General features: G+C 32.8%; 6 protein-coding genes and 1 long non-coding RNA gene across 10 annotated transcripts in view; 2 read left to right on the top strand and 5 right to left on the bottom strand.

Moving 5' to 3' along the window:
- Positions 1 to 8063, bottom strand: part of PANK2 (pantothenate kinase 2) — a 12063-nt gene extending 4000 nt beyond the window's left edge. Inside the window, exons 1-16 of one of the 3 annotated variants that reach the window (XM_085754071.1) lie at positions 7863 to 8063; positions 7222 to 7546; positions 6134 to 6343; positions 5928 to 5980; positions 5427 to 5543; positions 4754 to 4873; positions 4557 to 4651; positions 4379 to 4472; positions 4087 to 4218; positions 3692 to 3804; positions 3399 to 3591; positions 2431 to 2642; positions 1951 to 1995; positions 1812 to 1860; positions 871 to 953; positions 33 to 149 (exon numbers count right to left, since the gene is read on the bottom strand). In XM_085754071.1, the coding sequence (XP_085610197.1) occupies positions 33 to 149; positions 871 to 953; positions 1812 to 1860; positions 1951 to 1995; positions 2431 to 2642; positions 3399 to 3591; positions 3692 to 3804; positions 4087 to 4218; positions 4379 to 4472; positions 4557 to 4651; positions 4754 to 4873; positions 5427 to 5543; positions 5928 to 5980; positions 6134 to 6343; positions 7222 to 7471 (1883 nt within the window). In that variant the 5' untranslated portion in view covers positions 7472 to 7546; positions 7863 to 8063. The remainder of the gene's footprint in view (positions 1 to 32; positions 150 to 870; positions 954 to 1811; positions 1861 to 1950; positions 1996 to 2430; positions 2643 to 3398; positions 3592 to 3691; positions 3805 to 4086; positions 4219 to 4378; positions 4473 to 4556; positions 4652 to 4753; positions 4874 to 5426; positions 5544 to 5927; positions 5981 to 6133; positions 6344 to 7221; positions 7547 to 7862) is intronic. The other 2 variants (XM_085754070.1, XM_085754069.1) reach the window with 2 other exon arrangements.
- Positions 8064 to 16163: 8100 nt separating this feature from the next.
- On the bottom strand, positions 16164 to 19006 carry LOC146940363 (uncharacterized). Its single transcript, XM_085754068.1, has 3 exons — positions 18670 to 19006; positions 18449 to 18503; positions 16164 to 16645 (listed from the first exon to the last, which is right to left on the bottom strand). The coding sequence occupies exons 1-3, from the start codon at positions 18959 to 18961 to the stop codon at positions 16498 to 16500; spliced, it is 495 nt and encodes a 164-aa protein (XP_085610194.1). The 5' UTR covers positions 18962 to 19006; the 3' UTR covers positions 16164 to 16497.
- A 10213-nt stretch (positions 19007 to 29219) lies between these two features.
- On the bottom strand, positions 29220 to 31201 carry LOC146940362 (uncharacterized). Its single transcript, XR_015031985.1, has 2 exons — positions 30690 to 31201; positions 29220 to 29437 (listed from the first exon to the last, which is right to left on the bottom strand). It is a non-coding gene; the product is annotated as an uncharacterized LOC146940362 (long non-coding RNA).
- Positions 31202 to 35686: 4485 nt separating this feature from the next.
- LOC146940361 (boron transporter 1-like) lies at positions 35687 to 40823 on the top strand. 2 transcript variants are annotated; one of them, XM_085754067.1, is made up of 12 exons: positions 35687 to 36853; positions 36968 to 37050; positions 37130 to 37322; positions 37423 to 37561; positions 37702 to 37873; positions 38017 to 38183; positions 38303 to 38476; positions 38608 to 38703; positions 38960 to 39097; positions 39183 to 39502; positions 39810 to 40080; positions 40347 to 40823. In XM_085754067.1, exons 1-12 carry the CDS (start codon positions 36750 to 36752, stop codon positions 40605 to 40607), a joined length of 2118 nt encoding a protein of 705 aa, XP_085610193.1. In that variant the 5' UTR covers positions 35687 to 36749; the 3' UTR covers positions 40608 to 40823. The 2 variants fall into 2 exon arrangements, with proteins under 2 accessions (XP_085610193.1, XP_085610192.1); XM_085754066.1 differs by having other exon boundaries at positions 40344 to 40823.
- A 6492-nt stretch (positions 40824 to 47315) lies between these two features.
- On the bottom strand, positions 47316 to 49604 carry LOC146940360 (transcription factor MYB98-like). Its single transcript, XM_085754065.1, has 3 exons — positions 48907 to 49604; positions 48621 to 48747; positions 47316 to 48152 (listed from the first exon to the last, which is right to left on the bottom strand). The coding sequence occupies exons 1-3, from the start codon at positions 49476 to 49478 to the stop codon at positions 47505 to 47507; spliced, it is 1347 nt and encodes a 448-aa protein (XP_085610191.1). The 5' UTR covers positions 49479 to 49604; the 3' UTR covers positions 47316 to 47504.
- A 1726-nt stretch (positions 49605 to 51330) lies between these two features.
- Positions 51331 to 56183, bottom strand: LOC146940359 (triose phosphate/phosphate translocator, non-green plastid, chloroplastic-like). The gene is made up of 10 exons (XM_085754064.1): positions 55581 to 56183; positions 55317 to 55439; positions 54972 to 55124; positions 54395 to 54480; positions 54189 to 54273; positions 53962 to 54081; positions 53786 to 53854; positions 52395 to 52524; positions 52212 to 52298; positions 51331 to 51592 (listed from the first exon to the last, which is right to left on the bottom strand). The coding sequence occupies exons 1-9, from the start codon at positions 55971 to 55973 to the stop codon at positions 52222 to 52224; spliced, it is 1236 nt and encodes a 411-aa protein (XP_085610190.1). The 5' UTR covers positions 55974 to 56183; the 3' UTR covers positions 51331 to 51592; positions 52212 to 52221.
- A 7700-nt stretch (positions 56184 to 63883) lies between these two features.
- On the top strand, positions 63884 to 65722 carry LOC146940358 (uncharacterized). The gene has a single exon (XM_085749870.1). It carries the CDS (start codon positions 63884 to 63886, stop codon positions 65720 to 65722), a length of 1839 nt encoding a protein of 612 aa, XP_085605996.1.
- Positions 65723 to 71586: the final 5864 nt, after the last annotated feature.

Here is a 71586-nt window from a genome sequence, read left to right as displayed (position 1 = left end):
TGTACAGATTTAAATAGAAAAGGCATAATTACCTCTGCTTTATACTTCTATAGGCATCAACAAACTGGAATTCCCTCAAGCACTCTTCCCTCATTTCCAATAGATTGGCCAAGCCTAACTTGCCGTATGCAGAAGGCTCCTCCATCAACCTATTCATTTGATGTGCAAGTGCATTAATGGAAAGAGCTTAAAATAAAATCCATGATTTTTGAAAACTTATTAAACATTATAAATACGACAATGTCAATAATACGACAAAACTTATCCAAAACAATTGAAACTCTGAACTATACGTTTCAATATATATGCAACAACATGCATTTCACAAGAGGTACGAGTTGAATTTTGATCAACTATACTTCATAATCAACCCAATTTGGAGCTGGAATACTTATTTCTGGATGTTCACACAAAATTTCTAGCTCCATCTGAGCAATTTATATTTTTATCCTGTGGGATTCATGATCCAGCCAGTAAAACTGTGAAAGAGGAAGAGTGGAAGACATCCTTAAATCTTTTTTATGCTAGAAATTTGGTTGACTTTGGAGAGCAGATATAATTCCCAAGTTGTCACAAAAACGAACAAATTAGGTTTTTGCTCGCTTGTATATCGTATCCACAAAAAATAGGATCATGGTGTTTGGCAACTCGAATTGCTTCTCACACACATCTTTGTGTCGACATGAGCTTCTCAAAAACCATGAAACGCACTATAAATCTTTAATTTGAAACTAAACCAGTTGATCAAAGATAACAGATAAAAATTCTCCATTTGTTGTTGCACAAGTTTCCATCTAGATAACTAGAGTGATACCCATGCTTCAATAATTATACTAAGCTATCAAAGCAGGAATTTTATGTCATTATTACCTTGACAAGTGGGCAGAAAACGCACGAGCAAAAGCATCACCCCTTCTTTTGGCATCATCAGTTCCACCTTCACTGGCAACAGCCTGCATAATTCACAATCGTAAACTTCATAAGAACTTGATAATGTGCGTCACACGCTACTTCCTTTTATAGGAGGGACAATGCAGTACAACTGAACAATAAATTAACAAAAGCTAAAGTATAAATAGTAATATTTTACAGCAATAAAACGCAAATCATTCAATAGCCCTTTGGTTTACAGATCACATAAAATCCTTTTCTCCAAGTGTTTATATTGAACTTCTACAGTTCTACCTGACTATGAGACTAGTTGCCATTATATTTACACAACCCACCTGTATGGTAAAGGCTCTTAGGTACTTTTGGTGAAAAAATTTGAGTCATCCAATAAGCCAATACATTATGTATGTCCAGAGGTTTAAGACTATTAATGAGAGAAAAGCACTTCAAATTTGGAATCTAAACAGTCATTTGGTGCATTCTTAGAAAGGAAAATCATGTCTATAAAGTAAATTTCTTGTGCAGTCTCTTATCGGGAAAAGTGATATTTTTGGCCTCTAGTGGTCACGTAATATTTTTCAGGCTCTACAAAGGGATTTTAATGATGGACGTGTAGACAAACTGTCAAGCCATACCTAGCTGATATGGTTTTCAAGTTTACCATGTTTGAACTTCTAGGTTTCTTTAAGGAATGAATCCTGTTGTACTTTATTGTATTTTTTAATATAAAATATTTCTTGACATAAGTGAAAAATGATTATAGCCTCATTAACACTATATATTATTATCACTTTTGTAATACAAGGGCTTATCTTGAGAGTTTTAGTTTCTTTTATATTTCCAATTTTGCCGTGTGGCATAAAAGAGACACAAGCATGAAGATAGGGGTTTCAACTTTCAAGACAACAATTGTTTACTACCTTGTCCACAAGATCTGGTAAGTGCTCTGACAAAATAGTGAGCCAGTATCTACGTCAGATGCAAACTGTGTTAGCTACAGCATAAATACTACAAACTATGAAGCCTTAAATGAAAAATAATCAACAAAAATTTGCTTACTCTAATTCACTGGGATCTGCAAGATCGATTGTATTGGGCTCATACCTGAGAGATGCAATTCAGTATTAGTTTTCAAAAACAGAAAAACGAAAAAGTGATAACAAAGGATTGCCTTATAAAGCTGATGCTTTAAAGAAGTAGCACACTTTCATTGATGAAAAGGCACACAAACCATTGTTAATAGATATGAAGCGGCATATCGAGTGATAAGAGTGGATCAAATCTTGACCACTGGACCGAACATGGATGGCCATGATTACAAATTAGTGTGAAACAATCTAACGGTCAAGATCTGTTCGTGCAATAAACTACTATATGTGTGTATGAGCGCACACATGCATGTATTTATGCAAACACACACATATATATAGTTCTCTATTGCCATCTTATAAATGACCCGAATATATCAACTCAAGGGCAGCCCAATAGATAGGAAATTTCAATCTAAGAGGAGCCAGCACATTCCACAACCATCCTTACAATTTTGGGTCTGCCAACAACGGAAACACTTCCAAAGTTGGTACTAGATGGAGAACACCAACATTTAGAGCACTCGCATCAGATCGCAGAGCACTTCCTTTTGACAGAGGGACTTCAAAACCCCCAAGTCCAGTAGTTCCAGCAACAGGAGTCATCGGCACAGGTGCAGTAATTTCTGTTCCTTTTTGTAAAAACTTTTCCATCCACGAAATCTGCATTGGAACCTCCAAATCACATCAAATTTCTAACAGATTGAGCAACTTCTGAATTTAAGGAGAAAACAAACTATACATGTAACTCTATGGCCCATCAGAGTTAAAACATCTAAAAGAATTTACAAGAAATGATAAAATCAATCTATCAAGAATTCAGACAAATAGCTTTATCAGCTCATTTGTTACAGAAGTGTACTTCTTGTCAAGTACAACGTAACTATCGCCCACTCTTCTTCTATGAATTCTAATTATAGGTGTGTCAATATTTACAATTTGATTATTCTTTTATTTTAAACAATTCATATCACAGGACACATGCTTTTCTGAAGTATAACAATTTGTATTTCATTTCAATTTATAATTTCATGCCAAAAGGAACTTTACTATATTCTAGACTGTTTGTCTTTAGTAGATACACAAGTTGGTTTGCAATTATTCCAACTCAATTGGATATGATTCCATATGATAACATTGAAAGTTTATTCCAGAGAATCTTATTATTGGAGTTAGTTTAATTATTTAAATATTTCAACCTCAAGAAAAACCACTGAGGGAGAAAATGGGATGGTAAAGGAATTGATGCCCACTAAAAAAACACTCTTATTAAATTGACCTCAGAATTATGGTTGTTAGGATTAGCTTTTTGTTGAAAAACTAAGCTGAATTGAACACACCAACTAAAGAACAAGAACATCCAATTATCTTGAGCAGGTAATCGGCACAAATTAGATATTTTGAATTACTATCACTTGCCTTCTCATTCAAATCGCCAAGTGGTGGGCCATGTATCTTGCCACCAGTATATGGAGCACCCATCGGAAACCTTTCAACTAACTGATGCACCATGAGGTCATCTAAACCATGCTTTTCGTAACTCATAAATGCGCCTAAAGCTCCCAGAAATCCTTCATGTCGCAAAAACATCGCCTGGGCTTCTCCATTGGACCTAAACAAAAAATTATATAAGTTGCAAGTCAATGTAGTATTTTAATTTAGGTGAAAAAAAAAATATCTAGTTACAGCAAGCCCTTAGGCATTTTATGTACCAGTATTGAACAGCAAATGAAAGAGTGTCCATGGTATAAGCATGACCCCTGATAAAAAATCCTCCAAAAAATATTCTCTTCAACTTAAATCGCAATGCATTTAAGTAAGCTATCTACAGAGAGATGAAAAGAACACAGGATTGTCAGGTATTTGTTGAAAGAACGGCAGGTAATGGAATAGAACATTGGATTTGCTAAAGTGAATTCCTTTTAACACATGTACTTGGATTTATATTCAATAAATAAACTAAATACAAAGAACTTTGTTTTTTTACATGTCTAATTTACAAAACTTGACATTGAGATTTTAAATAATAGATTAGATGAGGCAGAATAACAGTTTTGGCTGCTTATATTTATGAACTAAATGGATAAAATTATATTTGCCAACTCACCTGACCGATGTTGTATGAAATCATCCGTAGAAGAGAGAGTGATATGTCTTCAGGTCTATAGTCTTCAAGTTCCTTTTTTTCTGATATAGTTTTTCCAAAACTTGAAGCAATAGTGGAAGCTGATAGGCCAATCTAGAATTATTTAAGACCAGATAATACTCAGCCATGTTGATTGATAAAAAAATATCAATAGCTTCATATTCATCTACTCCATATTAATTTGGAATTTTTTTTTCCCTTCTCTATATGATGGACATTTATATATAATAATAAGATCAACTGCAAAATTTACCTTAGAATAATCCAAACCACCATAAATGTCCCCAACAAGCATGTCGATAGCTCTATTATCTCCTTTCTGGCTCAGCTCAAGCAACTCATCAAAGCTGGAAATCATTTCAACAGAACACCTTGTCAATAGTTTAAACATAGCAATAGATCAAAATGATAAGAAGTCTCATGAAAATGACCTCTTGCACTTTGTTAACAGTCTTCCCAGTCCCCAATAAGTACCACCACCAACATTTGTCCCACTAACCCTCTCAAACTTCCCATCCCCATCAACCTATGACAAATAAAAAGAAAGCATCATAACCTGTTAGCTTTTGTCATACATTGTCCAAAGAGATCAAAAGTGTAATGAAGTTAGGATCCAAGAAAAATGCACCTTGATCATACTAACACCGGAACCAACATTAACTAGAAGATAAGGGAACAAATCATTTTGGTCAATTTGAACAAACTCTTTCTGGCCCTCCATGTGTGTGAAAGCTTCATGGCGAATTGCCTACTAAGAAGTGTTAGAACTTCTGATCAGAGATGTCAAGAGAAGAAGAAAACTATAGAAGACAGGTCAGTTAAAAAAATGAATTAGTAGCATAGCACAGATTGATCCCAAATTCCAAACTAAATGACAGCTTGTTTTATGATAATAGTAAAGGACCGATGTAGTTTTCAATAAGATCTTGGCTAGTAGCCCCAAACATGAAAAGCTAAGAAGGAAAATACAGTAATCAGCAATATTCAGCTATAGCTGTAAAAAAAAAATTCCTACATATTTAAATTTTAAGCTTATTGCTTGAACCAAAGTGTTAACATAAGGTAGTCAAGTTTATCCAAACAAATGCTCTTTACCTTACAAGGGAAAAAAAAATAATATGACTCAAAAAGAAGCAAGGTCAGAGGAACAACTGTTTTTTCTTTTTTTAATTATTTATCACTGATTACTCATCTCAATAAGTAAGGTGTATTGTACCTATTCAAAGAAACAATACATCCTCCCTATCAAGCTGACTTAAACAAAATGTAGGCGAAAATGATAATTAATAACAGGCGTCCACCTTAAGCAAGAAATTTGCTCCTGCCACAAGACAATTCATTTCATCTTCTTTGTCAAGACTAACACCAAGTCTTTCTTTGAAAAGGTCGGTAAACTTGTATGCTCCACCTCCAGTAGCCTTCATCACAAAATGAATGCATTAGTCTAGTACCTCATAGCATCAAAGCAGAAGACAAGTGGAAAATGTGTAATAATTTATCCATTTTGACAGCATTCTAAAACAGATAAAGTTACAATTAGATACGATAATACAAATAACAAATGAAATGAACGGAAAAATCATCGACATTGGTTTTTAATAACGAGAGGGCAGAGCAAATCAGATATAATTTTTACAATAACTACTCACACACGTGATAAGTAGCAAAAGCTTACGGCTTTACGCTTGCAATTTCATATAAATTATAATTGATGATTTGAAGAAACAATATAATCCAAACAGAAAAATACAGTAGAGCATAGTATCTGCACAAGCCAAAAAAGCAGACAGACTCAAAGTTACCTTAATTATGGCATTTCGATCAGCCTCAGTATCTGAGTAACGTGACTCCAACCCTATAAGCAAGAGAAAAATTCCATAATCATAAATTCACCATGTTGTGCTAATGTGCTAAATTTTTATAGCAATGTTGAATGTAGTTGAATGAACACATAGAACTAACAAAATTAAAATGATATTTGAATGTATAATAGCAGACTATATCCCACCACGGTGAAGCTGCTTTGAATGAATGAAATCTAAGCATTCGTTGATCTTTCCCGTTTCAAATTTGACAAAGTGAAGCCTTCCACCAAGAATAGGAAAGCTTCTCCTGTTACCATTAGAAAGCCCTAATCGCTCCTTCAATGTTTTCTTCCTTTTATCATCGTCTGATTGGCCTTCGTGTCTTGAAAAGTACACCAACTTTATCAGAGATCCTGCCCATATGAAGAAACAAATCAAGTTTCAGGCACATTTCAGACTCTACAAGTTCCTTGCTCTCTTAAAAATTAAATTTTGATACAATAGACCAATGACAAGTCGCTGAATATGAATAACCGTGAAAATCCAAAAAAAATAAAAGGTCAAATTGCTATTAGTATTGTTAGAGAGTGCTCAAACTCCATAAAAGATGTCAAAAATAAGGGACACGACTAAGCCGTAAGAGAATGACAAAAAACAAGAAAAGAGAACAAAGAATCTCTTACGCTGAAAAAGGAAAGTTGGTTAAAACAAATCCATCTCGACCCTCCCGTGTTTTCCGGCTTGACCAATCTTTTAAAACAACAGTACGTAATCATTTGCGGGTTTCGTGATGCATAGTAACAAAGAAGTAACAAAGACAAACATCTTAACAAAAGAAAAACAAAACAGCAAAAGACAACATGACAGGTGCGAGGTGAGACAAATCATCAGACTGATACATTAATAGTAAAGTTGGTTAAAAGATGGCGGTTGTTTTATACATTTCACATATTATATTTCTAGGGGAAAGGAGCCATAGTGATCTGGGAGGTAAGTAAAGTCTGGTCAATAATTGTTCCCATTGGGAATCAAACTCGAGTAGGGGGTGCTCATTAACCACCGAAGCTCAATCCCCTGGTTTACATTTCACATATTTTACTAACCCAAAATGCTAACTCTAACCCCCACCTAAAAAAGGAAAGAAAAACACAACAAAATGACAAAATACATAACGGTAAGAAAGACAAGCAATTTAACAAAAGAAAAAACAAAACACCAAAAGAGACCATTACATTACAAGAGCAATAATAAGAAGAAAACATGAATAGTAAGAAAAAGTAATAATAAATACCTCCAATATCAAGAGCGAGATGAGACAAATCATCAGATTGATTAGGCAACAAAATGGTGGGATACTTGTCCTCAACATTAGATTGAATTTCAGCTTTGCTAACATCAAGTTGAGGCCTTGAACTGGATCTATGTATTGGATTGCCTGTAGGAGCCATGTTGTTGGTGTTGTTGTTGTTGTTGTTGTGTCCTTCAGATTCGTCAATACCAAGAACTTGTTGTTGTTGTTCGTCTTCAACGAAATCAGCCATACTGTATTTACTTATATGATAACCCCACCAACCAAACTGTATTTATTTGGTTATTACTGCTTACTGGTCCAATCCCTACATTCAAACAAACAACCAACCAACCAGCAACGTTAATCTTTTATCCATTTCCACTAAAATAAATCATAAATTATTGCATTTTCTAGGTCAGCAAATGGGACAACCAAGAATAAAAAAAAACGTTTTTACAAATTGTGAATGGAATTTGGATATTGGGATTATGGAAAAACGAAAGGCTAAGATTGAATAGTAAAATAAACGGAATTTGTCCATTTTATTGAATAAAGACGAGTTTTTTTTTTTTTTGTTTTTATTGTTATTATACGAAGCACGCAAGCAGCAATAAAAGGAAATCAAAAGCGTGCAGGAATACTTTACTAGGTAGAGTGATAAACGAAGGAACCTTGGAGTGAAGAGTGTTGTTGTAGCTTGTAGGTGACGGCGCAACTAGATCTCGATTATGAATGATTAACGATCAGTTTTGGTCAGAGGTAAACTCTGAATTTTCTGCTGTTTACTTTTGGCGCCAGCTCTATGCATCTATCCTACATTTGGGGTTGGTGGTTGGGTGTTTAACTGTTGTTTATCAAAGTTTTTACTTTTATTCTATCTCTCTTATTCTCCATTTGAAAATGTTAATCGTGCTCGAGGACATGAGTTAAATCATTTTGTAGCTGCATTTTATCCAATCGGAGTATCAACATATGTCTTCGAACAGACACATCTGACAGTGGTCATCATAAGGGTCGAATGTCTTTTCGTCCGGTGACTATGTGATCAAAGAATATTATGTAGTTCTCTAGTAACTTGTGGCCCTTTCTAGGGACGAATCTCATTGTGCATGGCTTATCTACGATATAGTTGGGGTCGATATATGTGGATACATCTTAAGAAAATGCTCCATAACTCTAGCCTCGAAAAAAATGCTTCATAACTTTTACGATCAAAGTAGAGTTTATTGGCACCGATCAAGGACGGATGCATATTAGATGGGCTTGTGCCTACACAAAGTTTTTAAAAAACTTTTTTTATTAGTATAATATACCAATAGTTGACAATTTAGTCACATGGCTCACACTTATCACATATCATTTTTCTCTTCGTCCACATCTATCATCATATATATCTCAAACCCTTTTTTGATAATATGAATCAGATATGAAATCGAATGAGAGATGACTAGTTAAATGATGAGTAAATTACACTCTCATCCCCTCAAAGATGCTTAAATTACACTCCCCTCTTATGTTAAAATATACACTCCCCTCCCCTCTTATTCGAAATATATTAGAAAACAATTCAATCCCCTCCCTTAAGAGAAACATGAATTACATTCTCCTCCCCTCTTATGTTAAAATCTACACTTTACTCCCTCAATATATTTTTTTTATTTCTAATAATCTAACCAAAAAAAATCTAACACACTTCGAAAAATAATAGTATTGCGGGTCTACTTTAATACAACCAAAATTTCAATACATATTTTTTTGCTAAGTTTTTTTCACAATTTCATTAACATATAGTTTTAAACCCTATTATAAAATATGAAACAAATCAAAATAAAATTAAAATATGTGAAAAATTACTAAAGACAATAAAATATGGTTATTTAAAAGTTAATTTTATACTCTAAATTATAAAATTAATAGTAAAATAGTTAAATTTAATTATCGTTGACATTTAAACTATAAAGAAATGAATTTATTTTTTAAAATGGTGGCTTAAAATTAGTATATATTATAAAAAAAAATATTTATGTTAAAATAGATTAAAATGTAGTGCATATTTAATTATTAAGGGAGTGGGTTGTAATTCAAGCATCTTATAGGGGAGGGGATTATAATTTTTTTTTCAAGGGAGGTAGTGTATTTTTTAACATAAGAGGGGAGGGGAGTGTAATTCAAGCATCTTTGAGGGGAGGGGAGTGTAATTTACTCTTAAATGATTGTTTAGTTATTTATATAAAATGAGATACTTTTATTGATATTAAAAATGAGAAAATCATTCAATGTTTCTAGAATATTAAAAATCGTAAAGGACAATTATGATGGTTATTTATGGTTTTGAAAATAATTTTAACATACTAACATGTATATAATGCTACTCCCTCCGTTTCAAAATGAGTGTCGTTTTAGCAAAAAAATTGTTTCAAAATGAATGTCACTTTTCAGTTTCCAATGCAAATAATAACTTTTTCTTTTCAATTGTATCCTTCAATTAATACTATGTTACACTACTTCGAAAGTATTATTTTTTCTTTAATGAAAAACAAATCAATAGTTGATTAGGATAATTTAGTAAAATTGCTATGACATTTGAGTATTTTATTCCATTCCTTAGTATGTGTGCAATTGGCTAAAGCGACACTCGTTTTGAAACAAAGGGAGTACAAATTTTAAATATATAGTGCCCTCACTATCCAAAACTCCTAGATCCATCACTTGCACCAATCTACTCTCAAGATGTAATACTTTTCCATGGGCTTGTAACAATTTCATAGATGCTAATTCAAAGTAGCATTGAAGGTTATATATTACAGCGTATCACATTCTCTTTAACTTTGACCCTCATTATCTTAATTAAATCAAATATCAATTAAAAATATTTTACACTCTTGCCTCCCCCATTTCCTCTTGCGTGCCTTTGTAAATTCACATTTTATACTCGTTCAAATTCTATAATTTAAAGTGTGTTTTGCCATTTTGGATTATAAAATATGAAATATATGAAAACACAAAAGACCAAAAATATATCTCATTAAATCAAATTCTACCTCAACAATAAAATAAAATAAAATAAAATAAAAAATTCAACGGACAATTTAAACAACACAACAGCAAAATACAACAAGAATCCTAATTGCACTAAAGTAATTGATAACCATGAACTTGTTGATTATTACCTTTGTATTATTCCCTTAATCCATTGATGTTTCGAGTGATTGCATGACATAAATCATCTAATTTATGTATATTTAGGATTTTAGGACTTTATTTAGTTTTAGTTTATATTTAGTTATTTGAAACTAGTAATGTTTGTTGTGGTTGGTTGGTGATCAGGTTGCACATTTGTTGTGAAGTTGTAAGAAGACGTGGGGCTAAAGTAAGAGAATGGAGTTCTGTTGTTGTGGGACTCCCAATATAGGTCGTACGATAATACGAACTTGGGACCATCGCTGGCAAAGCTTGCAGACAAAGTTTGACGAGTCACCAATGATTGCAAGTACAAGGAAAGTGTCCATTGTCCAAGACCTAACCTTAACAATGTTGGATGGTAAGCCTGACGAAGTGACTCTAGAGAGTTGTCGCCAAATGTTTATCATGATGGTTCTGTTGAAAACTCCCGACCACTTGGTCTCCAAGAATTTGCATAAAGTTGCAACTATCTATGTCTCTGCAAACATATGGTCATAGTTTATTCATTGTTCTTAACTATGCCTTGTCGTTTGAGATATCCCAATTAAGTTTTTTTTTTGTTTGCTTTCCCATATTTTACCGTTTTCAACTTTATTTTGATTATTGTTACTTTAAATGAGTTATTACATTTTTACGTAAACAAGTTTACAAGTTGAAAAAGTTGCAGGAAGCTACATCGCCTCAATCCATGTGAGTTCGATATTTTTATACTATTATTTGAGACTGTGTATACTTGCACCCAATTAGACTCTAGAAAATACAATAGTGTTTTCAAAGCTATCAATAATTAAACACAAACAAGATAATGAATCAGCCAAACAAACCTTTCCTTTTAGCTCATCCATATACACCCTGATTTCTTCATATGTCCCAGGGAGAATCAAACTTGCCTGAATATATCACCAATGTAGCTTCAAACTCCATTAGTTCCTTTCAAACTATACTGATCAAAGATAGAGAACATGGTATTCACGCCATCGTCGTTTTGGGGTTTGATTCGGATGAACCGAACGCGTTCATCTGAGTCGATCGACGAACGACAATATTCAACACTGACCACTCTTCTTGTGTCGTTTTGGTTGAGTTGAAACAACCGTTAATTTTATCCCAAACAGAGAGTGTAACATCAACATTGATCCTAAACAGATAGGGTTCCCGTTGTAGTAAATTGTAGCTAGTTAATTTTCATCTCTACCGGATTAAGTGTTCATTGTTATGTCGTACAGAGTGAAAATGAACGAATGTATAGAAATTTATTGCGTTGTGGACCGCGTAAACTGTCAGTGTGTTGTTGACAAAAAAAAAAACGTCTTTTACTAGTTCAGATTATAATACAAATTGTTCTAGACACCCAATCCACAAATTTTCAATTTATCCTGACATGTTTTAGATTATATAAATCGAATGCGTAAAACATTGTTTCGGTTTATAAAAAAATAATAAATAAATGCATAATACATATAACGGAGAAAACTCACTTAGAGTATGCCTTGAGACAACGCTACATCCTCAATGAAAGAACCGCAAAAGAAAGGATGGTCACCGGAAACTATACATGTACATTTTATAAAATCACGGTGGTTGTAATATAGGCAAATCCACCGTATTATGAAACAAGCAAATCAACATTGTCATTTTGGGTTTAGTCCCTTTTTTGTAGGTGTTTAGGTACTTCTAATCACTAAAATAATCTATATCATCATTATTTAATGACAACTCTAAAATTAACTACCATTACCTCTAAAAAAACTACCATTAATAACTAATTTTGTTCGAACTATTTTTTTTTGATAAATTTATCCTTAAAAAAAATAAAAATAAGAGTAACATAAGGGCGTTGTTTATCCTTTGACTTTTTATTTTATTTTCAGTATAACCCTTTTACTTTTTAAAAATCTCCCTTCTTTTCTAAAAAAAAAAACTCTTATCTTACCCGCACAAACGTCCTCAGGTTGGTGAAAGACTTTCACCCAAATGTTGCTCCATTACGGACTACGGTGGTCTGGGTATATTGAAAAAGGGTGATATAATCTGGTACACCTAGCGTCATTTACTTCTGCAGTCTTGCATGCAAACCAGGTACTGGTAATGTACTACCATCCTACTATTGTATTGCCAGAGCAGATATATAACTATTATTTACTAGGCTAACCTGAAGCACACTGCACAACCAAATAAACTCTTCCAAAAAAACCAGAGCAAGGGTATGAAAATATGAAGGTCTTTGAACTGATCGACCATGAGGCAAATACATGGAGATGAAACTTGATTACTAGCATGTTGAATGATCAAGATAAAAATGCAATTGTAAACATGCCCGTGGTGTACAGAGGAGGAGATGATAAAAGAGCTTGGAAGTATACCAACAAAGGAACTTATACGGTGAAGTCGGCCTATCGTTATGCCATGGAAACTTTAATCGATAATGATGAGTATCGCATACCGGGTGATTGGAATGGGCTTTGGAGTTTGCAGATTCCGCAAAGAATAAAAATATTTTTGTGGAGAATTGTTAGGGGCTGTTTTCCAGCACGTGATAGGCTTCAAAGGCGAGGAGTTCAATGTACATATGCGTGCCCTTTTTGCGAAAATCATTACGAAAACGAATGGCATCTTTTTGTAGGTTGTGGCAAGGCGAAAGCTGGGCTGTGGGATGGTTTGAGCCATTTTATGGCCAACGTGGTGGATTTTGCATCTTTTTTCTTTGACATCATTCAGAACTGGCAGCAACACAATGTCCTTGATTTTGTCATGATGTTGTGGTGTATATGGAAGAGAAGAAACGAAAAAGTTTGGGAGGACAAAGAAAAAGATGTCTGTTATTCGGTTCAGCTAGCCAGGGACTACTTGCAGCAATGGCAAGAGGTGAGGAGGAGGATTGCTGATCCACATATGAACAGCAGAAACAGAAATGATTCATGGCTGCCACCAAGTGTCGGAGAGGTAAAATGTAATGTTGATGCAGCTCTTTTTAAAGAAAATCATTATTTTGGTGTTGGTATGTGTATTCGTGATTATAGATGCCACTTTGTAAAAGCGAAGACAGCCTGGTTTGATGGTGTACCTACTCCAATGGAAGCGGAAGCATGGGGACTCAAGGAGGCTATTCTTTGGCTTGGTGAAATGGGGATGTCAAATGTGTCAATTGAACTAGATTGCAAACTAGTGACCGAAGGCATTTTAGATAAATCCACAAACCAATCGGAGTTCGGCCAAATTGTAAGCGATTGTAGAATGCTCCTTTCCAACTATCCAAACTTTAAGACAAGTTTAGTTAGGAGACAAGCTAATTATGTTGCTCACCATTTAGCACGAGCATCAAATTTATATGCTAGTCACCATATCTTTGATTATATTCCATATTGTATCTCTCATATTTTGAGGAATGAAATAATATAACTTTGTTACTGTCAAAAAAAAAAAAAACCAGAGCAGGTATGATCTTTTCCATAAATTATTGCTCATATGGTTATAATATTCATTCTTATCTGATTTCAAAGCTAAATCACAAAAATATCCAACATCGCTCTTCTCTGTCTTCAGATGATACAATCTCATAATACTTAAGAGAGAAAATACAATGTATCTAATTTAACTTATAAGATCTATTTTAACTTATAACTTCAAAGACCTTATCTAAAGGTACACATGCTTTCCAAACTAAGAGAACTTGAGAACAAATGGCTTTCTAAGTAAAATTTGGCATACGATCTCAGGTCTCTCCTGCCATTATTCTTATGTGACATGATTTATCCAATTGTTGCTAGTTGAATAGGGGATAATCATGGGGCTATGCTATGCCCCTTTGTTCCCACAAAAATGGAAATAAAAAATAGAGGACAATCCTAAAGAGCAACATATGTCAGAGGTTTACAGGCCTTTGAGAAGAACTTGGGGCCGTATGGCAGAGGTTTGTGCAGAAAATTGAAGATCTATTGTGTTGTGTGTGCGTGTTTTCTTTCTCTGTAATCAGGGGAATCATCAGTGTCTATTTTTCATAAAACACCAGGTTTCTATCACAAAAATATGGTTTCAAACAAAATCGTGTAAGGACAAGATTATTACATGTACATATTTTGATTGTATTGTGTAGAATATTTTAGCAAAAATATTATTTGATTCCTACAAACAAACCATTCAAACAAGAAACTTCATCCCGCGATACAAGTATTTATAAGTCTTTATGACAATACAATATGGCTGCCGCTCCAATCAACAAAAGTCTGAATAAAAATGTTCTAATGATATGCAATCGACTCATTAGCACCATAGGAGGATCATACTAATGAATTTTTTCATCATCATTCTGGCAATGGAAGAAATCATGCAGTGGCAGATTTGTCTCCAGTGGCTGCAGTAGTCGAGGCACGCTTAGCTTCATAATCTTTAACAGCTGCTTTTATAGCATCCTCAGCAAGCATGCTGCAGTGAAGCTTAACTGGTGGGAGGTTAAGATGCTTTGCAATCTCACTGCACAAGATTAATTTTGTCACTTCAAAAACTAACAACAAACCGACCAAAACTACCCCCGTCTGTCCGCTTTTTCCAATATTTACTTAAAAAAAATCTAAAGATATGAATATGAATAGTAATCTATACCTATCAAAGGTAACATTGTTTCAGAACACAGAAAATCAATTAGTTGATATTTTTACAAAACCTTTAGTAGAACGTTTTTATTTATTAAAGAAAAATTAAATATAATAAAAAAATCCATGCATAAATTAGTTTTTTAAATAAAAGGCAAAAAAAAATTCATGAGTTTTTAAATTGCCGTTATTCTCTTTTCTTAAAAAAAAAAAAAAACTGCCCATTATTCTGTTTGATTTTCTCCCTGTTCCACGCTCATCTCCTAAAATAAAGAAACTTAGTTATTTTTCTCTTAATTACTTCATCCATCGTGTGTGTGTGAGATTATTAGTGGCTAATGTTTTTTTTTTTTTAATAACTACCATCAAGTAAGGGGTATTTTGGGAATTAAGAAAAAGGCTACACCAAAGTAATGTTTTGCCTTTAATGTGGTTATAATATCTGATTTCAAAGCTAAATCACAAAAATATCCAGCACCCTCTTCTTTGCCTTCAGATGATACATTAATACAATCTCATAATAATTAAGAGAGAAAATATAATGTATCTAATTTAACTTATGACTTATAAGATATATACTTATAATACTTATAACTTATAAGACCTTATCTAAAGGTACACAGATATGTTGTGTAAGAGTGCTGCCAAAGAGGCTTTACAAACAACGAGAACTCGAGAACAAATCATGACTTTCTAAGTATAATTTAGCATACGATCTCAGGTCTCTCCTGCCATTATTCTTATGTGATATGATTCATCCAATTGTTGCTAGTTGAATACGGGATGATCCTGGGGCTATGCTATGCCCCTTTGTTCCCACAAAAATGAAAATAAAAAATAGAGGACAATCCTAAAGAGCAGAGGTTTACAGGCCTTTGAGAAGAACTTGGGGGACACCTGACTTGTGTACCATTGAGATATCAATGTTATATAACATTGGCATCCTAATGAAAATGTGCCACATAGGAAGGTCTAAAGAGGAATGAGAAAATGTGTAGTGTTATGTGATACACCTTCATTAGCCAATGTTATATAACATTGGTATCCCAATGGTACACAAGTGGTGTCCAACTTGGGGCCGTATGGTAGAGGTTTGTGCAGAAAATTGAAGATCTATTGTGTTGTGTGTGCGTGTGTTCTATCACAAAAATATGGTTTCAAACAAAATCGTTAAGGACGAAAATATTACATGTACATATTCTGATAGTATTGTGTACAATATTTTAGCAAAAATATTATTTGATTCCTACGAACAAACCATTCAAACAAGAAACTTCATCCCGCGATACAAGTATTTATAAGACTATGACAAATACAATATGGCTGCATAGCTCCAAGCCGATACAAGTATTTATAAGACGTTATGACAATACAATATGGCTGCCTAGCTCCAATCAAGAAAAGTCTGAATAAAGATGTTCTAATGATATGCAATCGACTCATTAGCACCATTGGAGAATCATACTAACGAACTTTTTCATCATCATTCCAGCAATGGAAGAAATCATGCAGTGGCAGATTTGTCTCCCGTGGCCGCAGTAGCCGAGGCACGCTTAGCTTCATAATCTTTAACAGCTGCTTTTATGGCATCCTCAGCAAGCATGCTGCAGTGAAGCTTAACTGGCGGGAGTGAAAGATGCTTTGCAATCTCACTGCACAAGAGTAATTTTGTCACTTCAAAAACTAACAAACAGTCCAAAACTACCAATCATAGAAGCATTAACAAAGATAAAATAAAATTATTTAGTAGTAAGATTAAATCCTACAGACGGGCATGATTCATAAACCAAAAGGTCCTCCTGGAAGGGAAAAGAAGGAAAAAAAAAAAAAAAAAAGAAACCAGAAGGTTGAAAACATAGCAGCAAAAGATGATGGCTTATTAGATTCATCATTCATCAACTTGTCATCATTAAAAAGGAGACAAGAAGAAGACATTGCAAAAAAGAACAAAACCAAGGGCCTGTTTGGATTAACTTATTTGAGATGATCTATTGACCTAAACACTTGTGACACTATTTGGGAGAACTTGTGAAAACAGCTATGACATGTTCATAAGCTGTTTTCAGCTTATTTTCATAAGCTATCCATGATAGGTTATAAAACAGCATACAGATTATATGAAAACAGCTTGACTTTATTTTATCTTGTGTTATAGAAATAGTTTAATCATAATAAGTGCTTATATGATCATGGCTTAAGCTATAAGTTGCAAAATAAACTCTTTATTCAAACAGGGCCCATATCTTCAAACCCCATCCATAAAACCAACAAAATATCTTTGCTCTACAACTAAACTTGACTAGCCAGAAATCCACCTTCTACAAAATTCATATACCATCAATTTCAAGAAGAAATGTAAAGCCTAGAGCACAGAAGAATATGGTGGATCTTATTTGTTAACAATTTCCTTTTTTGGTATGCTTAAAAAGTGTTGCGGGGCATCGGTTAGCACGACCCAAAATATAATAAAACTTAGGGAAAATTATAGTGACCTCCCTTGAGATCTCTTTAAATGACACAAACATCCCCTCTAGTTTTATAATAGACAATAACCTCCCCTAAAGTCTCTTAAAATAGATAAACATATCCCTTCTAAGTTAATACCGTTAATTGATCTGTTAAAACTGAACTGCTACTTTTCTATTGTTAAAGACAATTTTCACCCAAGGTATCTACTCAACCACCCAATATTTCAGCCATTGTTGAAAGCTATTAATTTTTTTTCCTTATTTTAAATCTCTATTATCATAATTCTCTCGGCCTTCATCAAAGAATAATGGCCTAAAAAACCGCAGACCTCTTATTCTCATGTTTCAGATACACATGCTGCATAAAAGATGAATGTGTTTTAATTATCCTCTTTTTATTGAGCATTTATCCCCACAAGGTATTTGTTCTTTCTGTATGAACAGGGAAGTGAATATGTTTGATTGTTGTAGCATACAATGTGTTCATTTTAGCTGGCTTAAACATGATGGCACCCAAATCATGTATTTGGAAATACGAAAAGGAATTGGGAATTAGAATTGACAATAACAATTTTTCATATAAAATGGAATCCAAAGGCAATACCCAATGAACTGATTCACAATAATTTGACAGTGTTAATTGTTTCAGTAAATTAATTTGACGGAGGTTTGACAGTGTCAAAGGCAAGGGAGGTTAGTGCTATTTAAAAAAATAGAAGGGGTGTTGGATACATTTACAATAACCTCAGGGGAGGTGAGTGTAATTTTCCCTAAAACTTATTAACTCAGAACTGTTACTGTTTCCATGCTTGTTATGGATGTCATTCAATATCCTCAAGCACATAACCATTCTTCACCCAATCACAAGTGCAAACAATATCTTATAATTAACGAATAAATCACAGAGTAATACTGTACTACACAAACAACAGCCAGACAAAGACACAAATTTGCAACAAAGTACAAAATTCTTAGACCAGTACTTACGTGTTCTTAATGGTTAAAACCTCCTCCATTTGCTTTCCTTTTACCCATTCAGTAGCTGCAAAACGATAAACAACAAATTAGAAACATAATTAATAGCACAATTAACGATAACATAATCGTAATAATCAAATTCAATAAAAAGGGAATTGAAATTCAACAAACCCTAAAAAAAAAAAATCCTGAATTTCCTATAACAAACCAATACATGAAAAACGACCTACCAACGGACGATGAAGCAATAGCAGAACCACAACCAAAAGTCTTAAAGCGAGCATCAACGATTTTCCCATTCTCATCAACCTTGATTTGAAGCTTCATGACATCACCACAAGCGGGTGCACCAACAAGACCAGTTCCCACCATCGGATCATTCTTATCGAAGGATCCAACATTCCGGGGATTGTCGTAGTGATCCACCACCCTCTCGTGGTAGAATCGTGGAAGAATCCTAATCGCTGGATTTGGCGTCTGAAACGACGCCGTTTGCACGAGTTTCTTTGCGATTCTCAGCATTTTTTTCTTTTCCTTTTTTGTTTGTGGTGGAAATGAAATTATGCTGAACAAGAATTGAGAAGAAGAAAATAAATAGGTTTTTATTTTATTTTTATTTTTGCTTTGAAGGCGGTTTGTTTAGCTACGTGGCTTGCTGAAATTCTCCTGAATTCTTGGAAAATATATAAAGCCCAAATTCAGTAAGCTCGTTTGGATATTGCTAACCAGACTCCACATATTACCAACGCCACCCCACAAAAATCTTATGGGTGATATTTGACCTTGTCGAGAGAACAAAAAAATATTGAGAAAGTTCAATTCAGGTAATTGCTTATGGTCAAACCGTTAGATTAGATATAGTTAGAGATTTATTAGTGTTGATTAGGACAATTATTTACAATTAGTTGCTAGTTGGTTATATTAGTTATCACAAAATAACTATATAAAGTATATTCTACGCAACCCACTTGGGTTGATCCGGCAGCGTTGACTTGAGATCTCGGAAAATGTTCCTCACAAGGTCTCAGATTTGATCCTCCCTCATGTCAATTTTGGTGAACTAGTTTTGTTTCTTCAGAAGAAAAAAAGTACATTCTTCGCAACCCATTTTGGTTGGTCTAGTGATGTTGATTTGAGATCTAAGAGTGTGTTTCTTTTGAGGTTTGATGTCCAACCCACCGCTGCCAATTTTGGTGGACCAGTCCATATAGAGATTTGCTCTAGCTTTAAATGGGGTCCTCACAAGTGAACAGTGAGATTAGATGTCTTGAATTAGTTGATCCTTGGGTCGGATACCGAGTTTTAAAAAAAGTGAATTCTATACATTTAAATTAATTTTTAGGTGTTTATATTAGGTTTACCTCATCATTACAAAACCGGTTTGTAAGATGAGATATGTTTCTCTTTATAAACTTTTTTTTTTTTTTGAGAACCTCTTTATAAACTTCAATATTATCGTTAATCTATGCAATATTTACTTTTTCGAATATATACACTATTTCTTAATCTTAGACACCCTACAAATTTGCATTTTTTTTATGGTTTATTAACATTTAGGTTAGTTAATATGGGTTGAAACTTGAAAGTTAATAACTAACCCATATTATTGTCTTGAGTGCCTTTCAAGCAAAGCATTGTTCAAAGAGAAAATTCTTAGGTGTTGTTATTGGCCATAATTTAAGTTATATATGGTGTAGTATCTGGATTTTTATGACTGTGTTAAAAAAAAATTACATTATTGAAAGATTGGTGATGGTTCATTCGTTGACAATTGAACCGATCTTTGACTCTAGGACATGCAGAACCCCACATGTGCACATTTTTTATTCTCTCTTAACTCAATTTCAAATTGTTGGTCAATTTCTATATAGTTATACAAAGAATCGATAAAGGAACATAGTCTGGATGACTGCGATGTTTATGAAATTTTGACAATTCTAAATAAAATATATGAGAGAATATGAAGATTTGATGGAATGATAGTTTATATTGTTGAGAGTGCTTACAAAGGTTGTGTTAGGCATCTTGTAAATTGGTATGAACTCAAAGTTCATGGAGAATGAATTTCTTTATGGAGTTGGCTTATTCCTCCCACGATCAAAACTTTTTGAATTCTTCTCTTCTTCCAACAAGTTTTGCTCCCACCTAACCAAAATGACCAAAATACCCCTGCATGAGTTAACTAACGTAAGTGTTAATTCTGCCTTAGTTAACTCTCGTAGCGTGCCTTAAGTCACGCAAGAGTACATATATGCGTTAGTTAACTTACGCAGCAATTAGCACCTGCGTGTGTTAAACTGGTTTGATTAATACGTAACTTTATTCAAATTTATTTAATACTCATTTTTTATTCGAATTCACGGTGAGTTTTATTAGTCTTTATTCAAACATATTTATTCAATACACAATCATAAAATAAATGCAAAAATTAACAAAAATAAAGGAACAAAAATAATAGATATAAAATCTCACTTTATTAATATAATTCTTATTACATTTACAATGGGGTAAAACTAAATCTGCGGAAGAAAAAAAACCACAAGAAAATCTATCTTCCTGTGGTAAAACTAAAAGGAATCCACAAGAAAACCAGCCTTCATGTGGTAAAACGAAGAAAAAACCCGTAAGAAGACCAGCCTTCCTGAGGTAAAACAAAATCTGCTTCTTTTTACCCCAAGAAGGCTGCTCACCAATCATCTTTTTACTCCAAGATTGGCCTCTTTTTACACCAAAATAAAAACTAAAAAAAAGAAGGAAAAGAAGGAGATTCATGGGGGGGGGGGGGGGGGGGGGGGGTAGAGAGTGAGGAGGAGAGTGAGAATGTGAGATGGTGTGAGGAAAGGAGGAAGTTTGGATGGGTATTTATAGGTGAGAATGGCAACATATACTATAACTACAATAAATGTAGTAAAAAAAAGTGTAGAATCAAGATTGAAAACCTGATCACCGTCCAAAAAAATGCGTGTTCTTGAACTCAGACCACCGGCCAACCTGCGTAAGTTAACTCGCGCACATGCCAGTGATGCGTGACTTAAGTCACGTTGCGAGACTCAACTCACGCAGGGGTATATTAGGAAATTCAGTTGGGCGCGAGTGAATTTTGTTGGTAAAGAGCATAATTCAAACTTTTTTGGGGAGGCTTGGAAAGAATGAATGATTTATCTAGCATTCCTCTTACCTCATAAATCCATGCGACTTAACTCTTTTAAAAATAAATCATAAAAAACTTATATCATCGCATTTGTCATTTGTGGTTACCAGTCTTAATTTTTGACTAGTCACTAAGTAGTGATTTCATAACCAAAATGGATTTCCTTCAAAAATAGAAAAAAACCAAATGGATTATCATCAAAAGTTCCGTACATGTGTGGGGTATGTGATATTTTCGGGTAAAATAAACTGCTGTGCACGCCTCATCACATATATAGTGCTGATAAAAAAGGAAGAAAGGAAAAGCAAAAAAGAGAAAGTTGTTTATTTTTAAATAATTTATATACTGAGTGGAATAAATTTTTAAAATTGATGCTTTTGTCTTTGGAGTTTTACTTTTTTTTTGTTATAAAATAGTTCGTAATAAAAAATAGGGTAAGACTGCGTACAATACACCAAATGGTGGGATCCCTTCCCGGACCTTGCATATGAGGGAGTTTTAATGCACCGGATTGCCCTTTATAAAATAGTTCGTAATTTTTACCCGAAAATTGATGCTTTTTTCTTTTCTTACCCGAAAATTTATAATATCACTTGTATATGTAATATTGTATTTATCTCTTATATATATATATATATATATATATATATATATATATATATATATTTTTTTTTTTTGACAAGATCTCTTATATATTTTATTTTCTACTACTTACTAGTATTTAAAAAAAATACATAAAAATTCCTTAAAAAAATACATAAAAATAAAATGACATTGCATTTAAAATATTTATCTCCTGTTTTTTATATGCTATCAAATCCTTAGCCTTTATAAGTAGATCAAAACTAACCTATATGATGTAACCAAAAAAAAAAAACTAACCTAAACGATAATATTATCTTCGATGCACCAACACCAACTCCAATCCTATCGTCAGTTCATCACCATATAATTAATTATCTGCTTTTCGACCGGTTTACGACAAAAAGTTCACGCTGCTCAGCAAGTTTGACGTTTTTTTTTTTTAATAAAAAGATTTCCTTTTTGTTTTAGTATCAACCATACGAGCAAGATACCACGCTTTAAAAAAAAACCTTAAACAATAATTTTATGAGTCATCTCATTTATAAAACGTTCATCATTTTTATAAACAATGTGTTTATTCTAACTCATATTTACATGTACCATTCCGTTTTGTGCGGCGGTAACAACGGTGCAAGTAAAATGCATGTGGATGAAAGAGCTTCACTTTGAGGGATGAACACTTTAAAGGAATGTGGGTTAAAAGTCTTACATTGTTTAGAAAAATGAAGGTTGAACATTTTATAAGTAAGATGCTTTGCCGTAAATTCATCTTAAAGTTTTTGGTTAAAGTGCGATCTCTCTTTCATTTGTATAATAAGATGAATTGAATCATAAAGACTTACAAAAATCAGAATAGAAAGACTAAAAAAGCTAATGCATCGATACTTACATATTACTTACCAACGAGATCATTAAACGATAACATGAATTAAATTCATACTTTTAAAAGAATAGTTAACTTGTTTTTTTAAAAAAAAAAAAAGAATAGTTAACTTCTTATCAACCTCCGTTGGCCAGATCAACTTTTGTTCAATTCTTTATATAAGATAAGAATATTATAAATTTTCTCTTGTATATCTAATAAAAAAACTCCTGGATGTGGATGTGGATGTGGATGCGCCACTGCCTGTGTGTCTGCTTTTCATTTCGCACACAATTAAGCGGTTTATTAATTAATTCTGTCGGTTCTAAACAAATATTTATTTTTAAATGAATATACAATTGTAAGTTGCAATACTTTCTAACAAAGTTAACTAACGATTTAATTTTTTTGGAATCATACCAACAAAGGCTGAGTCTAACTAAAAGAGTTGAATTACAAATGGAAAGAGATGTATGCACTTTTAATGTCGACACCTCTCAAATAGTATTAATTAATATCTTTGATGTGGAAGAACCTAAGAAAAAAATGATCCCAGGCGATGCAATGAATTCAAATATTATGTGCAGAAATAGCAGTCCAACTATACAATTTGGAAATTCAGATTTTCGAAAAAATTATGTATTGTTGATACGTACACTCGCATCATTTTCACCCAAAAAACAACAATATTGCATTTGCTTTCACTAATTTCATTCGTTCAGATACGTGTTCACTAGATGTAAAAAGGCATGCATCAATAACACAATGATAGAAAAAGACATGCAAAGCAAGGAGATTCAAAATTTTATGTGGTTGCGCTGCAGCACACAACCCTTTACAACTTGTGCAGTTGAAGACAAACACAACTTATGCATTTTTATTTTTGAAGAATAACACAGCTTATGCAATTGTGCACTCTTATATATGCTTCTCTTCATATGTACGAGTTAGGATCCTCTCCATTTATAACTTTCTCCATATATACCTATGCCTTAATAAATTTGCATTATTTGACTTATAAGTTGAGGGATGTCACCTATAAACACATTTTCCTTTCATATTTATGCTATGAAAGATGTGACCATTGAGTTTGAGCAAACCTAAAAAGCAACTACAGAACAACAAGTAATTTATAGGTTAGAAGAGGTTAAATTGTTAATTGATATATAACTAACTTATGTAAAGTGACAAATATAGAGATCTATGCAAGAGGAATGGAAGAGAGGATAGGGATTATTTTTACGGTCTATTTTGAGAAGAGGTTTAGGGTGGACGACTTCGGAGGGCTATATAAGTATGTATTTTAAAATATATTTGATATTTGGAAAAAATTAAAATAACAATTATACGATATATGATTATATTAATTCATTTTAAAAATATATTATAGTGTCGGTAATTTTAAAAGAAAAATACTTTCCCTTCCAAAGTCTTCCATTATATTATACCATTATATTTTAGCTCCCCTTCAAAATGGAGATATTTGGAGGGGAAATAGTTGTTCTGATTTAGACTTAAATAGTCTTACTCATATATTAATTTAATATACTTATATTAATTTAATGTGACCTTAAATATTATAAGAGTGAATAAAAATGTAATTTTACATTTTCTCTCCACTTGAAATTTTTTCCCCTCTTCATCAAAACAACAAAACATTTTAAATCTTGCAATCACGTTCTATAAAAAAATATATGAGTAGGGAATGAGTACCATGTTTGTTACATATATAAATTGAGAAATATTATTTGAGTATAAAAAATTCAAGAAATATTTGAATAACTTCTCATAATTTATAATATTTCCATTATCCTGGGTGAAAAATTAGATTTTCATGAGAATGTGTGTGTATATATTGTAACTATCAAATTTCTTAAAAATATTTAAATATGTGACAAATAATTTTTTTTTTAGAATATACATGAGACTAAAATTTCCATCATTATATTCATAGTGAACTATACATGCGATTTTCACGACTTGAAACAAACGTCTACTAAATGGATGTGTGATTTCTTTCCTAGCATAAACACCGGTGAATACTTCAATAAATAAAGTTATGCATAAATATACTTTTGATTCTCTATTCTAACATAAATAAAGTTATGATTAAATGTAATGCGGACGCCGCTGCTTTCAACAATAACGCCATCATGGGATACATTATGTGTTTGAGTAAATTACACTCTTCTCCCCTCAAAGATGCTTGAATTACAATCTCATCCCCTCTTATGTTAAAATATACATTCCCCTCCCTTGAAAAATAAAATTTATACTCCTCTCCCCTATAAGATGCTTGAATTTCCCTCAAAAAAAAAAAAAGATGCTTGAATTACAACTCCCTCCCTTAATAATTAAATATGCACTGCACTTGTCTATTTTAGCATAATTTTTTTTAATGATATATACTAATTTTGAACCACCATTTTAGAAAAATAAATTCATTTCTTTATAATTTAAATGTCAATGATAATTAAATTTAAATATTTTGATATTAATTTTATAATTTAGAGTATAAAATTAATTTTTAAATAACCATATTTTGTTGTATTTAGTAATTTTCACCTATTTTAATTTTACTTTGAGTTGTTTCATATTTTATAATAAGTTTTAAAACTATATGTTAATGAAATTTTGAAAAAAAATAGCGAAAAAATATGTATTTATATTTTGGTTATATTAAAATAGATCCGCAATACTATTTGTTTTTGAAGCGTGTTAGATTTTTTTTTCTAGATTATTATAAATAAAAAAATTATTGAAGGAGTAAAGTGTAGATTTTAACAAAAAAGGAGAGTGAAATGTAATTCATGCTTCTCTTAAGGAAGGGGATTTGAATGTTTTCTAATATATTTTGAATAAGAGAGGAGGGGAATGTATATTTTAACATAAGAGGGGGTGGAAGTGTAATTCAAGCATCTTTGAGGGGAGGGAAGTGTAATTTACTCTATGTGTTTTAGAGACTCCACGGGACTATTATTGCTTGGAAAATCAAATTATTTTCACTCATCAGCCACAGTCATAGAAACTGAAACCATATGCTTATTGGAAGCTATCAAAGTGGCCATATCAAACGGAATTCACGATGTATTGTTTGAAACGGATTGCAAATCTCTATCAGATGTTATTTGTTCCACAAAGGTTCCTCTAAATAAATTTGGAGACCTTGTCTTTCAATGTAGAAGTCTCTTACTTAATAGACCCGACTTTGTAGTGTCGCATGTTCGAAGGCAAGCTAATAGGGTTGCTCATTGCATAGCTAGAACATCCTTATCTAATCCTAGCCCCCATATTTTCAATTATGTACCAACTACTTTGTATTCGTTGATTTTGAATGAAATGAATTAATATTGCCTTTGCTAAAAAAATAAAATAAAGAGAGATAATATTTGTACAATTATTTTTGACAACTTTTGTTACGACTTTATCTCTCATACTTAAATTATGTTTTAACTTTTTTTTATTCTATTGTTTTAGTTTTCGTCAATAGCCCAAAGTTCATACAATAGCCCAAAGTTCAGCTTCAACCACCGAACAAGCTCCTAGCTTCAGGGAGAAAGGTCAAAGAAAACAACCATTAGAGTCACTGTAACGCCCGTCTTAATTATTTGATTAATTAGAAATATATTTATATATATGATTTAAGTGATTTTCATGATTGATATGTGTGAATTTTATGATTCATGCAGTTGAGTGGTTTATATGATTTATAAATAAATTATGTGGGCTATATGATGTTGTGAAGTTGTTATGACTTATTTTATTATTAAATAAAATAAGATATGAAAATAAAATAAAAATATTAGAATTTGGGATGTGATGTGAAAAGAGCATTTTTAGAGGTGTAAAGAGAAATTAGAGTGAAGTTATAAATAGAAGGAGTTAGGTTGAGAAAAGTTTTTAGGCAGAACGTACGTTTTTAGAGAAAAGGGAGAAAAAGGTCAGAAAGAGAGAAGAACAAGAGGAGGCTGTCGATTTTCTTCAATTACCAGGTAAGGGTGAGATTATCTTTCACTAATATTAAGTCTGTAGATCATTAGATTGCATCTAACTTGTTTTAGGATGAGTTGTGAGATTATGAGAAATTAGGGTTTGAGTGAGAATTGATGATATTAAATATAGGATTATCTATGAATTCATGTTTTTGATGTGTTAAATTCGTGATTTAAATGTGTTTGATGGCATGGTTAAATTGATTCTGTGATGTTATATTTTCGTCAAGTGAATTGACAATTTGGGAGAGATGCCATATGAATATTATCGAATCCTTCTTTTGATAAAAATTAATTACAACTATCTAATTTTGAGTATGATTTGAAAGTTCTCTGAAACCAATGTTTTCTTATCTCTAATTGGAGACGTGTTCTTGTGAAATTCTTCTTCCCGAAAGATCAATTTTAACTAACACTAGTGTGATGATAATACCTTGTGAAAATAAATATACTACTTAAAAGACTAATGATCAAAACGATATGCCATCCAAAAGGCCTAGAACATAAACTCTATTTGACTAGGTATAGCTTTCATTGAGATTTGTTTCATTATTTTAATTAATATACGATACATCTGTATATGTCTAGCAAAGGCACTTCTATATATGATATCAGGTGTTGATTTGAAAATGGGGCATATTTTAGTCATGAAATTGAATGATAATATTGCAATTCCTTAAGATAGTGCTTACGTGACATATTTTTGCTAGTGTGACATATTCCTTAAGATATAGTGCTTACGTGATTGTTTGATTGAAATTCCATGTTAGAAAATTTAACACTGTGCCATATAAGTACCAATTAGTGTATGATTCTGTGATAATTTCATGGATGCTATTATGAGTTAGGAATAGAATATATATGTAGGTATATGTCCTACGTGTTACGCTTACATACATATGTGCCACAGTGAATCAGTATTATCAATTGAAGTCCAAATGGTTGTTAATTAATATTTATATAGTAATTAATTATTACTAAATGATTATCTGATGTATAATTGATGAATTATTTGAGTACGTGTAATTTGTGAATCATTTATTGATGGGTTATATAAAGATGTGATCTTGTTATTTATGCACTATATGTGTTAATTATAATGCTTATGATGATGTGAAGTTTAAGATGTTGTTGATTATCATTTGATGCTGTATTTATATGCTGCATATACTGCTGAGTCTTATTTAAGTTGTAAGTGTCGGTCTAAGTTGTGAAGTCGTAAGAAGTTGTCCAAATTATTGGAATCATATAAGTTGTTTAAGAAGTTCAAGATGTCTAAGTTGTAGGAGTTGAGTCCATTGCATACTCATTAAAGTTGGGGGCTTTAGGCCCGACAGCCTTTGTGCTCATTAAAGTTGGGGGCTTTAGGCCCGGCAGCCTTTGTGCTCATTAAAGTTGGGGGTTTTAGGCCCGGCAGCCTTTGTGCTCACATGTCGAGAGCCTAATTACGCTCATTTACGTTGCTGATTGGTACCACATGCATTTGCATATCAAGAAGTTTCACGATGGTTTAAAGTTGTTAAGTTGTTAAGTTGATAAGAGTTGCATTGTCAAGTTGAGTCGTGTTGTCGAGTTAAGCGTTAAGTTGAACATGATATTTAATGATGATGATATATGATGATGGTATTTGATTATGCAATGATAATATGCTAAATGATAAATGTTTGATATGTTAATAATGTTTTATGTTGCTAAATGCATTTTAATGAATTACATGCTTAATTTATTGACTGTGAAATCTCACCCCTTCTGCTTGAAAATGTTGCCCTTCGTATGGGTAACTTGCAGGTAATAAAGACTAGAGGCGTACGTGAGTGGACTCCTCACATTTTGTCTAGGTGCTCTGATACGTAACGGGATGGGGGCTTGCTTTTACTTCTGTTCCTTACGTGTCTTTATGAACTTTTTATGAATAAATGTCGAACTAAAATTATGAGATTTCAGATGAGGCCTGCGTGCCAAGACTTTTAGTATGTTGAACTATTTTCCGCTGCATGATTTTAGATTTTTGATGTTAAATACTGAGAGATAATTCTTATTATCCATTTTATGATTTTCAAGAAGTATGTGACATTCCGTTATGATTTAAAATACTCTGATTTAAATGAAATTTTTAAGTTGGGAAAAACGGGGTGTTACAGTCACTCTATAACGCCCCGGATTTTTGTCCAAGACATTAAGCCTAAATCATTTTCTTTTTCTGAAAAACACTACTATTTATTTATTTCATCAATAATATATATTCCAACAAAGCCTATACAAAATTCTTTACATAATTTAATAAAATTTCTTAAACTAAATGTCCTTCAAAATTACTTCTAAAATTACAATTTAATCAACAACCAAATTTTTATCCCCGCGGCGTACGCTTTCATCGCATATCAAACTTCATATATCATCTTTGGTACCTACAACATTATATTAATGTAAGGGTCAATTTCCTTATCCAAATTGGTTCATACTCAAAGCACCAGAAACAATGTCATAAAATATATAATATCAAAACTTATCAATAAAAAAGAATTAAGAAAATACATTCAAGTCATATGCTCCAAAGTAAGGTTCACACACATCTTAGTTGAAATAAAATAGTTTTAAGTCAATAATCAATCACATGTATACAACAGACTCAATGCAATTATGCATAAGATGCATGCTCTTATAACTATATGATCCGGATATAACCCGCCACACAGGCACCACACAGAAATATAATTGCAATTCCCGCCACTAAGACATCCACACAGAATATAATTGCAATTCCCGCCACTAAGGCACCACATAGATGCATATGTCATGCATGATCATGAAAATGCAGACTAAAACCCGCCACTAAGGCACCGCACAGAATATAATCACAACCCGCCACCAAGGCAATTACAGTCAAATATTAGCTCATCATCAAACACACAACCAAAAGTCAATCATTTCACAAATTCACATTTTCATCTTTCTCATTTCTTTAATTCATTAAAAAAAACGTAACACTTCTTTTCCAACACCACAAAAAAAAAACATATATGCATAGCAAAATAAAATAAATGTCATTCTACATAACATTATCATACACTTATCATATAAAATATAATTAAACTAATAACTTTTATAAAAGGTTAAAATTTACCATATAAATTCATATTTTAGTGTTTTTCTTCTCAACAGACAAGAATCTCTACCTCTAATTCATAGCATCATCCTAGTACTTAGCATGGACGTATGGGGAAAAAGCCCTTACTTTGGCCGCTTTTTCTTCCTAGCAAAAGGACTCTAAATTCGTACACAACGATCTTTGCTCCACTATGTCTAAACCTTCACAAGTAAATAATCACTAACTAAGTTTTTTAAATCTCAGTTACTCCTAATCCTTACTCATGGCTTGGGGTTGGACGAATTGGTTATGTAGCAAAATATTTTCAAAAACTGTTTATAAGAAAATTTCACCTTCAATCTATATATATGTATTTAAAGACAATTTTGATCCAGAAAATAGTTACATAGAGAGTAATCTTCAAATGCTTTAAATTTCAAAGAAAATTTCCGACGGCATAATCCCAAAATTATAAAGGGTTTGCAATTAAAGTACCAAAAATTAAGCCTTTTAAAAATAGACTAGAAATCTTTAAACGCAAAATCATGAATAAAACGTAGGAGTATCCTTACTTGGAATTAGCTATGCAATGGTTCCTACTATATGTTCTTTTCTAGTTCTCCTTTTCTTTCAACTTGTCACTGACTTTGGGAAGTTGAAATCGGGAGATTATGTATTTGGTGGATTTGTGTAGCAGACCGTAAAAGCCTAAAAGGTATTTCAAGTCTCTTCTCCAATTGTGTTGTTCAATATGGCAAAACTAGTACAGATAGATATGTGGCGGTTACCACTTTAGAGGAATTGGGAGAAATAACAGTGAAGTAAATTCATGCAGAGAATTATGTGAGATGGCTAGTGTAATTTGTTGGTTAAATAACAAAACTGATACAATGAAATTTGAGAGGAATGGCTCGTGTATGTGTATTTAACTAGGGGGAAGCCAACTGATTGTGAGAGACTTGGATATATATGTAGCTAACGTGTGCTTATTTTTAGGAACAAAATATTTATTTCTTTGACTCCACAATTTAAGGCAGCAAAGTGGCATACATGTAAACGTGAGTGAACTTCATGGAGTTATGATAAGAGCGCAATGAAACTTAATGACCTAAAACTCAGGATGATAATGCTCAAGTAGTAGCATCACGTGTGGCACAATTAGAAGAATTGGTTTGGTTTGGTCAAAATTGACTTGGTCACTCTCCCTTTCTAAAAGTAAGACAATCAATTTCTAAAATTTCTTTTAATTAAATACTTATAATGACAAATAACTCATCATATAAAATTATCAAATAATTAATATAAAATAATCTTTACAAATTTTGGGATGTTACACACTCGCTATTCCACCTCCTCCGGTCAACATGCCAACTTGAGTGATAACAACATCAAAATTCATTTTTATCATTCCATGCTTCAGAAGCTGCTTCCATACAATGTGTTTGTTAAAGAGTCTTACATCGAAAAAATATGGCATGCACTTGTATTATAAGTGGGAGCAATTCTCATCTCACAAGCTAGTTTTGTGATCTTGTGTTAGGTTCAATCGCAATTTTTATGTGTTTATAAATGAGGGCAAACCTCAGTGTTGTCGCACTCTATTAGGGTGTCTAAGCACATATGTAACATGCTATTAGATCCAAGAACATACCCAAAAACTTTCAAGCAGTGAAATCGCACACACATATGATTTTATAACATTAAATATATATTTATTTTATTTTTGATAAAATGAATATAAGTTTTCTCTTTTTCAATGTTATTAAATATATATATATATATATATAAATCGTTTAACATCATTCATCTCTCTTGTGATTTCGCGTTCGATTCTTAACTCTACTCATCATGGAGAAAATTCTTTCATCAATTACAATTGTCATGTGTAATATAGTGATAACTCTAAAAACAAATATATCAACGACTACACAATATGTTTTCTTGTCTCCACTAAAATTATAGAAAGATTAGTGTGTTTATATTATAATATAATATTAATCAAAATTTTATAAGTACTATGTATGATATTACAAAGATCATTTTTTAAGTAGAAAAAAAATACAAATTAAATAGTATTCAATTTCCCCCTACCCACCCCAAAAGATAGCGAGGACCAAGGTCCACATACTCTATAACTTGGGGTTAGGGATGATAATATGCTAGGCCGAGCTAGGCTTTGCAAGGCCTGAGCCTGGCCTATCAATTTTTTTTAAGGCCTAAGCTTGGCCTGTGGTCTGTCCTAGGCTTACTTTTTAGGTCTGAGTCTGACCTTCTGAAAGCCTAATACGGCCTACTAGCCTATTTAAAAGTCTATTTCATATGAACATCTTTAAATAAGTAATGTGATTTAAGTTTAAATAGACTAGCGAACTAATATATCAATTAGATTAAACTCTCTTTTGATAATCAAGATGAGTTTTTAGGGAATTTGACTATATATTGTATCATATTTCAATTTTAGTTTATAATAATACATTTAAATAAGCAAAAAGTTAATGTATACTAATAAGCTTAAATTACTGAAAAAGTTAACAAATTTTTATTTTAATTCAAAGTACAAAATATAATATAATAATAAATAATATTATTCATATTTACTTAAATAGGTCGGCCTAATAGGCCTAAGAGGCTTTTTGAATGGCCTGTGGCCTGGCCTTTTAAGCTAAATAGGCTTCTAAAAAAGCCTAGGCCTTCTCTGTTTAAGATAAAAGTCTGGCTTGGCCTGACCTGTCGTAGGCTAGGCCGTAGGCCCCTATAGGCCGGCCTGACCTATTCCCATCCTTACTTGGGGTCATCTCTGATTGGATTTAATTCTTACATTATAACTTTTAATAAGATTATGATATGATATGATATGGTGTCATATTAAATGAATTTTTATTTTTAAAAAACTAATTCAAAGAATGAGGTGTTCAAGCACATATATACAGCAAGCAATTCAAAATATGAAGAAAATTCCAATTCAACTTCAATGTTTCTTAGCTATTTTCTTTTTTCAATAACCAGACCTGACTTATAAACATCTGGACGTAATCAAAACAACCTTTCACATGTATCTTTTTCTAAACCTCGAGTCTGTACGAGATCATCTTTTATTTTATTTTTTCATTAATTATCTTGCTCACCTAATTATTAGGATTTTATGCGGGGTCATGATGCGTATTAAGTGTTTTGATTTATTTTTCTACCATACGGGATTTCTTCATCTAACATTAGTTTTTTAAAGGTTTAAATATGATTTTCGTCCCTGTAATATAGGCGTGTTTTGATTTTCGTCCTTGTCAAAAAAAAAGTTTGAATTACGTCCCTGTAATTTTTTTTTTGTTTGAAAATGGTCCCTGACCCCACTGTTCAGCTGACTTGGCATGGTTTTGGCCACGTGGCAGTTGCTGATTGTGCAACTTTTGCCACGTGGCACTGACGTGGCGTGCCACATAATATTAAATTTTTTAAAAAATATTTTAAAAATTCTGAAAATTGTTTTTAAAATAAAAAAATCAGATAATTATAAAAAATTTCCGGAAAATCTGAAAAATAAATTTAAAAATCATAAAAAATTTCTGAAAAAAACCTGAAAATTATGAAAAATTTCCGAAAATTCTGAAAATAAATTTTAAAATATTAAAATAATTTTCTGAATTTATTTTTTTTGTATAAATATCAATATAAAATTAATTTTTTTGAATATTATATATTCTGAAATTTCTGAAAAAAATATATATTTTTTTTAAAATTAGAATTTTCATAAAAGAATAAGAAATTTGATTTTTTTATTAAATTATAATTTATTTTCAGAAAATATAATAGGCATTGTTTTTCGAAAAAAATTTAATATATAATTTTCAAATTAAAAAATCTATTTTTCGAATTTTTTTTATGATTTTTAATTTTTTTTTCAGAGGGCACTGACGTGGCAGTTGCTGATTGTGCAACTTTTGCCACGTGGCACTGACGTGGCGTGCCACATAATATTAAATTTTTTAAAAAATATTTTAAAAATTCTGAAAATTGTTTTTAAAATAAAAAAATCAGATAATTATAAAAAATTTCCGGAAAATCTGAAAAATAAATTTAAAAATCATAAAAAATTTCTGAAAAAAATCTGAAAATTATGAAAAATTTCCGAAAATTCTGAAAATAAATTTTAAAATATTAAAATAATTTTCTGAATTTATTTTTTTTGTATAAATATCAATATAAAATTAATTTTTTTGAATATTATATATTCTGAAATTTCTGAAAAAAATATATATTTTTTTTAAAATTAGAATTTTCATAAAAGAATAAGAAATTTGATTTTTTTATTAAATTATAATTTATTTTCAGAAAATATAATAGGCATTGTTTTTCGAAAAAAATTTAATATATAATTTTCAAATTAAAAAATCTATTTTTCGAATTTTTTTTATGATTTTTAAATTTTTTTTCAGATTTTTTGGAAATTTTTTATAATTTTCATATTTTTTTCGGAAATTTTTTATGATTTTTAAATTTATTTTCATATTTTTCGGAATTTTTTATAATTTTCAGATTTTTTTTCAGAAATTTTTTATGATTTTTAAATTTATTTTCAGATTTTTCGGAAATTTTTTATAATTTTCGGATTATTTTTATGATTTTTAAATTTATTTTCAGATTTTTTAAATTTAAATAAATAACTTTCAGAATTTTATTTTTATTTTTTAATTACGTGGACCGCCACGTGGCAAAAGTTGCACAGTCAGCAACTGCCACGTGGCGAATACCATGCCAAGTCAGCTGAACAATGGGGCCAGGGACCATTTTCAAACAATTTTTTTTTTACAAGGATGTAATTCAAACTTTTTTTTTTTACAGGGACGAAAATCAAAACACGCCTATATTACAGGGACGAAAATCATTTTTAAGCCTTTTTTAAATTACTAAAACCATTTGAGTTGTCATCGTGAGCTTAGGTTAGTTGATAGGGACAATGTATGATATATGTAGGGGTCGGGGTTCGAACACCGGACACCCCACTTTTCGACAATTATATCTTAGGAGGGGTGAGCAATGTAGTTGATAATTGTTTGATAATAATTTAGTTAGATAGTTGGGTAATTTACGGCGATGATGGTTTGGTGTATCATGTGCACTTACTAATGGAGTATCACACTTCAATCGATTTTATGGTTTACAAGTACCCATTCCGAAGCAAATGATTTGCCAACTATTTAAATAAACTTGAATCTCATCCCAAAAGATATTTCAAATGGTGACGATGTCCAAACATATATTTATACATTTAAGAGTCCATAAATTTGAGAAATGTGAGAACCAAACAAGTGAACAACACAAAATCATATATATATTTGTTTGTTTTTAAATATACTTTTTTTTTTTTTTGAAGAAAAATATACTTAACACGCAACTATCATTTTCGAGAACAGCTTTACCTAAAATCCTAAACAACTTGTTCATGTGTGTGACTATTGTCTAATCACATTTCTTTTGCTCTTTTCTGTGTGTATGTGTCGCATTATCGTTTCTTATTATTATTTTGTTCCTGCTACATACATTCTTAAATTCCAACATTTTCTTTTATATATTCACAACATTCATCCACTGTCACACAAAAATACTCTCTTTCTTCTTCTTCATACCTCTCTTCTCACAGATACCTCGTACTTCGTTACTTCTTCTCTTTGCTTTGTTCCTCCTCTTGTGCTTTGTCTCAATCTTGTTTACCATAGAATGTAACTGCAACAACCACTTTTTTTCTTCTTGTTTGGTTTGCTTCAACTTGATTTTTTTTCCTTTTTGAGTCTCTTTGCAGAAAAATGTAATTTTGATTTTAGATTAAAGTACCCTTTTACTTTTTAATTAATGTCCGAATCCTCAAAAGTGTTTTAAACGAATCCCAACATGGTCTCATTCATGGAATCTCGTTAATCTAGTTGAATCTTATGAACATTCTTCTCAAAGGTTTTAAACTATACTAGCAAAATGCAGGTTATGGTTATGGATTTTCGTTAATTTTACTAGATTTCCCTCCATTGCTACACATTCAAAGCAGATACTTGATTAGTTTCACTTTGAAATTTGAGTGTGTGAAAGTGTAACATGTAATATGTAACTTGTTTCTGGGAGTAAATTTGGGTTCTTTTGATAGCATATGGAGGGTTTCTATTGTAATATAGAGAAAAGGGTAGTTTTGAATCTTGAGGAGAGTATTTAATTCTACTCTTCTTGTGAAGTGTTTGTTGACTATCTTTGAGTTTCTCTTGGATATGTAATTTAAGTGATTTTTGTTCAATCACTAACTAGTTTATTTGTTATTCATTACAATATATGCAAAAGTTCTTGATAAATTCTTTGAAATGTAAATTCTTTTTTCTGGATTCATTTATTCATTTTCTTCACCATGAGCCTGATGTGTGTGCTCAACAAATAACTACACCATCTTCAAGCTTTTCTGTTTAGTATGATATTCATGTCTCCCTGCCCTGAGTTCTATTGATATTTTTGCCTATGCGGCTTTAATCACTAGAGTTCTCTTGAATTGAGTCGGAAATAAGCAGAATTAAGTCGGAAATAAGCATCCTCCAATTGCATACTTGTCATCTTTTAACCTTTTAAGAGCAATATTAATTCCTTGGAATTCAAATACTTTCATGGAAGAAACATTTGTTCCCTTCCGTGGGATTAAGAATGACTTCAAAGCAAGAATTGTGTGCTACAAACAAGATTGGACGAGTGGATTTCGCGCAGGTGCAAGGTTGGTGATATAGTTATAAAATATAACTACAAACTTGTTGGTTCTGATGTTACAATTACAATCTTGAAGTCTGCCTATAGTGTTTAATCATTGATTTAACTCTGTTTTATATAGGATCCTTGCACCAACTACATACATATTTTTTGCTTCTGCAATTCCTGTTATTTCTTTTGGAGAGCAACTGGAGAGAAATACCGGTAAATGAATATTATTTTTCAGGTTCAGTCTCGGTATTCTAGTCATATTGTGTGCTAAGAAGTTATATATATTATACAGATGGAACTCTCACTGCTGTTCAAACTCTTGCATCAACTGCACTATGTGGTATTATCCATTCAATTATTGGAGGGCAGCCTCTCCTCATACTAGGTGTAGCTGAGCCAACAGTTCTGATGTACACATTCATGTACAACTTTGCAAAGGATCGCGAGGATTTGGGACACAAACTATTCCTACCTTGGACCGGATGGTATCTATTGAACTCCATGAGTGGTTTATTTTTTATTAGGGAATTACTGATTAGATGAAGTACGTTTCTCAATATTTATTTTTTATAAATAATCATTTAGGGTATGCGTTTGGACTGCACTGTTGCTCTTCTTGCTGGCCATTCTCGGTGCATGCTCCATAATCAACAGATTCACACGCCTTACCGGTGAACTATTTGGTCTGCTAATTGCAATGCTCTTTATGCAGCAGGCTATAAAGGTTAGTAATTATGAACCATGAAACATTTTCTCTAGTAATCTGTAATTTCTGTATGCGGTTTCGAAATAGGAGCCTTCTGTTAGCAGTTACCTAAATGAAACTAATGTTTGATAAGAAGGTTAATAATCTCCATTTTAAAGGGGCTTGTGGAGGAGTTTGGTGTACCAAAGACACAGACAGAAGGTACCAATCAGATTGCACTTCAATCCTCTTGGCTCTTTGGCAACGGAATGTTTGCTTTAGTTTTGTCGTTTGGCCTTCTTTTTACCGGTCTAGGAAGCCGCAAGGCTAGATCCTGGCGTTACGGGACAGGTACTGGCTATGCTTCTGAAATACGACAAAAAAATGTAGTAGGGAATGATTTTCATTACAAGATAGATTGTGAGTGTGAGGTAAGGTAACCTGCTTGTTTAATCAACATTCTCATTCTTCTAAATTTTTTGGTTATATTATAGGTTGGCTACGCGGATTTATAGCTGATTATGGAGTCCCCTTAATGATTCTTGTATGGACTGCTGTGTCTTACATACCAGTCAACGAAGTTCCAAGGGGAGTCCCAAGGCGACTTTTCAGTCCAAATCCGTGGTCTCCTGGTGCTTACTCAAATTGGACTGTTGTCAAGGTGACTTTGATTATGTTTGGTAGATAGTAATATTGTGCCACCATACGAAATGTCATATTCTAGTTTTCCCCTTGCAAAGCAGGCATGACTTGTTGCTCATTTTTTGTTACATTTTGTAGGAAATGCTGAATGTGCCGCTATTGTACATTATTGGAGCATTTATACCAGCAACAATGATTGCTGTGCTTTACTACTTTGATCACAGTGTTGCATCACAACTTGCCCAGCAAAAGGAGTTCAATATAAGAAAACCCTCATCTTATCATTATGACTTACTACTCCTTGGCTTTTTGGTATGTTTTTAAATACTTTAGAAATATATTGTAATGCCAGTTAATGGAAATATGTAACCTATTTCTTATTCTTTCTACTCCATATAGTCACTATTTTTCCTTCTTAAATTCTTGTCAATTTTACTCTCCAGACCTTATTGTGTGGGCTTATTGGAATCCCTCCTTCCAATGGTGTGATTCCACAATCTCCAATGCATACCAAGAGCTTAGCTACTCTGAAACATCAGGTAACATATTTCTTATTGACCATTGAATTCGGTACATGTAAATTTACATTGAATTGAAGAGTTATAAAATATTTGGTAAACATGAATAGGAAATATTTGGAAGGTTGCATGATAATCTCTCATTTTATTTAATATGCTTTTAAAATATTCTCAAATATGACTTGTCGGCTGTCGATATGTATGGACATTTTGTTAAGTCTTGTCTGTTTTTAATAAGATAATTGAATATTATTGATATTTGTTTTGTTTGGAATAGCTTTTGCGGCATAAGCTTGTCTCTACTGCACGAGCAAGCATGCAAAAAAACATGAACCTGAGTCAGTTATACGAAAGTATGAAAGAAGCATACGATGTAATGCAGACACCATTGGTTCCCCAAATTCCACCCACCTTGGTAAATGTGACCCGATGATTTCCAATTGATCTGAAATTTGCGATCGCTTTTTTTTAATATACCCTTGGTTTTGTTCTTCAAGCAGGGGTTGAAAGAGTTGAAAGAGTCTACCGTCACACTCGCTTCAAGTCATGGATACATTGATGCCCCTGTTGATGAAGTCGTTTTTGACGTGAATAAGGATGTTGATGACCTTTTGCCAGTTGAAGTTAAAGAGCAGCGTCTCAGCAATCTACTTCAGGCATTGATGGTTGCTGTTTGTGTTGCTGCTATGCCTGTTTTGAAGAAGATACCAACCTCAGTGCTTTGGGGTTACTTTGCCTTCATGGCAATTGAAAGCTTGCCAGGAAATCAGTTTTGGGAGAGAATATTGTACCTTTTCACTGCTCCAAGTCGAAGATACAAGTATGTTTATGTTCATAATCAATTTTTCGCTATTATAAGACTCTGTTTTGATAAACAACTTTAATAAGCGCTTATAGCATAAGTGGTTATCATATAAGTGTTCATTTATAAGCTATTTCTACAAAAAAAAAAAAAAAAAACAGTCAAACAATTTTTATAAAAACTATGAGCTGTTTTCGTAATATCTTAGAGAGCTTATGGAAATAAGCTGAAAACAACATATGGACTTGTCATATCGCTCGTTTGACGCTTGTGAGATTTAGCATTCTATTTTATGAGATTGAAGATTTTCTTTTTCCCTTTCTAGACTGCTGGAGGAACACCATGCAACCTTTGTTGAGACTGTGCCTTTGAAAGCAATTGCCCTGTTTACTCTGTTCCAGACAGCTTACTTGCTTCTTTGCTTTGGCATAACCTGGATACCAATCGCCGGGGTCCTCTTCCCATTGTTAATCATGCTTCTTGTCCCGGTTCGACAATATTTTCTTCCTCATTTTTTCAAAGGAGCCCATCTTCAAGAGTTGGACGCAGCAGCATACGAGGAAGCACCGGCCATTGCTTTCAACATGTCCTTTGATGTAAGAGGTTTTGAATCGTATTAGTCTTTTATTTATCAAATGGATTTAATTCATATACACCGTCAATCTAATAATTATTTACGCTGTCAATCAATCATAATTGTTAAATCATTGAAACTGTTTGACTTTTATCATAAATACCTCGTAAGTCACATATGTGATTTGTTGGCAGTGTATCAAAATTAAACTCTTATGAGATTAGTACAAAAATGTTATAATCTTATCACATATGTTGTTCACGATTTTTATGTCTATATACTTAGCAGGATCTAAGTAACCACGGAACAACAATCAATATCAATGGCGGGGAAATTCTTGATGAGATTATTACGAGAAGTCGCGGAGAGATACGTCGCACTCAAAGCCCTAAAGCATCAAGTTCAACTGCAACACCAATAAGTGATATAAGATCTGCGAATAGCCTGCAAATATCAGGAACCATTCCCAGTCCTCGAGTAGCTGCATTGAGAGGGGAAAACAGCCTAGGATCGAACGGAAAGGAGTTAAAGTTAAAGGAAACACCTTGAAAAATGTCTGAAAGTTCAACTTCAAGCAAAAATGTATCTCTAGAGCAGATTATAGTAGTACTAAGCGATATTCTACAGGTTATGTATTTTTGACAAAAAAAAAAAGACATTTTCTTGATGACATCTTTCTTTGCTTCGATTTAACTTGTTACCAAGAGAGTTTGTTGTCTGACTGTTTTAATCCTTACAATATAAAGTGGGCAGGAATATTTTCAAGTTGATGGAATGATGATATTGAATGTTTGTTCTGTTGCTGTTTGGATTTTAGTTTTAGGTATGTAGGTTAGCTGATTTTTTTAAAATATCCATGAGGGATTAGGAGACATGAAAAACTTTCTTTGAAGTGTGTTTCTTTAAAAAATAACATCCTTATATTTTAGTGAATTAGTATCACGGGGCACTTTAAATAAAGTATATTTATTTGGTCAGAGTTTATGTCAGGAAACTTTATCTTATAAAATTCATTTTGAAGTTGAGTTGGTTTATGTCAGGAAATTAATCTATCTGTCCTCACGGATTAAAAAATGTAATTAATTTTGTATGAGAAAGAGATACTATGAGTTATTTTACAAAATTGTCCTTAATAAATGATACGGAAAAGATAAATTAAAGAATTGAATGAAAAGAGAGTAATAAATAGTTAAGTGTATAATATAATAGGAAAAGTAACATTAATGTTTCATTGATATTGTTTTCTTAAAAAAAAAAGTTTTATTGGTATTGTAAATCGACTATTGAAACAATTTTTTTTTCCAAAGCGACTTGTAATTTGATTATAATTTGGGACGGAGGAAGTAAGAAATAATGTGGATTGGATAATGTTAATCCAATACATTTTTAAATGCATAGTTACTTAAATGAAATGACTTATGTTTGTGTTAAATTAAAAAATAGTTGATGTTAAGAATCGAAATGCTTTGGTAAAAAAAAATCTAATTGCAAATAGTAAATAGACATGTAAATAATACACATAAAATGGATTTTACTCGTAACAAAGTGTAGTTTTCATGCTTAGGGAACTAGAATAAGTTTGATGTTTGAGGTTTCTTTTAATTTGCACCACTGACACTTTGGGTCCAACTTGGACCCATTTAACCTAAGTCATTGATATATTAATAAAGTATTGGAACGCACCAGATTTAATATTGAGAACATGTCAAACAAGTTGACTATATTCCATACTTACATGAACTTGGGTGTAGGGAATAAATTATTTTTTGGCAGCTTTTGAAAGAAAAAAAAAACTCTACTGATTTATTTTGTAAAGAGAAAGTATTTATTGTATTTAAAAGTACAAAAACTCTTAAAAAATTTAGCTTATATCAAATGATCAGTTTTTTAGCTTAAATCAAACTACTAATTAATTTAATTAACTAGATTAATTGCACTAACTAGTACGAGTATTTTTTTTACGGTTAGTATTTAAAATAATTAATTTAATTTATTCACATTTTTTTTACTCATTTATTCACAGTTTTGTTTTACTGTCAATTAATTATTTTAAAAATATATACAAGTTTATTCTTTTATTTTTCTATTTTTTTTCAAATATACAAGTGTGATCAAATTTTTTGTTCAAATGATTGTGACGGTTAAAAATTTCCTTTAGTATAAATTGAGTTTAATAATCAATAATGACAATGTGTACGTCCAGTAGTAAATGACAAAGTAATTTTTTTTTCCTGAGGAAACAAAGTAATATTGTTGTAATTGGTGAACTTAAATTTGTAAATATATATTGTGCATTTCTTAAATTTACTGAGATTGATTTAAATCTATCTATTGTTTTAAGGGATAAATTTATCTAAAAGTAATTTGTTTTGTCAAAAAAAAATCTAAAAGTAATTTGCTGGGATATATTTTAAATCGAATTAAAAATAATTTAAAAGTAATTTGTTGGACGGATTTAAAATTTATTCAGCAACAGTTTAATTGAAACTAAAACTAATATATTTTAGTTATAAGCAAAAACACAAACAACCACACAGAAACGTGGTTTTCTATATATACAAATTTTATTGAATTTACTGAAAAGGGTTTACTATAATGTGCTTGGCTTCTAGTGTGGATTGTAGCTTTTTACCTAAAGAGAACCTCCCATAGGAGGTAATTTCAATGGTTCAAGTTGGACCCAAACTATAGGTGGTGCAAAATAAATTGACCCGATAGGATAATTTGTATAGTGTCCATAAAAATGATTACAATATGATGACGATGAAAGCATACACAAGAGAGGGTATGATATGATGTGTTAGGCTGTTAGCTAGGTGTTTGTTTTTCTTGCTTACAAAACAAGAGTCTCTAATGACGGTTTTGTGAACCTCATGGTCCTACATATTTCATCTCAAGGTAAACACTTTACCTAATTTATGAGCACTAAACGAACCAGTGTCCTATCAAAGCTCTGCATCATCTCTTGCTTTCAATAATGGCACAATGATATTAGTACATTGAAAGCCCTTTTTATCTACACAACTTGTCCTATGTGGTTCAAGATGCCTTAATTAGTTGTTAGGCCATTCAATTTCATGGTTAAGGTTTGAGAATGTTAATTAATTAAAAACTATTGCCAACTATTGTTGTTCTTAACTCTACGTAACTAAATTCTAGACAATATTATAGGAAATCCAATTTCATATTATATGCAGTATGTCCTTGCTATCAAATTAATTTTTAACATGAGGTAAAGATTTGAATCTTTTTTTCATTTAAAATTAATTTTCGGTCGCCGGCAAAGCCAATTCACACTCATAGTATTATTTTACCAAACTACTACTGCAAATCACGAGAAACACTTGTGTGGACCAGGACCAAGAATTTTGGTTTGGTCACACACAAAGAGAGAAGAGAGAAGAGAGAGAAGAGAGAGAAAACGGAGAAGAGAAGAGAGAGAAGACAAATTCTTGTGTGTGTGACCAAACCAAAATTTTTGGTCCTGGTCCACAAGATTTTCTCGCAAATCACTGCAATAAAAAATTCTGGATGTAGTACATAAAGAGAGTACTTAATGAAAGTGTGACAAGTGGGGGAAAGTTAGCTTTGAACGTATAATAACCACACATATATAATTAAGTTTTTCCCTCTAATGATCACATAATTTAACTTAATATATGATCCAAGGTACTATATGAACGAAAATTTGGTATAGATTTGAAAAGTGACAATATATGATTCAGATATCTAGTTTGTCTGCTTTGCAAAAAGAGCATGTTTATTTGAGATACTTTAAAAGTTTGCTTCAGTTAATGGGAGTAAGGATTCGTGTGATTGGTGAGGACCCATCTCGTTAGATAAGAAACATAACTTAGTGGAAGCATACAATCTTTCCACTGTCTGGTACGTACTTGGTACTAGCTTCCAAAACTACACAGCATATTTAAACTTTGAGTTAATAACAAAATTTACAATCATCAATATTTTTGATAAGCCATACATAGAATATGGTTAGGTTTTGTTCGGTTTTGTTCGGTTTTCAGGGTTTTTTTAGAAGTGTAATTGAACCAGGCCAGATTGATGATATACGGTTTATTTAGATTATTTGATCGATTCGTCAAATAATACAGTAAAGATCATTCATCGTCTAAAAGAGCTCTAACATAGCTGTAGTTTACTACAATGCAACAAGGAAAAACCTAATCTATAAGGATTAGTCTTGATGTTACATTGTCTGATTTAAAAGATCAACAATACCAAATAAATGTTTGTCTTAACCACGGTGACACAAGAAGGATGACCAATGTTGATTATCATTGTTCGTCAATCAATTCAGATAGACACATTCGAATCATTCAGATGAAACTTTAAAACAATGATGAAGAGAGAACCATGTTCTCTATATTTTGTCAGCATAGTTCAAAGAGATCGATCGAGTTAGATGCTATCTTGGTGAGATCCGTTCATACTATTCAAGCAAGTTTGATTCGTCACAGGACAAACGAAGAAATCAAAGTTTGCACGGATGGACCCGTATGTTTGACTCATCCATGTTCTTGTTCATGTTTAATTTATGTTGTTGTAGTTAAATAATGTTCTTGTTGTAGAATTTGATTTAATGAAAAAAAATCTTGGTGTTATGTTTTCTCATTAGTTTCATATTATAAACCAAAAACATGCTTTTGATTCTAAAATCCAAACGGAGGTAACTTTAGAAGATACAAGAGAGATGAGGGATGCTTTCACAAATAGGGGTGGGAGCAAGTTAGACCGTCCGACAGGGGTCTACGACCTAGCTTATTAAAAGTGTAGTTCGGCCCGACTCGTTTAATAAGAAGGCTAGGCTCATGCTTTTTATAAAGCCTATTTAAATAGGCTAGGCTAAGGCTTACAAAAAAAACCTATTAGGCCTATCAGGCCGGTCTATTAAGCTTTTTATAATATTATATCTCTTCCATTATTAATACTGTTGATTTTTTTTTTATAAACTCAAATCTTCATATGATTTCGTTATTTAGTAATAGACATATTCGTGTGCTTTAAGCCTTCATAAGATTTGACATATTTAGTAGTAGGTTTATAAGTGTGGCTAGACGTTAGTGTAAAATAGACTTTTAAATAGGCTTTCGGGGTTCATCGGGCCTTTAAAAAGGTCAGGTTAGACCTTAAAAATGAGCCTATGATGGGTAATAGACCAGACTCAGGCCTATACTTTTTGATGTAGGTCAGGCTTGGCTTTACAAAGTTTGGATCAACCTAACCCATTTCCACCCCTATCCACAAAGTGTAGTGTTCATTCATGTGTGGCGGTGGTGTTAAACTAATGATCACTCATTAGCAAAAAAGGAAAAAATAAATTGTTTCAAAATAACAGGACATACTTTGTATTTTGCTCTCAAAACATAACTTTTACTTTACATTTGCAATAGTAGAAAAAACATAAATAATTAATAAAGATGATAGTTCAGTACAAATATAAAATAACAATTGTCTTTTTTTCTTTCTAATAAAGTCTTTCTTGTATTTCCTAATGTATGTATAAAAACATTAAAGGGCATTATTTTGAAATAGTTCTTCATTTCTTTGATAAAAAATGGAGAGTAACCTTACTCTACTTGTTGTAGTTGAACGGCTGAACATATATTACATTAAGTTCAGTTTTTTTAAGCTCAGTTTTGTTGCTGGAGGTCCAAAATACAATATGAATTTATTGCATTAACACTTCAATTACTTAAGATTTAACTAACGCATTCCTTTAAAAAAATTGAGGTAACGCATTCCTTTAATTGTTTATTTCGGTTCCGTTTACTGATATGTGTCACCTTGTTCCACTAATTTATTGCATAAAAATTGAGTAAACATTAAATAAATACAGTTAAAACTCTATAAATTAATAACGTCAGGACCGGAGAAATTTATTAATTTAGAGAGTTATTAATTTATCGATAAATTAATAATTATTAATTTAAAGAGTTTTTAAGTAATTATACTGTACATACCAAACAAAAAGGCAAATTAGTCTATGCCTCTTAGAATTACGTTGCAGCGAACCTTGAGACTCAACGTAAATTAGGAACTATTGTGTTCATATGCATTGGAAATCAATAATGACTTTTGAAGTACAGTAAATGTAAACAAGAGGAACAAATGTGTTCAATGTATTCTTAATATATTTTTTTCAGTTTCTATGAATTATTAATTTATGATTTTCTTGGGACCGAAAATTATAAAGGGATCTCCCGAAAAATTATTATCTTATTATTTTATCGAGTTTTTCAATTTTTTACATTGGCCCAAGTCGGGACCGGACAAATTTATTATTTTAGAGAGTTTATTAATTTACCGAGTATTAAATTAAAGAGTTTCTACTGTAATAGAAATTTTTAAAAATATTTCTAGGTCTGCTATTAAGGAATTGTAAAACATAGAAAAACACACTACCAAAAAAAAAACATAGAAAAACACTACACCGTTCAATTTACATTGCTTTATAGTAGTGTAATAACTAGTATCCTTAAAGCCTTGATTAACATTTTCCTTACAAATTTTTGAATTAACATTTCAGTTTGTTGATATTTTCATTAATTTGATTCCACTTAATAAATATATACGTTCCTCCATAATATAACATAATAGACAATTCTTCACAAAACTATAAAAAAATTTGAACATAAGAAGAGGGTGTTATCCGTATGTTCCCTGAAATATACGGATATCACGTCTTTGGGACAATTATATTGTGCATTTGAACTTACAACTTAATTAAGCACTTAATAAATACTAGATTAAATACTAGTATCTTTGTCCCTTATTATAACCACCCCTCAAAAAACAGTGTATTAAATTTATATATCTTAATACAAGTCTAAATAAAGTGCAAATGAATTTTTTCATACTCATCTAAAATCCAAATATGCCACGGTGCAGAGTTTTCTTAGGTATAAGTGTATAACCATAGTATTCTGTACAATCTGATCAGAGGTAAAACCTAGCTAACAAAATACCATTTTTTATTTCTGTATTCTCAAATCTAGTTCAAAAGTTCTTATAACATACAGAAACATATTTCTCCCCCTCAAACAACAACCATAAATCAACTACAATTTTTATTTTTAATATATAATAATAATAATAATTTTTTATTTTCGAAGGAACGGTAATAATAATAATAATAATAATAATAATAATAATAATAATAATAATAATAGTAGCAGTAGCAGTAGTATAATTTTTTATTTTTATTTTTGACAAAGTATAGTTATTTTTCATTGATAATTGTTTGTTGCTGTGCTACTTTTAGCCATCTTTTCTAGATTATAGCCACTCTCACTGCATTTTTGTGCTTCTGAAACACAAAGAAGAGTAATTGAATGAGTACTCAAGAGTCCAAGTTCCATCCTTCTGAATTTTCTCCAAAAAACACATACTTGTTGAAATAAATAACTAAACATAGTGTCCATGTTATCACAAACCAATGTTGATGTCATTACCAAAATATGAGTCACCTGAAAATTTTCGTTGACCTGAAAAAACCATCTCCATCAAATCCATCTCCTTCTTAACTTCAACTCCAAGCATAGATTCCATAATATCTAGTGGCATTTCTGTCTCAACATCAAAATGTTTTTTTCCTTCCATAATTTGATCAGCTTCAGCACATTGCATATCATCTAGTAGAGAATCAATGCTACACCCATTTTGAAACAAATTCTCATCGAAAGAAAAATCCGGGACATCATCAAAATCACAAGTTGGTACCAAACACTGATCATTGGGAAAAAATTGTTCAGTTTGTTGAGACTGAGAGGATATTGTTGTGCTTCTGTTGGTTTTGTTTTTTATAGCATTAGCTGAAGGTTTTCTTCTATAATCTTTGGGAGGGTTTTCGTCGAGGTTCAAGCTCTTGATATATTTTTGTAGAAGAGTTCCTTTAGGGTACTTTGATCTACCCTTTCTTTTGGAGTATTGTCTTCTCTTTGTTGCATTCCAATGGTTTTTGATTGAGTTTTCAGTTCTTCCTGGTAACCTTTTAGCTATCTCCGCCCATTTGTTTCCTATCTCTTCATGTGCTTTGATCAATATGTTGTCCTCTTCCTCACTCCATATGTCCTTCTGCAATAAGGCACAACATGAATTGAAAAAAATATTTTTTAGTTTCGATATCTAAAATTTGTATTCGTTTTAAATTGTTAAGAAGCGATGAAAGACTCAAATAGTGAACAAAATGTAAAAGAAAATAGCGAGTTCAATTTTAAATCTATATCGTATAATGTTTATTAGTTGATTTGAAAATAAAAACCAAAAACAAGAAATGTGAAGTAAACCTACCTTAAACATCTTATTGCAAACACATGTGTATCGGTATTTCCACATTATTATTTGTACTTTTTATCGATAAAAATTTAGATTAGATGAGACATACATTTGTTAGGGAAAACCACCAACTTCAACGAAGATTTATTATATAACTTCTTTATAGACTATCGAAGGGAGAATGTCAAATTTGAACCTAAGTCAGTGCTAATGTGCTAAGCTAAGTGATAAAAGTATATGTATATAATATAGTAAATAAGAATTCACCTTAATGTCAGGCTTTAGATGATTATGCCATCTCTCTCTGCATTGTTTTCCTATTCTACCAGGCAAATTCTCAGCAATATGAGACCATTTTCTCAAACCATGTTCTCCAACCAGCTGAACCAACAACCTGTTTTTGCATGCACACATATACATCATAACCTTTTTAGATCAAAATTCCAAATTGGTAAAAAAAAAGTACCTATAAAAGGAAAAACAGTCACAAATTAAAAAGTAACTGATAAATAATAGTAAGAAAAAAAAATGTTTCATGTTTTTATGTATGTACCGATCTTCTTCTACTGTCCATTGCCCTTTTATAAAGTTGATCTTCTTTTTAACTTTCTCAGGCTTTCTAGAGGCATAAGGATATGCCTTATTATTTCTGTTCATGCCAACTCTTTTGTAATAATTCACTGAGGATATGCATGAGACTTCATCTGGTACAACACTATTCAAAGGCTTGGTTTCTTGAGAAATATTAAATGGAAAATAATTTTGGTTTGTAACCATCATTTCCATTTGATTATTCCTTTGAGAAAGGTTGTTGTTCAACCCATAACCTCCATATAAGAAATTATCCATAACATAAGCATGACCATTACCACTATTGTTTTCTGTAAAAGACTTGAAATTATGATGAACATCATAGGTAAAATTATCACTAAGATCAAAATTTTTGACCCCGGAAACAGGATTGAAAAAGGTACTACTATTCACATTAAATTTATCAATGTGATTAAAATCTTGAAAGAATCCATGAGATGAAGGAACCACTCCAAAAGGATTCTCATAATTTTTTATGTTGGGTTTCAAGTGGTAATTTTCTTGTAAAAAATTTGTCTGAAAATCCATTGACATAAAGTGTAACAGAAAATAATGTTTGTCACACTAATGTTACAAGTAACCTCGTTTATGTCCCTAAATAGGAGAGGAACACCGGAAAGCATTTAATTACAAGTTCCTATGGTTAAGGATTTGATTCACATCTTGAACTTAACCATAAGGGTTAAATAAATTAAACCAAAGTAATCTAACATTATATTTTATTTTAATGCCTAAGCTGGTAACTGTCACTTATTTTAATAAAGATAATTATAGTTTTGACGTTATGTTATTACTTAATTATTATGGTCAATCGTTAGTAGTAGTAGAATTAATCCTGTAGACTGTGAGTTCATGTAGCGGTTTTGTATGCTTTAACAAGAGAAGGCAATTAATAAGTGTTAAATAATGCAGGTCAACACAAATGCAAAGAACATTTTGACTTTTTTTTTTGTTGACGTAATGAGAATTTTGAATAATCATTAGTGCATATAGTTTTTTCTTTGAGGGGATTAGTGCATATAGTTCCTTAATTTTTATTTCATGTAGTAATTGGTTATGTTAATGCAGGGGTAACGCTGCAAGCAATTAGTTTGAGCCGAAGAAAACCAAAAAACGGGAGACCAATCTTTTAGTGTGTATGGTCAAAAGGTCGAACATCTTTGAGTTGAGTATGTCATACAGAGACAGTATAAATAAGAATTTATATATATCGGTCCCTCGTCTCTAGCTTTATCATGGGGGAATCAGCTATGCTTTTAGGGGACAAATTTGAAAATTATTAAGCATCGTCAAGTAAAAAATTACTCCCTCCATTTCAAGATGAGTGTCATTTTAGGTGTTTACACACATATTAAGAAATGCAATGATTAACAGAAAGATAATGGTTATTTTACCAAATTATCCTTATTAACTATTGGTTAGTTTTAAAAGTAATACTTTGGAAGTAGTGTGCAGAGAGTATTAATTGGAGGGTACAATTGAAAAGAAAAAGTTATTATTGCATTAGAAACTGAAAGCGACACTCATTTTGAAACAAATTTTTTTGACGACACTCATTTTAAAACGGAGGGAGTATTTTCTCGGAACAATTGTCCTCATGGAGATGAATTTTAAGTTATATATATATGGTAGTAAATAATAAATTTTTTTAAAATTATTAATCTCATTCAAGACACGACCGAATACAAAATATGAGATTAATAATTATAAAAAATTCGTGTCTTGAATGACAACTCATTCAAGACAAGGCTATGAGATCTGGTGTTAATAGCTTTTATAATTATAATTAATAAAATTTAGTTATTATAATTATAAATGATAGAAAACTTTTTTAAAATTATTAATCTCATAGCCTTACACTCTACCAACAACTCTTAGAGGCCTTTTTTCAGTTAAAAGTTTAAAAGAAAAAAAAAACTAAGGAAATTGTTCATCTCACTTTTGAAGATGCTCTTTTCACCAATCCAGTTAACTACCGCCAAACACTTTTTAAATTGGTTCAGCCGATGTTAAAAGTGTTTGATGTCAGTTGGATCAGTGAAATGAGCAATTTCAAAACTAAGATGAGCAATAATAAAAAACTAATCGAAGCCTAAGGCCTTGGTGGCTTGCCAGGAGCAACACTCTATATACCGAGAATGCTGCACAAACTTGTTTGTTGATTTATTTCGCTAAAACGTAAGAACTACACAGGGTGTCGTAAGTGCTTAACAAGCATGCTAATTTTAGTATTGGTAGCTTCTCTTTCCCTTGTTGGTACCCAAATTCTTGTACCTTTGGTGTATTTGTTTTGCACAAATGCTATTAGTATAAGCAAAGCAGTACTGGATATCATTATTTCTTTATCTTTATTTAGTGTCAAGTCAGTCCTTCATACTTAAAAATATTTTCGCTATTAGACCAACTTTCATTTCACATCCACTACCAAAACAAATTTCAAAACAAGGCCGTTCAAAAATAAACAACAAATTACATCCTCAATCCATAAAAATGGCATCAAAACAACAATTACAGTTTCTATCTATCAAAATTAACACATGAATTTTCGTCTAATATTGCAATCTCCTTTTCGTCGGTTTGAGTCTAATAGTAGTACTGAATAGTGAAATATTTTTTCAGTATATAATTTAGTGCCCATGTATGTAAATCTGTAACAAAAGTGACGAAAAAAATGTCGGTCCAATTTCATAAATATGTTTAAACATAAAGAACTAACTTGATAAAATAAATAGTAATTTGACCCCTAATGCAATAGGCAAATTGATTTACTATTAATATACTACCAGAAAATACTGGTACTGGTATTGCTCACAGATTAATCAGACTTCAAGATAGTTAGAACTTCGATGCAACAACGTTTGTAATAATTTATATACAGGTCAGTTTGAGAAAATATTGAGAAAGTGAAATTACTCTGACAGATTATGAAGAGTCCAATCACCAAGCAGAATAACTTGCATTGTGTATACCAAAACAGATTATGATGACATATATGCTTGTAAGATAAAGATACATCAAAATCACACCTTCATGTGGTATATGAGAAAAATTCTAAAGAGGACAACATTTTAACGGAGCAGAAACAATCGACACTTACTCAGACATAATTGAAATCCACATGGTAACTATTTTTTAAGAAAAAAATGGATAATGTGTGGCATGGCATGGGGTCAAGAAAGGTGTAATCCCCATATTCCTATCTCACCTACAAATAAATTCAGAATTTGCAGCTATTTGGCATTTGTAATGCAATTAGCAAAATTTTACCATTTTAAAACTAAGCTGTCTTTGGCTTTGACTTAATTCGCTTCACCCTTGAGTAGAAGAAAACGCCAGCAAGAGCTATAGCGGTACCTATAAAAAAATATAATGAGAGTGAAGGGATGTGTTAAAAAAATTTCAAAGTGAGAATCTTCAAATGTTTTAAAACCAGAAAGAAGCAATCTTTACCAAAAGCATTCACAGGAGAGACAGGTGTTTTGAAGATGATGACAGAGCTCACAATGACCACAACACGCTTCACACAATTGCCGACGGAATGGGTAACAGGGGATACCCTCTGCAATATCATGTAAGAAACCTGCAAGCCCATTCACAGAAAAATATTACTCTTTCATTGCATTGGTTTCTCTTTCATTCATTTTTTCTTTTTAATGATACAATTATTCATCAAAAAGCTTCAGCCACTATTTTCCCTTCATATGTCAGCATTTCTTTTCAGGTTAGGTAGTTTAATATGACTGTTCATTTATTAAGAAGCACATACTTCATAAGATAATCTACAGGTGATTTTCTGTCAAGATGGTCAACAGTGCATTGAAAGATAAGGAAATGGTTCAAAAGTATTCTAACGTCGGATGAAGCTAACTCTAACTATCACATGCTCAGTCACCACACTGTCAGAAACATGCAGCAAAAACACCCTGCTTAAGTGTAACATAGGATAGGATACACATGAAATATCTCACAGCGCTAGCCGAAGAGCCAAGTAGCCCAGACTAGGGCCTCAAAGTTTAGGGTGAAAAAAGGTCTCAAATATATTCAGTTTAGTTATAAATATATAATATGACAAATTACTTATAGATGTTCTCCCAACTTAGTTAGTCAAGAGGCTCACATCTCCCTGTTCAAACCTTGGACTCGGCAGAATTTGATTTATTTATTTTTAAAGTTGTGTTGTTTTTATTTATTTTAAAAAGGCTCGACTATAAATTTGCTTTAGGCCTCTAAACATGTTGGGGCGACCTGACGTTCATTAAAATTTAAAAGAGATTTTACACCACCTAGAGTTTAGTCTAGCAAGCACCAGTCAATGCATTGAGCAGCAAAACCTAAAAGTGTACTCTATTACTCCCTCCAGGCTCCACCCCAATTTAAGTGTTGCTTAAGTATATGCACGCTTCATAAGAAAAATGATTTAGTGTACTAATTTCTATGATAAAATGAGCTTCGCTGACTGAAATAATTTTAATGATAAATTAGTAGTTACGTGAATTGAGATGAAATAAATGAGGGCTTTAGTAGAAAAAGGTAATTAATGTGTAATTGAAATTCTAAAAGGACAAATAATATGAGAAACAAATATTCTACATGCGACACTTAAGATGAGAATGAGGGAGCATGTTATAAAACATTTCACGGCAAAGACAAAGAACTAAAATGTTTAACTTTGATCTGTCAGTAAATATAAAACTAAAATGCCAAAGACAAAGAACTATAAGCAAAAGGACTGTTGATTAGCCTCCCCTATCAGGTTCTTGCAACTTCAATGCATTCCTTTAAAGAAAATAGAGGGACACAATTATGCCTAGAAGACTAGAACAGAAAAACAGAAAACTCACTTGCTGATACGCATGGAAACAGAGTGCAGCAAGAAGAGATCTGGTGTACACTTGTCTAACATCCAACCCCTGTCAAGAAAGATAATGTATAACATATTAGCAATCTCAACACAATAATATATTGAGTGTACCTGTGATACAACAATCCTATCAACTTTAACAAACGAGATACTCACAGCAGATTGCAGGTAAGCAGGGGTAAATTTAACACCCTCCATGAAGATAGCTGCGGGAGCTAACAAGAAGAAAGACATTATTGTAATTATAGAGAAGAGAGTTATGTTGTCCAATGATTCCTGAAAGAAACAAAATCATTGTTATTTTCTGCTTTATTTGCTTATAAGAGATTCATAAAATGTCTTCTTGAATGGGAGCGTTAGGAAGTGTCCAAAGATCATATTACCTCTTGCTTAACCATGACCTTTTTGCTAAGAACATTACGTGACTGGTTTGTCACATTGGAAGCCATTGCACTCGCAAATCCAGCCCTATTCAATAATCCATCAAAGCATATTAGAATTCATTCACATGACCGAATCTTTTCTTTACAAACCATGCCATATCCCTTCTCCACTACCTCTAGAAGGAACAGGACACATCAGATCTTACCAATTGAAAGAGGCTTCAGTAATAGACGCCAGTGCAACTCCACCAACAATAGGCACGAGTGAACCAATCACCCAGGGTGTAGGCCTCTGTTAGAAATCGAAACAATGGATTAATTAATACAGTAAAATATCACCTTAGAATACATCAAATGTATTTTTTTCACCAATTACAATACAAAAGCTAGACAACTACCATCATAGCAGAATTTGAACAAATCACTATTGTTATGTGATACACTATTCAGTACAAAATATTAACAAATAGCGGCCATATAGCGGAATATGAATAAACCATTGTTTTATGCAATCCACAGTTGACAACATTGTACCATAGAAATATATCAAAAGAGTTTTAAAAAAAGTCAGTGAGCAAGATTGTAGTGCAACATCGAGGTTTCTGATGCCTTGAGTTCGCAACCGCAAAATCATGGATTGCAACGGTGAACAAGATTAAATTTAAACCGGTAATAGTTTGATGCATACTTATCAATCATCATCAAATTTACTGCAGACTAATTACAGTAACCAATGGCATATTGCGGGAAAAACAAAAAACAAAAAAAAATTAGCACTCTAACCTCTCCAAGGAACATTGCAGAAAGGATGACAGAAAAGAAAGGCTCCATAGCTTTAATTGTGTGAGTAAATGACACAGCCACCTTTCCAAGACTCATATTGGTGAAAAGATTCCCCAAAGTATGCACAATAGCGAGTGGAAATATTGCTGCAAGCTACATACAAATAACAAACACATGATCAACAACACATAATCTCTGTAGCATCGACACTTCTAATTGAATGTGTCACATGTGATTTCTTTGAATTATGTCCTATTCTAAAATTATTATTGGTCTCAGTGTTTGTGTGAGTGTCTGGTGTCCGTGTTTCATAGATTTTAATTAATTGAGCAGAGAGCAAAATACCATGGCACCAGTGATTTTAGGCCTCTTGTATAGATTTAGAGCCCACATAAAGGTTACAAGAACAGTTCCAACAGCAAATTGAACTACAGTCACGGTTACAGGGAAATGACATGCCTTCAAAACCTGCAAAAAGGAAAATCCACATTGAAAATAAAATACTCTTCACCGTTGCGAAAACACAAAACATAAATTGTGTAAAATGTATAAATAAAACAATTATTCATTGAGAAAATAGATCTCATGAAAGGAATGAAGAAGTAGTACCTGTTTGTTGTAAATATTGAAGTAGATGTTGAAGAGGTACCATAAACCGAACAAGGATCCAAGCTGAAGAGTTTTTAGCAACGAACTAGACTCGGCGGCGGAGTCACCAGCGCTTTCGGGGACGGAAGTGGCTTGAGGAGGAGAAAGATCGGAAGTAGGAACAAGAGGAAGAGGTCTGAATTTGAAAGAAGAGGAAGAGGAAGGAGACATGGACCATGATTGACGAGTGAATGAAGAAGAAGAAGAAGAGGAAGAGACACCATTGAGATTTACGCCGTCGTCGTTGTTAGATGATTTGGCGGCGGAGAGACGGAGGTTAAGGGAGCGTCTGAAACGGTTGGGGTTGGTGTGGAGAGGGAGGGTAGGGGAGAGAGTGAAGGCTGTGGACTGCATTTTGGAGATCTGAAACGGAAGATGGAAGAGAAATGAAAATCTCAATGTTGTTTAAGTGGAAAGTGAGTCTCTCTCTCTCTCTCTCTCTCTCTCTCTCTCTCGGGGGCGAGTGTTTTGAAGTTTAAGGGAGAGAATATCCCTCGTGTAGTCCGCCACCAGCAACAATGTTTGGTGAGGGAGTTGGTAGATTCAATTGCGCCACAAAACAACGGTGGAATTTAGTATGGGAAAGGATAGTTGTTTCCCATCATGGGAAAGTAAATCTTAACCATTAGATCAAAGAGGGACACTGATTTTATCATAGTCCCTCTGCACTAAATTTTTTCCCCTTTGTCTTCAACCTTGCCATCATCAACCAGACACCAATAAACCACCACAGCACCACTGATTTTGATATTAACTCTTCATTGTAATTGCTGGAACAAATAATTACCACAACAACCACTTTTGTTCTTGTTTCTTTATTTCTTGTCGAGATACAAAACACTAAATGTTTTCTATCAATTACTGTATTAGATAGGAATCATACTGTAATATCATGTAAATTTTAGCATCACCGTTGTATTAAACTATATCTTTCTCTATGGATACCTTTTCCAATCATCTTGAACTTTAACCCATTTCTGTAAAAAAAATATGGAAATTGGAAAGAAAAAAAAATTGTATTAATAGGTTTGGAATTAGCGTGATGATAACAGTGAAGGACTAAAGATGAAGACATCAATCATGGTTTAATATAAATGAGGAATAGAGGGATTGGGTGAACAAATGGTCATGGGTTTAAAAAAATATATTGGGGTTTCAAGGAATGAATAATTTTAGTTAAGTTAACAAGTTGTTGATGTTGGTGTTTTATGAGTTTGTAATGTTTATGGTGATGATGGCTGCGTAAGAACAAAGAAGGATGGAAGCAAATGCCTTAGTTTGGTGGTGGTGGTGGTGGTGGCGGTGGCTGTAGGTGGATGGGGACATGAAAGAGAGGGTGGAAGGTAGTGTAAAAAATAATCTAGTATAGAGGGAGTATGATAAGAGTGTGTTCTTCATTTAATCTAATGGATGAAATTAACTTTCCCATGGTGGGAAACAACTCACCTTTCCCATACTAAATCTCACCCAAAACAACACACTAAACTCTTTTCAAAACGGAATACGCCAATAAGGCATGTAATAATTCTTCTCTAGATTTTTTTGTCACTTTTCACACATTTATTTATTTTATTTTATTTTATTTTTGTACAAAAGAGTGCCAAAAGTGTAACAGCCCAAATTTTCTATTATTCTATCTTAATAATTTTGTGATGAATTATTATTATTATTGTGCGTTTACTCTACTATAATAATTTTACGTATGCTTACCTATGTGTTTCCTTAGTAATTTATTTATATTCTGGATTATTCAAAGTATATCTCATTCTTTTATTTGAAAAATAATAATAATAATAATACATATAGTAATAATTGTGTGAGATACGGAAGCTTTTCTAGTGTGTATGTGTACCAATTTATTAACCTAACAGACTAGTGGGTATGCACATAAGATCGATTATGTGATCAAATAAATCTTAAACCAATTGCTTATATAGAGCCCACATAATCCCAAGTTACCTATATATATACATATGTTGTTCACTTAACCTAATGGAAAAACATCTGAGACAAATTATGAGAGAGCTAGCGCCGCATACTGTAGGTTGAGAAAAAAAAAACGACGACGGTACTACGGCTTAGACTGCATGAGGGAGATAAATAGATATGGGGAGAGGAAGGCACACTATACAACCGTATAACTTCTAAAGACACGATATAGTTGATAAAGACCAGACGCATATTCAACCAATTGCTTGGGTTCACTATTTCCGTTGAGTTCTTTATGCCTCTTGCATAGTGGAAGCTTCAAACCAGGTATGGGGTGAGAGAGAAGAGTTCGAGATCATGAGTGTAAATTAATTGGGATGAACGGGAAAGCCGTATTTCCCAAAGTTCATTCGGGGCTCACCGCGACGGTTGTAGCCCTTTGGGAGAATAATTAATTAATGTGCAAATTTAGATGTGGGAGGTTAAAAGAAGAATTAGAAACATTATTAAGGTGTTGCTTGATTTAAATTATGTGAGTATGTGGTATTTGAAGTCATGGATAAATTTGTGGTTTGAAGTCATGGATAAATTTGTGGGTGCTTATGCTTGATTTGCTGCAACTATTTAGATTGATGACTTATTTAATGATTGATATAGATGTGATGTTATGTATTCGAATGTAATTATTGGTATGCCACATGTATATGATAACTATTGGAATATGATTATGTGTGATTTAAAGATGTGATATTCAATGATGTGCTTCTAAATGGTCATGTGTGAATGATATGTATTTTACTAAATGTCTTTTTTGATATTCTTAAATGTTGATTGATTATCATTTGATACTGTTATATTATGATGATTGATATGCTATGAATTAATATGTGTTGTTTAATGTTGTTGATCATTTAAAAGTTTGAAGTTGCATGAGTCGGTCTAAGTTGCAAGAATTTAAGAAGTTACCCATGATTATGAGTTGTATAAGATGATCACGTTGTTGTCTAAGTTGTAGGAAGATTGAGTCCATTGCATACTCATTAAAGTTTGGGGCTTTAGGCCCGGCAGCCTTGCGCTCAATAAAGTTGGGGGCTTTAGGCCCGGCAGCCTTTGTGCTCATTAAAGTTGGGGGCTTTAGGCCCGGCAGCCTTTGTGCTCAAACTACGTTGGGGGCTTTAAGCCAGGCAGCTTTATGCTCACTCGTTGAAGAGCCTAATTACGCTCATATATGTTGTTGAATGGTACCACATGCATTTGCATATCAAGAAGTTTCACGATGATTTAAGTTGTTAAGTTGTTAAGAGTGCATTGTCAAGTTGAGTCGTGTTGTCGAGTCAAGTTGTTAAGTTGTGATGTTTTAACGAATTACCTTGTGATGTCTATTAATGTAATTGTGTGAGACGATGAAGGTGATTATTTGTTGATGTTCTTATGAAGATGGTTATTGGGGACTACATGTGTTGTGACTAGTTGGAATTGAATTGTGACATTGTGTTTGTGAAGTTTTTTTTGGGTTCTTAAGTTGTAATGATATTTCCTACTAATATAGATTGAGATGATATAGTATATTCTTCAAGGTTCTGAATATTATGTTTGTGATGTGAAACGACTTTGACTTAATTGCTTACGTGTTCTTCTCATTTTTTTTATACTATTACATGTTCTCGGAACTCACCCCTTCGTTGTTTGTGTTTGCTGGCTTGGCCCTGCGGTTGCGAAACCGTAGTTATATAGGTTATGAGTCTTGGAGTCAAGTGCATGCCTTTCGTGAGGACTTGTCTTGTGTCGTCGGTTATTTTGGGGAATAGCACCGCTCTGATAGTGACACGGGAAAAGGGATATGCTTACTTATTTAATTTTGTGCAAGAAAACCATTGTCTATGATGTAAAATGAAACATTTTCAAAAGAAAAAGATTCGATGTTATTATTACTATAATTTTTAATGAAGTGAAATATGAATTATGTTTGTTATGAGTCAATGTGATGTCCTAAATTTTGTGGAAGAATTCCTATATCATTAGAGAAGTTTTTATTTGATACTTTCCGCTGCGAATCAAACTCTATTTTTAATTAAATAATAGTAATAATTATTTTTGGGATTTAGGGTGTCACAAAAAGCCCAAAAGAAAACTAAGAAACTAGCCAAACATTCTTGGATATGGAAGCGTTATAGATGTCATAAAAAAGAAGTTTATGTAGTTTGCTGGATGGATTCTCCATTCTGATACAATTAAAAGAGTCTAGAGAAAAGATAAAGTTAGTCAACCAATCAGGACATCAATTACTCTCCCTCAAAGTATGATGAAATTGGACTTGCCAATTCAAAGCCATGAATTTTCGAATGCATTGCATCAATATGGGACCTAAGCCACTAAACTTGCAGTTTTTTGTAACCATGTCAATCAAGATTTTAGAATCATTTTCAGCAATGAGTTGCAGAATGTGCTTTCGTCGTGCTATCTCCAAACCAAATACATGCCCCTCATTTCAGCATGAAGTGCATCACGCGCTCCAATCTTTCGAATGTAGCCTTTTAACCATCTCCCTTCAGAGTCACGGAAGAGTCCACCACAACCTGAATATTCTCCACTTTCTTTGCAAACACCATCATTATTGAGTTTAATCCAACCTTCAGGGGGTTTCTTCTAACCTGTGTAGATTGTCTCCTTTATTTAAATATTGCGATGAGGTTGCTGGTTCGAACACAAGTTTATCTTTCGAGCAAAATTTTCAATCATCAAGACAGGGTTATTTGGTTGTTGAAAAATATTGCGATGAGGTTGCTGGTTCGAACACAAGTTTATCTTTCGAGCAAAATTTTCAATCATCAAGACAGGGTTATTTGGTTGTTGAAAATTCCCTTCAAAAATAGTTTTGTTTCTCTGCGTCCTCATGAATCAACAAGCTAGTGGTCATGAAATATGTCTTTCAATTTGTAATATAACTAAGGGTGTTCAAATCCAAATCGATCCAAAATAAAACCGCAAACCGATCCAAAAAAATCGAAAACCGCAAAAAATCGAATATTTTTTGATGTTGTTTTGGATAAACCGCTATGATCGGATCGGTTTTCGGATTGCCTTTTCAAAACCGAACCGAACTAAACCGAACCGCAAAAGTAAATTTTTATACTATTTATTATTTTATTAGTATTATATATTGCATTAATATATTGCTTATTGATTTTTAATCTTATATATTGCATTAATTTAATCTATATTATTACTACTTCATCTATTTCAAATATAATCAATCATTTTCATTGTGTAATGTTAACTTTTTTAATAAATTTGTGTCATATTTTGTATCAAACCTATTATTTTATTGTGTATGAGTAATATTAATATTAATAAAAAAAAATTAGATGTTACACTTTGGATATCCAAAAACCGATCCAAATTAAACCGCATATATTTGGATCGGATCGGATTTTTTTTAACATAATCATCCAAACCGAACCAAACCGCACGCGATTTTTATTTTGGACCGATTGATTTTTTTTACCTCAAAACCGATCCAAACCGGACCGCGAAGTGTAACAGCCCGGGGCCCACCCGGTCTCACTATTACTCACAAGCTTAATCACTACCCCCCTCTCTAGTAGTGTTTTTGCCTCCCGTGGGAATCGAACCTAGTACCTGGGGATAAGTACTACTTCAATGCATTCCCACTACCAATTGAGCTACTAGCTCAATTGGTAGTGGGAATGCATTGAAGTAGTACTTATCCCCAGGTACTAGGTTCGATCTAGAGAGGGGGGTAGTGATTAAGCTTGTGAGTAATAGTGAGACCGGGTGGGCCCCGGGCTGTTACAAAAAAAGGCGCCTTTTTTTGTAACAGCCCGGTGGGCCCCTCGCAAGGCAAGGCACTGCACCCCCCGCACTGCACTGTTACTCACAAGCTTAATCACTAGCCCCCTTACCATACTAGTGTTTTTGCCTCCCGTGGGAATCGAACCTAGTACCTGGGGATAAGTACTACTTCAATCCATTCCCACTACCAATTGAGCTAGTTAGCTCAATTGGTAGTGGGAATGGATTGAAGTAGTACTTATCCCCAGGTACTAGGTTCGATTCCCACGGGAGGCAAAAACACTAGTATGGTAAGGGGGCTAGTGATTAAGCTTGTGAGTAACAGTGCAGTGCGGGGGGTGCAGTGCCTTGCCTTGCGAGGGGCCCACCGGGCTGTTACACGAAGACCCCTATATATAACCACTAATACCCTGCTTATCGATGTTATTAAAAATCCAATTCATGCCATCAAAAGTAAAGAAATCAGTTATAAAGTTAAATGGAACCAAACAAAGTCATACCTGAGTAGCGTAGACACAATCACGAAGCACATGAATGGTAGTCTCATCATCTCTCACACATCTAGTACAAAGTGGAGATATACCCACTCCCCACTTGCTTCTCCAAAAGTTGGCAAGGATGTGCTCCTAACTCCAGCTTCCCAAAACCTCATTAATACCACTCTTTCTGTGAGGGATACGCTGACGTCATCGGTACATTACGAATGTCGACGTCATGTTGGATAGTGTTGAGAACAAAATCTTCATCCTATGTTTTAATTATAACAAACACATTTATTTTAATTGTTATCTACTAATACTTTTTGTGAGATTGTTTCATGAGAACGTTTATGAGAACATTCTGACCTCACAATGATAACAAGATATCTTCATCAAAGCAAAAAACAGTGCAAGGGACAAATATGAGCTTTTGAGCTAAAAATCAAGACTTGCATAAATTAAAGCTAAAGAATAAATGTCATTCTCTTTGTCTCACCAAGAATAATCATAAAGGATCTATATGATTAAAAGGGCTTTAAATGGCAAGACAACAAAAAGGATATATTAATTGCACATGGGCCATAAGAAGACAAATCTGCAAAAAGCCCAAAGAAGAAAGAATTTCGATCCATTAAGAAAAGGAAAGAAGAAATCTTTGGAAAAGTGAAAACCTTGGATGTAAAGCATGTGACATCATCAAGATGACATCATCATGATCACACCAGGTCTAATCAACTTGCTGGAAGCAATTATCAAACTCTCAACAGCTCACAACAGCTAAGCAAAAGCGTGTGAAGTTTCTGCCAAGTACAACTGAATGCAGAGAACGTTCTGCAGAACGTTCTGCAAGTGCAAAATTTCATACTTTCTCACCTAGCTTCATTTTGGAGCGCAAATCACATTTGAATTAAAGCTATGACAGCTGTTTTATGAAGTGGGGATCAAGTCTCTCTATCCCTATAAATACAGGAAGGCTGTGAAGAAGGAAGGCAAGAGTTTACACACAAAGCTTTCAATCTCTCTCAAAGCTAAAAGCCTTCATTCTCTCTAAAGCTCTTCAACAAACATAAACAAACTCCTCAAGCTTTCACTATATTTATTTGTCTCTCTATCAATTTGAGTTTGTGTTTGTAACATCTCTGCTGAGATATTTTTTCTTTTACCAAAACAAATCACCATACAAAGTGAGCTGTATTTCTCAAAGTCTATTGGGCTTAATAGTTTTGAGATAGAAAATACCAACCTTTCTTTTGCTAGTGTGCAAAGAATTGTAGAAGCCTGCTGAGGTTGATAATACAGAGTGTAATCGGACTGATCTGGTGTGATCAAGACTTTATAGTGTTGGTTAGAAGTTTCTACCAACTGTATACTATAGTGGATAATCTCACACGAAGTGTGGGGACTGGAGTAGCCGGCTTTGGTGAACCAGGATAATTCTCTTGTGTGATCTTTCTTCTCTCATCTCTTTATTTTTTGTTTAACACATCTCACACACAATCACTCTCCAGAATTCTCTGGTCCTTCTATTGCTTTATTTATTTCTGTCATATATCCAGAGTTCTCTGGTCATTTTATCGCTTTATTTATTTCAGTTATATATCCAGAGTTCTCTGGTCACTTTATCGCTTTGTTTATTTTCAGTTACTTATCCAGAGTTCTCTGGTCACTCTATCGCTTTATTTATTTAAATTATATATCCAGAGTACTCTGGTCACTTTAACTACTTTATTTATTTAAGTTATTAATTCCAGAATTCTCTGGTCCTCGTATTATTTTACTTATTCCATTTATATAATCCAGAGCTCTCTGGTCCTGTTCATTTATTACTTAATTATTTATTAATTTATATTATTAACAGCTTAACCCTTACCAAGAATTTTCTTGAGTAATTATTTTCTTTCAGAATTAAATTTTAAAAGGGTCACAATTCAAACCCCCCCTTTCTTGCGACAATTATTGCTACTTCAATTGGTATCAGAGCTTGGTCTCTGAAAAGATAAAAACACTTAACACGTGTTAGAGAAAAAGATTCAGAAAGAAGCAATGTCTTACATACCAGAAGGACTCTCCTGCACAAGACCTCCATTATTCAATGGAAAGAACTATTACTTCTGGAAAGGGAAAATGGAATTATTCCTAAAATCTCAAGATATTAATATGTGGAATGTTGTTACTGAAGGCAACTTTGTACCACAAACTACTGATGCAGTCACAGCTATTGTATCTATTAAACCTGAAGCATCATGGACTGATGATGATAAAAAAAGGGTACTCCTAAACTCTAAAGCTCAGCTCTTTTTACAATGTTCATTAACCATGGAAGAGAGTGAAAGAATATATGAATGCAATACAGCAAAACAAATTTGGGATACCTTAAAAATACATCATGAAGGAACAAGCCATGTAAAAGAAACAAGAATAGATATTGGCGTAAGAAAATTTGAAATTTTCGAAATGAATGAAGAGGAAAACATTGATGAAATGTATTCCAGATTCACTTCCATAGTCAATGAATTAAGATCACTAGGAAAAATATATTCTCCTCATGACAGAATAAGAAAAATACTAAGATGTCTTCCAAGTACATGGAGACCTATGGTTACAGCAATCACTCAAGCCAAAGATTTGAATACCTTGGCTTTAGAAGATCTTATTGGAACACTAAGAGCTCATGAAGTCTTACTTCAAGAAGACAAACCAATTAAGAAGGGAAAAATGATTGCCCTCAAAGCATCTCAAGCCACTCAAGACAATCCAGACGAATCATTCTCACAAAGTGAGGAAAACAAAGAAACCGAAGAAGAACAGATTGTTCAAGAAGAAGCAGAAGATGAATTAGCTCTAATCTCAAAGAAAATTCAAAGAATGATGAAGAGAAGAGACCAGATAAAAAGATACTTCCCAAACAGAAGAGACAATTCAAAAAGGGAAGTTGATAAGAGTCAAGTAACCTGCTATGGATGCAACAAGCAAGGTCACTACAAAAATGAATGTCCACTAAACAAAAAGAGTCAAAAAACTCCTTACAAAAAATCTGCATTAATTACGTGGGACGATCTTGAAGAACCACAAGCAGAAGAAGGGGAGGAAGCAAACATATGCCTAATGGCAAACTCAGATAACGAAGAGGTAATTCTATTCGACAAAACTCCTTTAAACAAAGAATTAGAAAACACAATTGACAGTCTATTATTTGATTCAAACTTTCTAACAAATAAATGTTATTCTTTGCAAAAAGAAATCAACGAATTAAAAGAAGAAAAAGAGAAACTTCAAACTATGAATAATGATCAAAAGAAAATCATTCAAAATTTGCAAGACTCATATTTTCAAGCAACTGAAAAAATAAAAGATCTTAGCAAAACTCAAAATCCTATCAACTCTAAAAATGAAAACACTTTATTGAAAAATGAAGTAAAAGGTCTAAGAAATGATCTCACTCTCTTTATTAAATCAACTGAAACATTTCAAAAAATTATAGGATCTCAAGTAGGAATGAATGATCATACTGGTGTAGGTTTTGATATCTCTAATCATCAAAAAATATATGAAAATACTTTCTTACCAGGAAAAGGCAAATTGAAATGTTCATTTTGCAACAAAAATGGACACATTGAGTCCTTTTGTTTTCATAAAAAGAGGATGATAAAAAATAACCCAGAACACTCATATGCTTTTATAAAGAAAGAATGTGCATATTGTAAAAGAAGTGGTCATTTAGACATTAACTGTTTTCTCAAGATTAAACATCTTGAGCTATTGAAAACTAACAATGAAGGACCCACAGACTCTGGGGTACCTAAGAAACCACTAAATCAAAATGCAGGAATCTTCTCAAAATGCAAGGAGAAAGCCATGGTACTTGGACAGTGGCTGTTCTAGACATATGACAGGTGACAAACACTGCTTTATCTCCTTCATAAAAAGAGAAGGGGGAGCGGTAACCTTTGGTAATAATGACAAAGGTCAAATCAAAGGTAAAGGTATTATTGGTAAAAATAATTTTGCTAAAATAGAAGATGTTCAATATGTTGAAGGTTTAAAACATAATCTACTAAGCATAAGTCAATTATGTGATAGTGGATTTGAAGTAATTTTTAAACCTAACATATGTGAAGTCAAAAAGGTTTCCACAGGAAATATTTTCTTCACTGCATCTCGTATAAAAAATCTTTATGTCTTATACTTAGATGACCTTCCAGCCGAATCTTGTTTTATGTCCATTGACAAAGATAAATGGATTTGGCATAAAAGAGCTGGACATGTAAGTATGAAAACTATTTCAAAAATTTCACAACTCGACTTGGTAAGGGGTCTTCCAAAAATCAATTTTGAGAAAGATAAAATATGTGAAGCATGTACTAGAGGAAAACAAGTCAAAAGTAGCTTTAAATCAAATGACATTGTTTCCACTAAAAAACCTCTTGAGCTTCTCCACATAGATTTATTTGGACCCGTTAGAACTGCAAGTCTTGCTGGAAAACAATATGGTTTTGTTATTGTCGATGACTACTCCAGATTCACATGGGTTTTGTTTCTAAAACACAAAGATGAAGCTTTTAATGCTTTTGAAAATTTTTGTAATCTTGTTCAAAATGAAAAAGAATCAAATATCATCTCTGTAAGAAGTGATCATGGAGGTGAGTTTGAGAACTTATCATTCAAAACTTTTTTTGATAAAAAGGGAATTTCACATAATTTTTCATGGCAAGAACTCCTCAACAAAATGGAGTTGTTGAAAGAAAAAATCGAACTTTACAAGAAATGGCAAGAACAATGATTAATGAATCAAATGTCGAAAAATATTTTTGGGCTGAAGCCATTAATACATCTTGCTATATCATAAATCGAGTTTCAATCAGAAAATTTCTAAACAAAACCCCGTATGAACTCTGGAAAAACAGAAAACCAAACATTTCTTATTTTCACATCTTTGGTTGTTTTTGTTATATTTTAAATGATAAAGAAAACCTAGGAAAATTTGATTCTAAATCAGACAAAGGAATCTTTTTAGGTTATGCAACAAATTCTAAAGGATATAGAATATACAATTTAAAAAATCAAACAATGGAAATAAGCGTGCATGTTATATTTGATGAGTTTGATGATTTGGTTACTAACAAAGAAGATGATGAGGAAATTTTGAAAAATCAAGAAATTATAAGTAATACAGATCAAGCATCTTCATCTCAAACTCCTCCAAAAAGCTGGAAAATTGTTGGTGATCATCCTCCAGAACAAATTATTGGAAATACATTTGATGGAATAAGAACCAGACTATCTTTCAAAGATAATGACAACAACATGGCAATGATCTCACATATTGAACCAAAAAATATACATGAAGCAATATGTGAAGAATCATGGGTAAAAGCCATGCAAGAAGAACTCTCTCAATTTGAGAAAAATGAAGTGTGGAATCTTGTTTCTAAACCTCAAGGTCAGTCTATAATTGGAACAAGATGGGTATTTAGAAACAAATTAGATGAAGAAGGAAAAGTCATCAGAAATAAAGCCAGATTAGTTGCACAAGGCTACAATCAACAAGAAGGTATTGACTACGATGAAACTTTTGCTCCAGTAGCCAGGTTAGAAGCAATACGTATTCTTCTTGCATATGCATCTCATAAAAATATTAAATTATTTCAAATGGATGTTAAAAGTGCCTTTTTAAATGGATTCTTAAATGAAGAAGTTTATGTGCACCAACCACCCGGTTTTGAAAACCCTTCTAAACCTAATCATGTGTTTAAACTTACAAAAGCATTATATGGTCTAAAACAAGCTCCACGAGCCTGGTACGAAAGGTTAAGTACATTCTTGATCAAAACTAATTTTTGTAGAGGAAAAATTGATACAACTCTTTTTAGAAAAGATGATAAATCAAATTTCTTAATCGTTCAAATTTATGTTGATGATATCATATTTGGATCAACATATGAAAAAATGTGTGAAGAATTTTCATGTCTCATGCAAAATGAATTTGAAATGAGTATGATGGGAGAATTAAGATTTTTTCTTGGATTACAAATTAAACAAGAATCAAATGGAATATTTATCTGTCAAGAAAAATATATTAAAGATCTTCTTAAAAAATATAAAATGAATGAAGCCAAAATTATGGCTACTCCCATGCATCCATCCTCAAGTTTAGACAAGGATGAAAAAGGGAAAGATGTCTCTGACAAAGAATATAGAGGAATGATTGGTTCCCTTTTATACTTAACTGCCAGTAGACCAGATATTGTGTTTGCAGTTGGTTTATGTGCACGTTTTCAAACTGCTCCAAAAGAATCTCATTTAACGGCAGTAAAAAGAATTTTCAGATATCTAGTAGGTACTACTGATCTTGGCCTTTGGTATAGCAAAGGGTCTTGTTTTGATTTGACAGCATATTGTGATGCTGATTATGCCGGAGATAAAATTGAAAGAAAAAGTACAAGCGGCACATGTCAATTTCTTGGGAATGCACTTATCAGTTGGTCATGTAGAAAGCAAAACACTATTGCTCTATCAACCACCGAAGCAGAATACGTGTCAGCAGCAAACTGTTGCTCCCAGGTATTATGGATAAGAAATCAACTGGAAGATTTCTCAATAAGGTACACAAACATTCCTATATTATGTGATAATACAAGTGCAATAAATTTATCAAAAAATCCTATTCAACATTCAAGATCAAAACATATTGAAATTAAGCATCATTTTATTAGAGATCATGTCAATAAAAAGGAAATTGAATTAATTTTCGTTGACACTGAAAATCAATTAGCAGATATTTTCACTAAACCATTAGTTGAAGATCGTTTTAATTTTATCAAAGAAAAATTACATATTATTCGTAAGCCGTAAAAATCTTAAGAACGTTCTCTGACGAGACTTGCATCTCAAGATTTTAAGATGTCACATTCAAAAAAAAATTTGAAACATCTTGTCCCCTCTTTTGGGTCTCTCTCTCGCGGCTCTCTAGGGAAAAATACAACTCATAAATGCTGAATAATCATTATTTTTCTCAAAACCACTTTTTCCCAAAAACCACCATCAATCATGTCTTTGAAAAGCTCCCTTCACTCTTTCTCTTCTTCTCTTTCCGTCCTTTCTTCTTTCTCTTCTACTTCTCAAAACAACTTCTTATTTTTCTATAAAACAAACTCTTCTTCTTCTCCAAAGAACTCAGAAAACTCACCATGGCTAGAACAAAAACACTCAGTCAAAAATCTTCTCCCTCACCTTCCTCTTCTCCACCGCGGTCACCATCACCACCCTCACCACCTCCTGACCTCAACCTATCTCCTCCACCCTCTCCTTCATCACCACCGAACTCATCTCCACCACCATCTCCAAACTCCATTGTTGAAACCAACCTTCTAGCAATGGTCATCTACAAACCTATTCAAACCTATCTCCCTACCACCACCAAATCCGCTCCATCCATCAAAACTCAGTCAAAATCTAAACCTAGAAAATCAAAATCCACTCAGACCATTGGAACAAGAAGGTCTCAAAGGCTGATTTCAAGTGGAGGAACAAACAAAACTCAAGATGAAGATGTTCCTGTCAATATCAATCTTGTATCTGATGAAGAAGAAACACGTGAGGATGTACCAATCACAAACCCACCTTCTTCTCCTAAAATCTCTCAAAAATCAAAACTCTCCAAAACTGTTGAGCCTAAAAAGGCGCCTCCTACCTTGAAGGATAAAGGTAAACAGAAAGCTGTCCATATCCCTAAAGTTTCTTCTAAAAAGGATTCTGCTCCAAAAAATCCTATAACAAAAAATCTGTCAGTTTCAAAACCAAAATATATTCCTCTCTTTGATGATGAGTTTGAAGAAGATTTCAAACTCAAATGGTCCACTCGTCCCATTGCTGTTGGACGATATGTCAATTTCCATGCTCTTGAGCAAGATGAGGTTCCCCTTAGGGAGTATACTGACAAATTAGGTTGGTCATCATTCCTTCAAATTAGGGAAAAACACTATCCAAAAGTAATTCGAGCCTTTTACTCTCAAGCAGAAACTTATGCTGATAAAAGTCTGTTTGTCTCTACCATCAAAGGCGTTAAAATCTCTCTTACTCCTAAGGATATCTCTGAAATCTTTAATATTCCAAACATTGGTTCTTGTGTCTATGGAGATTCATGGATGACTGATCTTAATATCAATCCAGAATCCATCTTTCAAAAAATTCTCAAACCAACAACCACTGAACTCACTTGTTCAAACCTTCAGAAAATTCCCAAAATGTTGAGTCTCTTAAGTCAACACAGTCTTGTGCCTAGATGTGGAAATCATGGTGCTGTAACAAAAAATGATTTGATGATCATCTATCATTTGTTCTTTAAAAAACGATTGTGTCTTCCCCATGTGATTATGCAACACATGATAGCTGCTGCTAGAGATACACACAAAAATCATTGCCTGCCCTATGGTATGATGCTCACAAAAATCTTTCTGAAAAAGAATGTTCCTTTGGATGGGGAAGAATCCATTCTTGAGTATACCAAGTTTACTCCCAAAAATATCAGTCATATGAAGTCTGAGCCTTTCTCTTCTGAACCTGCTCCTCCCTCTGATCAACTTAAGAGAAAAAGGGAAGAAAATGAGCCAGCAAAGGTGGCTGCAGAAGCAGCTAAGATTCCTCCAGAATGTTCACCAGAACGTTCTGCAGAACGTTCTCAACAGCCTTCTCCTGTCCTGGAAGAACATCAGAACCTGCTTGCAGAATTTGGTAATCAAATATCTTCCTTCTCTGCATATGGAGCAACAGAAGTCCTTAGAGGTTTCACCTCAAATCCTTCTCCACCAATTCGGGTCTCACAGGCTGCAGACCTTTTTATTTCACCTCCAAAAACAAACTTCTCTGAACTTTTTCGTCCTGACTCAGTGAACAAATTTTTCAATCAATTTCCAAAATTTGATTCTTTTGTGCCTTTGGACTCTTTTAGGACTATTCAGTCATCTGTGCCTACTTTGCCTGGCTTGTTTTATGATACATGTCCTTCTTTTCCTTCAATGAATGAGAGACCCTCTAAAAGGTCTAAAATTGAAGAAGACTCTAGCAAAATCATGAAAGAAATTGCTAGACTTTCTGCTGGACAGCAAGCTATCATCCATCGCATGGAATATGAATCCACTGAAAATCAGCGTCATAGAGAATGGGTATCGCAAACCTTAAGCAATGCCTTTAAAGTGCCTCTTCCAAACGTGCGCCCCTATCGACCTCCAAGGCTTGACATTCCAATTCCAGATGCATCCTCTTCCTCTGATGCATCCTCTCCAACTATCCCTTTTACTTGATGCTTTCTGCGCATCATCTCCTTTTTGCTGAAACAAAGGGGGAGAAACAAAGGGAATGGAAGGGTAGTAATAGAAGGGTAGCAAATATAGGTTTAAGCTTAAAAAGAAATCAATTGCTACTGCTGCCTTCTTTTGTTTAAATTACTACTGCTGCCTTCTGTTATTTTGATCTGCTAGTGCAGACTTTATATTATTATGCTTTTTTAGCTTTTAATCTTTTTGATGAACTATATCTTGTAAAATATTATGCAATGAATGAAAAAGATATTTTAGTTCATAAAATTATTCATGCTCTCAATTTAAAGATATTAGTCTTGAATGCTAAAATTGAGGGGGAGATTTGATAAAATTATTGTCTAAGATATTATCAAAATAAATCTCTTTTAAAATCAAAATAAATCTTTGTATGTTTGTTATCATCAAAAAGGGGGAGATTGTTGAGAACAA

This window comes from Medicago sativa, chromosome 3, assembly GCF_051527215.1.
Source record: "Medicago sativa cultivar Bolivia chromosome 3, Bolivia_mono, whole genome shotgun sequence".
Taxonomy (NCBI): Eukaryota; Viridiplantae; Streptophyta; class Magnoliopsida; order Fabales; family Fabaceae; genus Medicago; species Medicago sativa.
This window is presented reverse-complemented; position numbering and strand designations above follow the sequence as displayed.

What these genes read in the sequence shown, in the direction of transcription:
- LOC146940358 (XM_085749870.1), top strand. Translation starts at nt 63,884, where the DNA reads ATGTCTTACATACCAGAAGGACTCTCCTGCACAAGACCTCCATTATTC.
- LOC146940360 (XM_085754065.1), bottom strand. Translation starts at nt 49,478, where the DNA reads ATGTCAATGGATTTTCAGACAAATTTTTTACAAGAAAATTACCACTTG. An exon ending in TGGACAGTAGAAGAAGATCG is followed by an intron (nt 48,748 to 48,906) that starts GTACATACATAA and finishes ATGCAAAAACAG; the next exon opens with GTTGTTGGTTCAGCTGGTTG. An exon ending in ATCTAAAGCCTGACATTAAG is followed by an intron (nt 48,153 to 48,620) that starts GTGAATTCTTAT and finishes GCCTTATTGCAG; the next exon opens with AAGGACATATGGAGTGAGGA.
- LOC146940361 (XM_085754066.1), top strand. Translation starts at nt 36,750, where the DNA reads ATGGAAGAAACATTTGTTCCCTTCCGTGGGATTAAGAATGACTTCAAA. An exon ending in TTATGCAGCAGGCTATAAAG is followed by an intron (nt 37,562 to 37,701) that starts GTTAGTAATTAT and finishes TCCATTTTAAAG; the next exon opens with GGGCTTGTGGAGGAGTTTGG. An exon ending in TAGCTACTCTGAAACATCAG is followed by an intron (nt 38,704 to 38,959) that starts GTAACATATTTC and finishes TGTTTGGAATAG; the next exon opens with CTTTTGCGGCATAAGCTTGT.
- LOC146940359 (XM_085754064.1), bottom strand. Translation starts at nt 55,973, where the DNA reads ATGCAGTCCACAGCCTTCACTCTCTCCCCTACCCTCCCTCTCCACACC. An exon ending in CTGCAATGTTCCTTGGAGAG is followed by an intron (nt 54,481 to 54,971) that starts GTTAGAGTGCTA and finishes GATTTCTAACAG; the next exon opens with AGGCCTACACCCTGGGTGAT. An exon ending in GTTTCCATGCGTATCAGCAA is followed by an intron (nt 52,525 to 53,785) that starts GTGAGTTTTCTG and finishes ATGGGCTTGCAG; the next exon opens with GTTTCTTACATGATATTGCA.
- LOC146940363 (XM_085754068.1), bottom strand. Translation starts at nt 18,961, where the DNA reads ATGCTGAGAATCGCAAAGAAACTCGTGCAAACGGCGTCGTTTCAGACG. An exon ending in TATTGCTTCATCGTCCGTTG is followed by an intron (nt 18,504 to 18,669) that starts GTAGGTCGTTTT and finishes ATCGTTTTGCAG; the next exon opens with CTACTGAATGGGTAAAAGGA. An exon ending in GTTTTAACCATTAAGAACAC is followed by an intron (nt 16,646 to 18,448) that starts GTAAGTACTGGT and finishes ACTCTTGTGCAG; the next exon opens with TGAGATTGCAAAGCATCTTT.